The following is a 72,089-nucleotide window of genomic DNA, read 5'->3' on the forward strand; positions in this document are numbered from 1 at the left end:
TGCTTGAGGATTGTATTTGAGTGTTTAGTTTGAATTGAAACAAGCTAGAAATTAAAATTCGAATTTTAGATTTCTTTGAAAAATTCAAGTTGATACAAGTATGTTACAAGCAAGGCTTAGGTTATGAATTCGTGTCCCTTTTTTTACTGAAGTGTGATAGCCCTTATATAAGCAAGTGAGTGCATAGAAACTAAGCTAAAAGCATTAAGTGCTTTTGTTGAATTTTTGAATTTTTTAATATATGTAGCTTTGAATTCAAGCCACCATAGCTTGAATTTTCCACACCTCTTCTGCTGTACTTCCTTGGCTGCAGAATATTGAATGATCTTTGATGAGTCATGCTTAGAAACCAAGCTACATATTATCCTTCCATTTCCTTTTTTAATTTAATCTTAAATATGATAAAATTAAACCAAAAAAGGAACAAAAATGATGTGGGCTTTGTCTTGGTCGTGGGAGGCCCTTCTCATTATGGGAAACATGTTTGGATTATGGAAATTAGGCCCCATTTGGAAAAAACACATTTTTGATCAATGTTGATTTCATGCATTTTCCCAAAATATGGTCAACTTCAACAAGGCATAAATCCTTCAATTTTTATCATATGAAGGAGATCTTGTACTTTTTGGAAACCTCAAAGAGTCCTCTAACCAATGTCTTTGGTCTCATGTCAAAATGATTTTCCATGATCCTTGTGTATCCTTTTGAAAAAAGTGACTTTTTGTTGACTTTGAAAATGACCTGTAATGTCTTGATTCATATTTTTCAAATGGTGAATCTAATGACCATGGGACCAATTGCATTTGAAAGATAATTGAATTTCCTTCAACATGAGCTTTGTTTTGAATTTTTTGGATGAAGGATGAGAGAGTTATGACTAGTCAAAGTTCAGTTGACTTTTTAGGAGAAAACCCTAATTTTGAAACTTAGGGTTTTGTTGATTTTTGATCTTTCCTTGATGAATTATGATCAACCAATGATCAAATGATGAATCCTTTGACAAAATATGGATGTTGACAAAAAATTTCATTTTTGACTGTCTGTTGACTTTTTTGGTCAAACGGGTCGTCTGTTGACTGTTTGAGCTGCTGACTGTGCGTATGAGTGAACTGAAGTTTGAAAATTTGTATGGTGGTACTTTGAGATATATGGAGGTCCATGAAATCCATTTGAGGTCTCAAAAACTTGTTCTCCTGAAAAAACAATAAACCCTAGTTAGGGACTGTTTGTGTAGGAGACAGTTAAGCGTACCTGATTTTTGTGCAGTGCTGAGTCTCTGCTAATCATGTGATATTCAGAAGACTTCTAGAATAAAAATCTTGGAATTTTGAAAATGTAAAAGATTGATTTGATTGAGGGTACAAAACACGGAGAATTGCACTGTCAGCGGTTTGACTGTCAACTGACTGTTCAGGCATGTAGCAGTTAAAGTGAAAATTCAACAGTCAAAGTTAATATTTTTGTTGTTTTTGTTTTTGGTTTTGTTTTGTGTTAATGATGAAAATTTATTTACATGACTTGTTAGAAAAAACACAGACATAGTAAATAATAAATACTGTATGCGAGCAAAATTACTGATAATGACCCTGAAAATCATTTAATGCACAGAAAAATAAATATTTAACTGGCAGAAAACACACAAAATATTATCTGGATAATTAAGCAACAGTACGACAAATAGTACGACATTTAATACTGACAGTACAAATATTACATACTATAATGAACAGTACGACGAGTAAACGGTACATTAAGAAATAAGAGATACGACAAACTTTAAGAATGACGATTAATAACCCATGCTACAAACAGTAACATGTAGATGATTGGGAGTATCAACATCCCAGGTCCACATTTTTCAGGGCTATGCAGACAGAAGAAGGACATGATTACCACCACGACGGTGATGATCATAAGAAAACACGTTTCCATCCGCTTCGCCATTTTTGCCGGGGGAAGAAGAGAGAATGAATATGAAGTAGAAATTTGAGAGATGAGTTAGAATTTGATGTGATATTTTATGGAAAAAAATGAGAGGTATTTATAGAATGAAAAGAAGGATAGAGACGTTGGGGAATGAAGTGATTCTGTACAAAAGGTAAATTTGAGTGGAAGTGAGATTTGAAAGAAAGTGTATGATAGTGTTGGAAAAAAGAAAGATGTGTAGAATAAAGTTAGGATTTAATTTTGAAAGAAGAGATTTGAAAAGAGATTTTGAAAATAATGGAATATAGTACAAAAATTAGTGGGAAACAAAAGATAATAATAATTTACTTGTTACCAGTACAGTCTGAATCCCCGAACTATGCGCCTGCAAAAGATTTAACTCTGTACCAATTGCGTCAGTACTATTTATCTGTAAATAAATATCAAATAAATAGCGTATGTGAAGTAATAAACAGTAATTGGCGTTTGCGTAAGAGTAAATTCAACAGCGAGCCAAAATACCGTATAAGAAAAATTCTAAAAACCAAGTATTCATAAATCAGGATATGAAAATCCAAGATTATATGAAACTCTTAATTTTTAGATTGAAGTTTTCTTGAAAAAAGATGCGGGCAAATTTTGGGGTATAACAGCATGCGTATAACAAATTTTGAATCATCAAACACATGTTAGAACAAAGTTGGGACACCATTGCATCACCACGCTGAAACACTTGCAAAATTTCTCCGAAAACAGAATTTAACAACATGGTTCATCGTTAAACGCACTAGCAAGCACAAGGATGCATCAAACAAATTCCGAAAAGTGAATCACAACACAATTATCCTTCCGGGCAGCAACGACAACATGTATTAAAATCAACCGGAATCAAAATTAAATCCGCAAATTAGTGCTCACAAACATGTATCGGCTCAAGTTACATCACCCCAAAATTATATACTTGTCACAAACAAAAAATTCACATGAAAAGCATTAGTTCCAAGCAAATATCCAAGTGTCGGCATGAACAAATATCACATGAAAAAAAACAAAACACATGAACCACAAGCTAATAAGTCAGTTAAATTCCAATCCACAAATATTTTCCGGAATCAACTCATGAACAACAACAAGAATCGCTCAATGTTATTCTTGGATTTCTTATCTCTTTTATCCAGTGCCGTTCCTGGATGTCATTTCTTACTTCGTTCAATGCCATTCTTGGATATTGTAATCCTCACTTTATTCAATGCTATTCTTGGATATCGTGATTCCTTTTCTCCAGTGCCATTCCTGGATATCTTTTCTCACTTTGTTCAATGTCATTCTTGGATATTGGGATCCTGACTTTATTCAATGCTATTCTTGGATATCGTGATTCCTTTTCTCCAGTTCCATTCCTGGATATCTTTTCTCACTTCGTTCAATGTCATTCTTGGATGTTGTGATCCTCACTTTATTCAATGCTATTCTTGGATATCGTGATTCCTTTTCCTTTCATCCAAAACTAGTAATTATATGTCATATTTCCCACAAAAAGTCAGAGTCTTGCGTTCGTGTCATACATGTGGGCTCTCAGGCTCCAAATTGTGATATCTTTTGTATTTAAGTCCCTTCTACCGTGCTAAGGCAAAGATTTCATCTTCCCCTCATCAGGTATCAGAAACTTAAATAGGGACAGCTGTTGTACCCCAATTTTTGACCACTGAGATCCCACCATATTCCAAATAGTAGGATCATCATCATCATCATGCACACATCATTTTCTAATCAAAAATACAAAAATTGTTGTTTGTTGCTTGTGTTTTAAGACAGGAGACTGGTCAATAGGAGACTGAGCAAATTAGGGTTTTAATGCCCACAAAGAAGTTCAAACATTATCCCAAGTTCAAATGATCCTCCCATCAAAATCAAAGTCCAAGAATGACTCAATTCAAGATCAACAACTTTCAAATTCATCTGGTGCACCAATTAGGGTTTTTGACCTAATTCCACTAGAGGGTTGACTTTTAATCAGGACATGGCTCTAAGAATAAAACCATGATTCAAAGGCATCCAAATCAACATTACAATCCATTCACATCATTCATTTAAAGAGGAGACCTTGATTCATGTGGAATCCACATAACTGCAGTTCATTTGGAAAAGTCAACTATGTGGGTCAACCTTTGACTTTTGAGAAAAATGGTCAACCATGAACTTTTAAGGATTCAAATCATCATCATATGACTATTGAAGACATTTGACCAAGAGAAATCAAGAAAATTTATCAAGAATCAAAAAGTGAACAAAAGTCAAAATTAGGGTTTTTAAGTGATTTTGACCTTATTTTGGGAACTTCAAATTTCACCTACACACTCAAAAATATTCCAACATGAAAGTTGTAGATCTTAATCAAATAAACAACTTTGTCTCTAGTCATGGTTTCATAAAAAATGATTATTGAGAGATATGGAATTATGAAGATTATGTTCAAAAAAACTTAGAAAACTTTTAAGTTGTTTTCACTTGAATTTTTCCTAACTTTATGGTCATTTTTCTCCATGATCCCAAAATATTTTGAGAAAACTTTTAACAAGTGAATTGAATTATGTAGCAAGGGATTTATAAAGAGACCATTAGCATGAAATTCTATGGCTTGAGTTATGAGATATGATTTTGTGAATAAGGCTTCATAACACTTGAAAAACTCTAAGAATATGAAGAAGTTACGAACCAAATCTACTCCAAATGCAAAGACTCCTTTCTTGCAGCCCCTCTAACTTTTTCAAGGCACCAAACTCAGATGATTTCACTTGCTTTTGAGCTATGATCCATGTGTTTTAAGCATTGTCCAAAGTTTCATTCCATTTCATGCATAAAGTGGTGACTTCCATTCTTGTAAAGCCACTTTAATCACAAAGTCCACTCTCCTTGAGCTTTCAACTTGTTGCTTCTGCATACACTCCATCTAAAACTCGGACCAAACATGTTTAAGCATCCAACAACTCCAAGCATGCTTGTACCATACCATTGGAACCATAACTTTCATGTTTCTTCATGAAGAAGCAAAATGGTACAAGTATTACATGTAAACTTCTTTTGATCAGATTTTTCCCTCCATAAATTATGCCTATAAATAGAGTCCTTTGCTTCTGAAATCAAACACACAACAATTCTCAATCTCACCCTCTCACTTGAAATTCCAAATTTTAGTCATTTTCATAAGCTAAGCAATTTTGAGTTCAAAACATTTATTCTGTCAAACCACCTTCCAAGTAGCTTCCATACATCATATAGAAGTTGTTCATAACCTCAATACACCACAATTCCCATCAAATCTCCATAGTCTCCAAAAAAAAAATCCAATTTTGTCACCATAAGAGCAAATTTTCGAAACTCTTGTTTCCTTTAAGTTTTCTCCACTTTTTTCACATAAACACCATCTATATACTTAGTAGAGATTACTGTATGCATTAATTTGCAAATGTAATCACTCAATCATCATACCCGAATCTCACATTTTCACCTTGCAACTTGATTTGGTGGGAAAGTTTGAAGAAGTTTCAAAGCATTCTAACCATCCCAACACGTTTCTGAAACATCAAGGTGTTAGAACAAGATTTGTTCTGATCAATTATCTTAGTTTTGATGATAACAATAATATGAATTTTGCTTAAGATAATATGGTACTCTAATCCAATGCAATTTCCTTTTCAGGAAATATATAAAGAGTACGCATAATTCAGCGCTCAGAAGCTTTGTCTCAAAGGGTTCAGCATGCAACATCAGAACATGGTCTGGCAAGACATCAGAAGATGGTCGAAGCAGAATCAGAACATGGGTCTATGGAAGCATCAGAAGAACATGAGGTCAGAAGCACTGAAGTTCTGATGGTATCACGCTCAGAAGCACTTCAAGGTCAGAAGATCAGAAGATGCTTTGCACCAAGCTGTTTGACTCTGATGATATTCAAATGTTGTATTCACAAACATCAGATCAGAAGGAAGTACAAGTGGCAAGCTACGCTGACTGACAAAAGGAACGTTAAAAGCTATTATAGGCAACGTCAGTAGACACAGCGTGAACAAGGCTCGAGGTAGTTGACAAAAGCGTATAACATTAAATGCGATGCTGTACGGAACACGCAAAGCATTAAATGCACTCAACGGTCATCTTCTCCAACGCCTATAAATATGAAGTTCTGATGAGAAGCAAGGTTAACGATTCTGCACAAAACAACTCATATTAACTTGCTGAAACTCTGTTCTATTCAAAGCTCAGAATCTTCATCTTCATCAAAGCTCACTACATTGCTGTTGTAATATATTAGTGAGATTAAGCTTAAACGTTAAGAGAAATATCACAGTTTGTGATTATAGCTTTTAAGAAGCAATTGTAATACTCTTAGAATTGATTACATTAAGTTGTAAGGAACTAGAGTGATCGTGTGGATCAGAATACTCTAGGAAGTCTTAGAGGTTATCTAAGCAGGTTGTAACTAGAGTGATCGTGTGGATCAGAATACTCTAGAAAGTCTTAGAGGGTATCTAAGCAGTTGTTCCTGGAGTGATCAGTGTGTGATCAGAAGACTCTGGAAGACTTAGTTGCTGACTAAGTGGAGAACCATTGTAATCCGTGCGATTAGTGGATTAAATCCTCAGTTGAGGTAAATCATCTCTGCGGGGGTGGACTGGAGTAGTTTAGTTAACAACGAACCAGGATAAAAATAACTGTGCAATTTATTTTTATCTGTCAAGTTTTTAAAGCTACACTTATTCAAACCCCCCCTTTCTAAGTGTTTTTCTATCCTTCAATTGGCATCAGAGCGCCGGTTCTAAGGTGCAAGCACTTAACCGTGTTTAGAAAAGATTCAGGAAGAGAAAAACGCTTCAGTAAAAGATGGCTGATGAAACTGCAAAGTCTACACCTGCATCTACATCTGGCTCTGCTGAGCAACACAACGGTAACAATGGTTATACTAGACCGCCGGTATTTGATGGTGAAAACTTTGAATACTAGAAAGATAAACTGGAAAGTTACTTTCTTGGTCTAGATGGTGATCTATGGGATCTTCTGATGGATGGTTACAAACATCCAGTAAATGCCAGTGGCGTAAAGCTGACAAGGCAAGAAATGAACGATGATCAGAAGAAGTTTTTCAGGAATCATCATAAATGCAGAACTGTTTTGCTGAATGCTATCTCTCATGCTGAGTATGAGAAGATATCTAACAGGGAAACGGCCTATGACATATATGAGTCCTTGAAAATGACTCATGAAGGAAATGCTCAAGTCAAGGAGACTAAAGCTCTCGCTTTAATCCAGAAGTATGAAGCCTTCAAGATGGAGGATGATGAAGACATTGAAAAGATGTTTTCAAGATTTCAAACTCTTACTGCTGGATTGAGAGTTCTTGACAAGGGATACACCAAGGCTGATCACGTAAAGAAGATCATCAGAAGCTTACCCAGAAGATGGGGTCCTATGGTGACTGCATTCAAGATTGCAAAGAATCTGAATGAAGTTTCTCTGGAAGAGCTTATCAGTGCCTTGAGAAGTCATGAAATAGAGCTGGACGCAAATGAGCCTCAAAAGAAAGGTAAGTCTATTGCATTAAAATCCAATATCAAGAAATGCACTAACGCTTTTCAGGCTAGAGAAGAAGATCCTGAAGAATCAGAATCTGAAGAAGAAGATGAACTGTCCTTGATCTCCAGAAGGCTAAATCAACTCTGGAAGAACAAGCAAAGGAAGTTCAGAGGCGTCAGAAGTTCAAAGAAATTTGAACGTGGAGAATCTTCTGATGACAGAAGATTTGACAAGAAGAAGGTCATGTGCTATGAATGCAATGAGCCTGGACACTTCAAGAATGAATGTCCAAAACTTCAGAAGGAAAATCCCAAGAAGAAGTTTCATAAGAAGAAAGGTCTTATGGCAACCTGGGATGAGTCAGAAGATGATTCAGACTCTGAAGATGAGCAGGCTAACTGTGCGCTGATGGCGACAGAAGATGACGGATCAGAATCTACATCAGAATCAGATTCTGAAGAGGTATTTTCTGAACTTACTAGAGATGAGTTAGTTTCCGGTTTAACAGAACTTCTGGAATTCAAGTCTCAGATTAGTCTCAAATACAAAAAGCTGAAAAAGCTATTTGAATTTGAAACAAAGAAGCTTGAGTTGGAAAATTCTGAATTAAAAGAAAAACTTTTAAAATTATCCAATAATGTTGGATCTCCTTCTGATTCAGAAAAATCCACTCCTAGTCTAAACCATATTCTGAAAGAATATGATTTAAGTTTCAGGAAGTTCTTATCTAGAAGTATTGGCAGAAGTCAGCTAGCTTCTATGATATATGCTGTGTCTGGAAACAAAAGAGTCGGCATTGGTTTTGAGGGTGAAACCCCATACAAACTTGAACCTGTTGATGAAATGAAATTCACATACAAGCCATTGTATGATCAGTTCAAGTATGGCCACTCCCATGATATTAAGCACACTTCACATGCTCAAAGTTTTCACATAACACACACCAAAAAGCATGTGACACAACCTAGGAAATATCATGAAACTCACATTAAAAATTATCATGCTGTTCCTCCTATTGCTTACAATGTTAAACCCAAGTTCAATCAGAACTTGAGAAAATCTAACAAGAAAGGACCCAAGAAGATGTGGGTACCAAAGAAAAAGACTATTTCTTTTGCAGATTCTCTTGGCGACAAAGAAGATAAAAGTCAACATGACATGTCACCTGGACTCAAGTTGGTCTCAACACTTGAAGGGAAGAAGGACTGTCTTCCAAGTTCTGGTACTTAAATCTGTGGAAGAAACTATATTCGTAGGAGATCAGAAAAGAAAGTTTATTAGTCTTGGAACCATCTGTTTTGTTTGTTTCTAAAGCAATGATGTTTCGTTCTTAAGTATTCTGAATGCTCTAAATGCTACAGAATATACAATATTGAAACATTGATTGTGGACGAATCAATAAATATCTGGTTTGATGATAAACTTGTTTCTGATGAAACAAAGCAGCTTAAGAATTTCTGCAGATACAGTTTTGTCTTATCAGAAGCTGCAGAACAAAGAAGTGAATCTCCAGAAGCTGTGTATATCAGAAGTAATGGATCAGAAGATCATTCAGATTTATATCAGCACACTTCAGAAGGAGTGTCTCCAGAAGAGAAACCTGATCAATTCAGAAGCAGTGATCGGAATCAGAAGGCGTAAAGCCTATTGAATATTTCACACCTGTCATCCATTATCTGATGATGAACACGTGTCTCTACGGTCAGTACGAAACGTGCAGTTGAAAAGACGCCGACCTAGGTAACTGTATTAAATCATTTCATTTACCATGCTATCTCTCCTAATGTCATTTCTCATTTAATGCAAAATGATTTAAATTATTTTCAAATCTTTTAAATAGCCCGCTTCAACTTCATTCTTTTCTCCGTCTCTCTATTTTGTTGTACATTTTTTTTCGCTGCATCTGTTTTTCTTTTTCAAACCCTAGTCTTTGTTCTAATCTTCGACATAATCATCATGAACTCTTCCTCTTGTTCATCTTCCTCAAAAGAAAGACTTACTTCTTCACAAATCCTTCTACGAAATTATGATTATGCTCCTTTGAAAACTTGCTTGATACCCACGAAGGACTTGGAGGTTTTATGTGAAACTGCTGTGGACTTAAACAATCTTAAAGCGAATGGCTTTAAGTGTGATGCAAGAATCCTTGAGCAAGGATGGTCCAAGTACCTTAATAGATTGGTTGGTCCAATTTATCCTGATCTTGTGAAGGATTTCTGGGTACATGCAATGGTTACTCCAACGGCCATCATTTCATTCGTGCTAGGGCATGAAGTGGTTATCTCTGAAAAACTGATCAGGAAGCTATACAATCTGAATGATGAAGAAGGTTGGTCTGGTTTTCGACATGCATCTGTTGATTGGTCGATAGTTGAAAAACAAATCTCTCAGTCTTCTGGGATTGACTCGAATAACACAGGCACCTTGAGGCCATTTTATAGAGTATGGGCTGAGATTATTCTGGGTTCTCTTCACCACAGAAAAAGGATGCTCTCCTCTTCTTACATCAGTCCAGATCACAAGCACACTCTTTTCTGCATTGGCAAAAAGACTGAGATCAACATTTCTCACATTCTGTTTGAGAATCTGAAAACTTCAATCCTTGAGTCAAGAGAAGAGGAAAGGGCGAAGTACCCTCATCTTTCAAGAACGACTATTCCGTTTGGAAGAATGATTTCAGACATTCTTACTGAAAGCAAAGTGCTGGACTCCATCAGAAAACTCAATGCATCCCATTTGCTTGGAGTAGTTCAAGGTCCCATTTTTAATGGTGTGGATTTGTTCAGATTAGAACTCATTCAAAATGTACCTTCTGTGTGCCCAAGCTTTCCTGACATTCTCTCAAGAAGAGTTGCTGTTGAAGGTTTTGCCTCCTTGTTTCAAGAAGAACTGCATCAGGTTGTCAAGTCTTACTTGGAAGATTGTGTTAGGAAGCAATCAGATATTGATCCTGCTTGGATCCGTGGCAGAGTACTTCCGTCTAAGGCTGATCTTCTGAAGAAGGATCAGAAGGAACTAAAGGCTAGGCTAAAAAGAAAAGCCCGAGAAGATGAGGCTGAGAAAGCCAAGAAGTTGAGGGTCACCTATGATCCTGACAAGGTGGACTCTGAAGAACGAAAAGATAAGAGGATCAGAGATTCCTTTCGCAGAACCAGATCTTCTTCTTCTGTACAAATCTCCAGACAGGTTTTTACTCCACCTCCTTCTGTCCCTAAACCATCTTTCCAATCACCTCCATCTGAACCAAAAATAAACTTCACCTTACCAAATCCTTCTCCATCATCCTTCTCCTCTCCCATTCTAAACCCCACACCTTTAAGTATTCTTCCCCCAACTCCTTCTGATAAATCTTTCTCACCAATTCCCTTTACAAATACTCCATCCTCATCAATCATTCTCTCAGATATCCCTTCTTCCTCATCCACCGCACCTCCACCTTCTATATCCCATCCCTTACCTACCAGAAAATCCAAACCTTACTGTCTTCTCTACCCTGACTACAAATTCACCTTCAATCCGCCTGAACCTGAACCCTATACCTACCTGGAACTTTTCAGACATGAGGTGATTAGCAGTCTAGACCTTCTGAAGGATGCATTTCTAAATGGTCTGGATGATGTTTCTACAAGAAATCTCTGGAGAAGATTTCGCAAGGATTTTCAAGTAGAAGCAATGGGAGTACAGAAAAGACTAGTGGCTGCTGCCCCTGGTTACCCTGGTTACCTTCTGGAGGATGATAATGGTATATACTACCATCCTCTCAGAAATTGTGTTGCTGCTGAGGAGAAGCCCTTTGTGGATGAATTGGAAGTAGCAAGACTCGTTGCTGCATTGGAAGCCAATCCTTGCAGGGAGATTGTGGTCTGGATACCTCAATATCTTGTTCTACTTGGGGATTTCAAGACCCTCTTTGACTTTCTGAGGGAAAACCCTTCTAAGGAAGACCCAAGCTTGGTCATTCCAGAAGTTGTTGACCCACCAGAAGTTGAAGGTCCTTCTGCCCCCAGGAATCTAGCTGCCATTCTTCAGGCTCTTGAGAATGGAGATTCTGAAATTCCTGCTGCAGAATATGGAGATGCTTCTATGCAAGAAGTAGATGTAGAAGATCATGTTGCTGAATCAGTTCCTATTGAGGAAATCCCTGCAAATGATCTATCCATGGAAGCTACAGATCAAGTTGCGATTCCTGTGGTTGAAAGCGGTGAAGCTTCTTCTGATGAATCTTCTCGTCTTGCAAGGACTCTGGAAGAAATTCAGAGGAGACAGGATGAGCAAAGCTCACTCAATGCTGAGTATAGAGCTTTCATGGTGAGGCAAGATGGACACAACAATGAGGTTCAAGAGATGCTGGCCAAGATCTTGTCAAGGCTAGGGCCATCTTAGATTGAGTCTGTGTTGTTTCTTTTTCGTTGCATCTGATTTTGTGCATCTGATCTTACTTATCTTCATGTACTTCTGTACCTGCTGTTTGAACTTCAATGAAATCATCTTCTTCCTACGTGTGTTTCGTTTTGTTTGCCTCTGAATCTTTTTTGTTTTTTGATGATATGACAAAAAGGGGGAGAAGATAAATGATAAATGATTTGATTTAATCAGTTGCTTTTACTAACAAGAACTGCAAGTTCTATATGGTTTAAGTGTTTTGCAGGTATAAAGAAGTGAAGAGAATCTTCAAAGCAAACACAAGAAGCAAAACCATAAGAAGTGTTATTCTGTAAAAAGAATAAACTCATGGAAACTGAAGCAAGCTGAGTGCTGTCAAGCTTCAGAAATCAGAAGCAAGAAAGAAGAATGAATCAGAAGCACAGATAATAGAATTTGATCCATATTTGTCTATTTGCTTTGACAAAATTCTATTTGCTCTGATACATTATTTTAGCCTATATGGCTCTGATACATATAATGTGTTCTAATATACATTTTATGTTCTGACTCGTTCATGCTGACTTTTGTCGTTTAGTTTTTGTTCTGTAACATTTCAGGATGTAGAGATGCTCTGATGATGCTCTGGTACATTCAACAATGTTCTGATACAAATCTAGCATGAAGTGATGTTGGTAGAAATTCAAGCTCTGAAGCTATCCGAGGGAAGCAGAAATCAGAAGCTGTGAATGTTCTAAAGATCCAGAAAACTCAAGTTCTGAAGCTGTCCTAAATGGAAGCAGAAATCAGAAGCTGTGAATGTTCTGAAGATCAAAGAAATTCAAGTTCTGAAGCTGTCCTAAATGGAAGCAGAAATCAGAAGCTGTGAATGTTCTGAAGATCAAAGAAATTCAAGTTCTGAAGCTGTCCTAGATGGAAGCAGGAATCAGAAGCTGTGAGTGTTCTAGGAATCTAAAGAAATTCTAGTTCTGAAGCTGTCCAATGGAAGCAGAAGTCAGAAGCTATGAATTCTCTGAAGACAGAAGCTTATGTGATCGTCTCTACCGAAATAATCAGGGAAGTCTTTTATTAAAGTTCTTCGAGTATTTATTTCAGGGGGAGATTATTTATCTCAGGGGGAGATTGTTAATCTCAGGGGGAGACATATTCATATGCTTATGCTATAGCTGTGTAATTTGTCTTTTGCCGTCTGCTCTTTCTGATCGCAAATTCATATCATTTATATATGTTTTTGTCATCATCAAAAAGGGGGAGATTGTTAGAACAAGATTTGTTCTGATCAATTATCTTAGTTTTGATGATAACAATAATATGAATTTTGCTTAAGATAATATGGTACTCTAATCCAATGCAATTTCCTTTTCAGGAAATATATAAAGAGTACGCATAATTCAGCGCTCAGAAGCTTTGTCTCAAAGGGTTCAGCATGCAACATCAGAACATGGTCTGGCAAGACATCAGAAGATGGTCGAAGCAGAATCAGAACATGGGTCTATGGAAGCATCAGAAGAACATGAGGTCAGGAGCACTGAAGTTCTGATGGTATCACGCTCAGAAGCACTTCAAGGTCAGAAGATCAGAAGATGCTTTGCACCAAGCTGTTTGACTCTGATGATATTCAAACGTTGTATTCACAAACATCAGATCAGAAGGAAGTACAAGTGGCAAGCTACGCTGACTGACAAAAGGAACGTTAAAAGCTATTATAGGCAACGTCAGTAGACACAGCGTGAACAAGGCTCGAGGTAGTTGACAAAAGCGTATAACATTAAATGCGATGCTGTACGGAACATGCAAAGCATTAAATGCACTCAACGGTCATCTTCTCCAACGCCTATAAATATGAAGTTCTGATGAGAAGCAAGGTTAACGATTCTGCACAAAACAACTCATATTAACTTGCTGAAACTCTGTTCTATTCAAAGCTCAGAATCTTCATCTTCATCAAAGCTCACTACATTGCTGTTGTAATATATTAGTGAGATTAAGCTTAAACGCTAAGAGAAATATCACAGTTTGTGATTATAGCTTTTAAGAAGCAATTGTAATACTCTTAGAATTGATTACATTAAGTTGTAAGGAACTAGAGTGATCGTGTGGATCAGAATACTCTAGGAAGTCTTAGAGGTTATCTAAGCAGGTTGTAACTAGAGTGATCGTGTGGATCAGAATACTCTAGAAAGTCTTAGAGGGTATCTAAGCAGTTGTTCCTGGAGTGATCAGTGTGTGATCAGAAGACTCTGGAAGACTTAGTTGCTGACTAAGTGGAGAACCATTGTAATCCGTGCGATTAGTGGATTAAATCCTCAGTTGAGGTAAATCATCTTTGCGGGGGTGGACTGGAGTAGTTTAGTTAACAACGAACCAGGATAAAAATAACTGTGCAATTTATTTTTATCTGTCAAGTTTTTAAAGCTACACTTATTCAAACCCCCCCTTTCTAAGTGTTTTTCTATCCTTCACAAGGAAGCTAATAGGATCAATTTCAGCCCCTAAAAGTGCTTGAATCCCGAGTTCACCATCTCCACTTACAAGGTGAGTTTTCACAAATTCAAACTCCCATCATACGAGAACCATTTTGATCATTTCTTGATACCATATTGTGTGCTTTAATGTGAGGAACAATAGCCCTAAGGTTTTAGGGATTGGTTGTTAGTATTAGCCATTTAATTTTACTTTAAAGTTTTAGGGTTCATACTCTTGGTAGAGAAATTCGAATGATATAGTGAATATTAATTAAAAGTAATTATATATTTGAATTGCTCTTGAAAAAATAAGAAATTTTGGTTTTTATACTTCTTATGTTGGTTGAGAAATGAAGCTTTTGCAATTTATCCATGGTGGGATATGTTACGGTTAGAGCAAGGTTGAAGATGAAGTTCATCTTCAACTTTTCAGAACCGTGTTTATTTTATATTTATTTCCATGTGTATTTTAAATGACTAATTGAAATGGCTCAGTTAGTAAGGGAGCGTGTTTAAGGCTTTGGTACATAAATACGTGGGTTCGAATTCCCCCTTTTGCATTTTTGTGTTTCATTTTTCAGTTTTAATCATTTAGCAATTGATTCACTATTTTATGAACTGATTGAGCAATTTAACCATTTATAAGCGCCTGGCCTATTGGCCAAGGTTTTAAGCTACAACCTTGAGGGCACAACTTCAAGTCCCACCAAGTGCAAACCATATTTTTTAGCACCATTTTATTTCACTTTTTAGTCAACTTTGACATTTTATTTAAAATAGATAAACAATTTATTGTTAAGCCATTTTTTGCACACTACTTATTTATATTATCTATTTTACTAATATAATTTAAAAATTCAAAAAAATATTATTTATTTAGTCATTAAAAAATTAAATCAAAACAAGTCTTTTATATGTTTTAAAATCCTTTAAAATAATTTCTTTTTTAATATTTTCACCAAGTAAACTCTTATATATTTTTGTGTGAATTATCTTAGGACTAGGTTTATGTCTCCATGACTATCCCATGTACCCTTAGGCCTGCTCTCCTTTAGAGTATGGTGTTTTAATCATTAAAAATCAATTAGGCTTAAATATGGTTCTAAAACCCTAATTCAAAAAAAAAATTCTTGATATTTGCTTATCCATGTTAAATGTAATTTGTTTACCTTGATCATTGTCTTTTGTTCATGTACATATACTTGTTGATTTTATCCTTGTATTTTCTATCCATTGTATTATCGTTGTATATACTTTGTTTACCAACCCCTTCTTTAAAACCTTGGTACTAAAAGGAGAATTATTCCTGGTGAAACTACTCTTAGTCCATTGACCTTGTATTGATAAAACTCAGCCAACCCCCCTTTTTTAAAAACCTTGGAATTAAGAGAAGAATTATTCCCGGTGAAACTACTCTTAATCCATTGACCTTGTATTGTTAAAACTCAACACCCAAAAAGATTTTGGCCACTTTGGCCCTTTTATTTTCCTTTTAAGAGGAACTACAAAAGTTCTGACTTCCCTTTCCTTTAAAAGGGGTATGTAGGCCTGAGATGTGATGTCTTATCGAGCTCACTTTCAAAAACTTCTTTTCCCATCCCCACCCTCTATTTTAAACAAATTCACATATGTTTTACAAAAGATATACACAAAAATAATAACATTTTCAAAGAGGTTCCCATGGAGTACCATGGATATGAGGGGTGCTTAAAACCTTCCCCTTGAATAACAAACCCCCTTACCCAAATCTCTGATAAGTTTATTAGTTTTGATTTTATAAACTTCTGTGGGTTTTATTCGCTCTTTCTCTCATTTCTTTTGGAAACAATAAAGCGCGGTGGTGACTCTGTTTAAAACAAATGAGCTAAGTCTTTCTCATGGATTTAGTCTCACCAATTTCACTGCTATATATAGTGCTCCCAAATTTGAATTTCAAAAAGTGCGTCAAAACACTTTTTTGAGACCGGATTACGAGGAAACGTGTTTCGGTGCGAAATTCAAATTCGAGCCCAACAGAAAAATCGAAGATGACAAAATTTGTGAATTGATGCTGCCCGAACGGACTCAATCTGATAAACAGTGAAAAAGTTATGTGCGTTTGAATGGTGAGAATCATCTGGTCATCTGAGACGAAAAAATCAACTATGCATAATTTTTATGCGCACCTCTCAAAGAATGCGAAGAGAGTCGATCTTCTAATTAAAATCTAAACTCGGGGCATGAAAAGAAATCGTAGTCGACAAAATTTTTGAAATAATTACGCCAGAATGAGCATGATCCGATAAAAATTGAGGAAGTTATGTATTTTTGAATCTTGTCGCATAGTGCCGGAAACACCATTTCGGCCATTAGTTCTTAACGCTTTCATAATATTTTTGAACTTCTGGTGCAGAATTGGCCTTTGGTCCCGACATACGAAATGTCGGGGACATTGAGACAAAACTTGTGTTAAAATTTCAGCCAGAGACGATAAACGGTGCAGGAGTTATGAATTTTTTATCGTCCAGGGGACAGCGGTTCAACTCACTTTTTCACTGTATATCCTATGGTAAATTTCAAATACGAAAATCTTCTTCAAAGAAAATATTCTCGACCCAAACACGTAAAATGTAGTAAACCTAAAGATGGTTCTTCTGGCATATGGATCACTTTAAAATGATGTTCCAGTCAGAACTTATGATTTTTCGAACATTCTAAAGACAACTGGACAGTAAATCTGAATCTCAAGTAATTCACACTTTTGGGTATCTTCCTTGAAGAATTGGCTTCCGGTCCGAACACGAAAGATATAGAGAATGCCAAAACAGTCTCATTAAAATAAGGACCAAGCCTATACGACCTTCCAGTCGGAATTTGTGAATTTTGCACCCGCCGTAAAACTGACTTTTGATTTAAACTGTCGCAAAATAGTGGAAGCTCTTGATTTCTTCTGTGATTCAAAGCACACGGGAGTGCAATGATGCTTGTAATAAGGATTGGATCGGTCTTTGATAAGAGAGCTTGAGAAAAACTGCGGACTATATTTGAACTTCACGAAACCTGAATTCTCACTTCACTGTAACGATTGACAGAACAGTCATTTCTGCTGTAGCTTTTTGAAGAATGGAACCTGGATCCCATGACCATAAATCCACCAACATGTATGTATGCATATGACCTAATAGAGGGATGCGTATGAATGCAAAGCTTAAGCCAGTTAGCAAAAGATAGGAGGGTAAATTTTAGGGTGCAACAGTTGCGCCTATTTAATCATCTTAAACCTGACGGCGAGATTGGCGCGAGCCTTTCAAGCATTCAGGGTAGAAGAGGATTAAATACCAAAGAACTAGAAAATTTTCACTTCGGAGAATAAGAGGATATCTTTTGAAACTTTCCAAACAGGTATTGGATTCAAAGAGTTGACAGTCGAGAACGCCAGAGAGGTATTGGCTGGAGTTCCAAACAGGCATTTATTTTCCGAGAGATGCCACCAAGACGTGGGCTTACGGGGTCAAACAAGTATTGATTTCAAGGTTCTGAACAACATCAGGCCACTGGGACAAGCTCCAACTGGCTTATGCTTCAATGCATGTTTGATATTTTTTTTGCGCAATGCTCCATATCAATGGAAATGCTACGCGTTTTGGAAGATGCAATGCAAATGCAAATGATTACTAAATCCAAGGTGCCAACGCCGAGTTGGAAGTCTGCTGGTAACTCTCAGGGCCGGCCCAATGAATCCCGTGACCCTGTTCAAAATTTAAAAAATAAGCCTAAATTAAAAATTATAATTTAATAGTTAAAAATTATATACCAAAAATATAATTATATATTGAGAAAATGGGTGATGCACTAAGGGTGTAAAATATTTTTACATTGTCAATCAATCACCACCATATATCCAATTAAATATTTTTTTATTTTAAAAAAATTTAATGACATGACAGATTGATGACTTTCTATTGGATGGGTCGGTACATTACTTTTTAACTCATATATTAATCAAATGAAGCACAAAAAATACAATTATATATATATATATATATATATATATATATATATATATATATATATATATATATATATATATATATATATATATATATAAAATAAACTATTAAACTAATAAAAAAAATTAGTATCATGATAATTCATAATAAATAAAAAATTTCATATGTTTTTTAATATAAAAGTTGTAGTAACAATACCTTATAATTATATTATATCTATTTACCAACTACTAACGTAGTAAAATAATATATGGCATAGAACTCTTATAAAAAAAGTGATAGAATTAACTTTTTTTTTATAAGTAAAATGTATAAATAACAGTAACAATATGGAGTTAAATTAACTTAACTATTTTTATACGTAAAATAAATTAATAATGTCAAAAGGTGTAACACGGATACCACTATTATTATACCACAATAAACCATACACAGGCTAGTAAAACACACATGAAGAGAGCACCACTTAGAAATTAAAAGAATAAAATGGGCCCCATAAATTATGAGGCCCGATGCTATATAACCTGCTGCGCCGGTAAATGGTCGGCCCTGGTAACTCTCAAGATAAAATCTTGGCTCCTGCTGGGGAATAAATTCGAGCTCTAAATCATGAAGGCAATGAAACCTCTTGATTTAGATCTTCCTACTCCTGCGAGATTAAACGTGCACTCAAACCGCTAGGAACGCATGGTCCGCACATTAGAACTTGTAATTCAACCTCCTAAGGATTTAAGTAAATTTCGCCTTCATCCGACCTCATGTTAGGGAATCATCGATGAAAGTAGTAAGGGGACAAGTTTTCCACGCTTCCGCTTTTGACTTGGTTATGCTGGTAATGTTACGTGATTAACAGTTCCTGCAAAACAAATCAGACAACTATTTACCAGTGATTTCTGACAAACAACCGCTAGTCCTCCAAAGTGTTTAAACAATCTGGTTACTCACAGGATCGACTAGACTGATCCTAGGACATTGCTGAATAGTGTTTTAGTGATTTGATTCATGTTCAATAATCTTTCTAGTTTGCAGAAATATACAACTTTCTAATGTAAATTGCAAAAAATAAATGACTTTAAAATGAAATAAAGCAACTGTATAAACAAAGAACTTTTAAGTATAACTTTGCATTGAACAAATAACATAAAAATATGTAAATATGATGGTCTTCACACATACATTGTTTCAGCAAAGACTCTTTTCTCTCGCGCCGGTACTTCGAGTAATTTTGTGAATTTTACTGTATATTGATTTGAACATATCAAACTAAATAATAATACTCCTATTTATACTACTTCGACCCTAACGGTCTCTACATAGATCTTTGTCACGCTCGATATTTCGAACGTTCACTTTGTTTCAGATGTTCCCACGCATCCGCTAAACAAAACCGTTCCATTTAAAATTCAAATCTTCCCGCTTTAGCATTTCGATCATGTTAGCGCTTCCGTCAAAGGATACTTGTAAGTATTACAAAAACTACTCTTGGTCGAATAATACTTCTTCCAAGGAGAAAAATCCTTAACTAGCTCTATGAGAACTATTTTTTTCATCATAATCCAACACTTCAAGGTATTACGATCTGCTAGTAGAAATCTTCGGCTAACAACCACGTGCCCAAGGTATGGCATCTTCGTCTGTAATCCCGACCACTCAAAATCTCAAGCAAGTTCTAGTGATTTAATCAATCATGTAAAGCTTCAATGTTTTAAAATGCAATGTTTATCAAAAATTGGACGTTCTTGCAAACAAAACAGTAAAAGAAAAACATATGAAAGCTTTCTTGGATGAAAAGATATTTTTATTGATTAAAAAGCCCGTAAATAGGCAATTACATCAGGAAGCGATCCATAGAAATAGGTGATCACGCAAAGAAAGGGAAGAACACAAGAAGGCAAGTCTGCTATAACTTGTGCACCACTAACAAGTCTCAGTACTTCTGCTTTCTAAAGATGGTGATTAGCCTGATCCATACCCTTCGGAATTTCCAGCTGATAGAAAGACACAAATCCCATGCAAGATGCAGCCTTTCGTTATTCAAATACCTAACTTTTTCCTGGATCGCCCTTTCGGGTTTTCAATCCACCGGGATACCCTTTTTTGCCTAAGTTTCCTTCTCAGGTTTTAAAGTTAGCGGGTTTATTCAATTCTTTTCTTTTTTATCCCTAATTTTTGCCCGAACCTTTTTCTTTTTACGGTTCACCGGGAGGCCCACTTTTGCCTAAGTCGTCGACTTAGCGGGTCTCTTTTTAAACGAAATATTTTTTGACTGCGTCTGCATTCACGGTGAGTAGTGGGAAATCTTCACCGTCCATAGTTGTGAGTAGCAAGGCTCCACCGGAGAAAACCTTCTTGACAACATATGACCCTTCATAATTAGGAGCACATTTTCCCCTGGGATATATACTATTTGGAGGCAGAATCCTCTTCAGCACCAGATTGCCAACTTCAAAGATACGAGGACGAAATTTACGATCAAAAGACGCTTTCATCCTCATATGATATATCTGACCATGACAAATGGCCGCCAATCTCTTTTCTTTGAGTCGACTGAATCCATTGTGCTTCATCGAGTTTCACGTCCTGAATAATCCTCAGAGAAGGAATCTCAACTTTTACTCGCAAGACTGCTTCCATGCCATACACAAGAAAGAACGGGGTAGCCCCAGTTGATGTACACACCAAAGTACGGTACCCATACAAAGTGAAAGCCAACATCTCATGCCAATCCTTATAATTCACAACCATTTTCTGCACAATCCTCTTAATATTCTTGTTAGCCGCCTCAACAACACTGTTCATCTGTGGTCTGTAAGGAAAAGAATTGTGATGCTTGATCTTGAAGCTCTCGGATAACTCTTTCCACATCTTGTTATTAAAATTGGATACATTATTAGTGACGATCCTCTCAAGGACTCCATACCGGCATATGATGTCTCTCTTGATGAAACATGCAACCACTAGCTTGGCAATATTTGCATACGATGCGGCTTCCACCCATTTGGTGAAGTAATTGATAACTACTAGGATGAATTGGTGCCCATTAGAAGCATTCAGTTCAATTCTTCCAATCATGTCAATTCCCCCACATTGCAAAAGGCCAAGGAGAAAACATGACATTCAACGGAGCGGGAGGTACATTCATCTTGTCACCATATACTTGACATTTGTACTGATGGAGAGGGCAAATTTTGGGGTGCAACATATGACACATGTTTTAACATGTTGATTAGCATGCTTATAGGACTTTGCTACTACTAAAGAGAGAGTAGTTATTATGGTTTCTTGCTATATGCAACTATTTAGGGGGAGCATGATAGTTTATCATGCTTGTTGGTGCTTTATTGTGTTGTGCATCTGCTGCTGCTATTGCTGATGTGGAAAATCCAGATGTGAGGTTTTTATTATCTTCTACTGCATGTGCCTCTGATGTGTGAACTTGGGTAGTTTAGATTTGGTTGATTGGATTTTCTAGTGATTTGGGTTTTCCCTTTAAGGGGGAGAAATGGTTATGTATGACAGGCATAGTCATGGAATGGTTTTTTATGACAAGGGGAGTCATGGACCTTTCTGATTGTACAAGCTCTTAGAGCTATGTTGATGTGATGTCAGACCACATGTCTGAACATCTGACTTCTGGAGGGCTTTGAAGAAGAGGTCTCTCTGTAACTGCTGTGTATGTCTGATATATTATATTTGCAGTTTGTACAAAGTTTACATGTTTTCATGTAGCTTGTGTTATTGTTTGTGGTTTTATTCCTATCTCCAAGATTTATTGTGCTTTGGTTGTTTTAGCCAAAATTTGCAAAAGAGGGAGATTGTTAGATCCATCTTGACCAACTGTCATGACAAGTTTTGCTGTCATGTGTTTTGACAGATGTTCTGACATGTTATACCAGAACATCTTGACAATACACCTAGTTTAAATGCTTGAAGATTTGATCGAAAATATGAGATTCTGGAAGATTCTAGTGCCCATACAGGCGCAGCCGATCAAGGATATTTTAGGAACAGTGCAGATTTGATTTGGTTTCATAAAAAGGATCTTGGATACTTTTTAGGAAACTTTGATTTGATTTAATTTGCAGTCAAATCTTTTACAAACAGGTCTATCAAGCTTAGTAGATCGTTCACAAGCTAGTCTTCCCACACCTTTAATTACTCCTTTGGCACCATCTCCATAAGTACTATAGCTAGTTGTGTGAGGTTTAATATCTTCCAATAAGTTCTTCACACATGTCATATGCCTAGAGCATCCCCTGTCAAAATACCAGTCTTTATTAGATAAGACTTTAAGAGAGGTATGAGCAATGATATTTTTGAAAATATCTCTTACTTTCCATCCCTTTTTAGTCATGGTCAGTAAAGAACTTGCACTGGGTTGTGATGGATGTTTTGGATATCCATGAATCATGTGATAGACTTGCTATAAGTGACCATTTCTTCCACAAAACTGATATTTCTAAGGAGTGAACTTGACTCTGGTCTGAGTTTCCTATGACCTGACACGATGTTGTGACATTTGGTCAGACATCTTGTTCTCATCCTGCATTTTAGTAGGCACAAATTTAATCTCAAGGACTTTCTCTTTATTTTCAAGAGTTTACGACTATACCCAATTCTAGTATGTCTTATACCTCCTTCTACCTCTTAAAGAATATCATTCAACACATCAGATCCATTGTTCAACATCCTAATACCCTTGATCAAATTTTCAAGTTTTGATGTTAACAAGGTGACTTTATCTTGGAGTTCAGAGTTATCAGCTAGGTATTTTTCCTTCTCATCCTGGAGCTTAGCTATGATCAATCTCTATTTTACTCCTATTTGATATTCCTCACTTTTGTTGCATAGCTCTCTGTAGGAGATAGTCAATTCATCATGAGATATCTCTTCACTTCTGAAGTCTATCTTAGAATTCCATCTACCTGTTAAGGCAGTCACAGTCTTAGCATAATCTTCCTCAGCAAATTCATCATCTGACCAAGAAACAGTAAGTCCCTTAGGTTGTCTATTGAGATAAGTAGGACATTTTGTTTTAGTGTTCCAAAATCCTTCACATTCATGGCACTGGCTTCCTTTACTTTGATCAAATATCTCTCGAATTCTGAGGTTATTTTGGAACTCATGGTTATTGCTGATGTCATATGAGATGTTCTTGGAATTTGATCTTTCCTTTCTTTCCAATCTCTTCAAGATTCTATTGAATTAACTTCCAAGTAACAAAATGGTGTCTAACAGTCTTACCTCAATAGTACCCGAAAATATTCTCCCTAGAGCTCACCCAATAAGAAGAATAGGGTGTCTGCTCTGATGCCAATTCAAATTATGGCACTTACAGTACAAATGTCAAGACAAGTGTCTCAACACAAATCACAATGTCAGGACAAATGTTATAACATCACCTGCTTACAGAAAAAACTTTTACCAAACATAAATTATGCATAATTAAATTGCATAAGGTAAAAGAACACAATCAATTCTTAACCCAATTCGGTGCATCATCACCTACGCAGGGGACTAAAAAGCCAGGAAGGAAATCCACTATAATAGTATTAGTTCAAAGCCTAAACAGTCCCAATTTACAACTTATCACCTAATCACTACTTCTAAGAAAATTCTACCTAGGAACCTCTAAGATATGAGAACATCCTCTCACTTCCACAATCACCTCATTGATGAAAAAAACATTCACAATCCCAATGATTGTATCAAAACAACCAAATAGAATATTACACTTCCAATAAAAAATACTTAGTTTTTCTTAAAATCTTCAACTAAGAATAATACCTATCTCTTTTGCTTAAAAGCTTCAAGAGTGAGAACAATCAGTCTACCTCAACGTATTAAAAGATACATGAGTGACATATAAAGAAAACACTAAAACCTTAAAAGACTCCCAAAATACTAAACCCTTATTTTGCACCCACTTTTTATTATAGTGAATGGTTTCTATTTTAGGTCTAGCAAGTCCTTATTTATAGACTCTTGCAGAATGTACTTGGACTCTTGAATCAAATCCAATCTTCTCCTTTTCAATCAGCTGCAAGATCTTCACAGAAAAATAGGAACAAATCAAATTAAATTAAAGTTTCCTAAAAAGTTTCCAAGATCCTTTTTATGAAACCAAATTAAATATGCACTGTCCCAAAAATATCCTTGATTGGTTGCACCTGTATGAGTACTAGAATCTTCCAAAATATCATATTTTTCAATCAAATCTTCAAAGAATTAAACCAGTTGTACTATCATGATGTTTTGGTATAACATGTCACAACATCTGCCAAAACACATGACAGTAGAACTTGTCATGACAGTTGGTCAAGATGTTACAACATCTTGCTCAACATCAGATAAGAACCAAATTTTAACAAAATTTATGACAACCATAAAACCATGGAACTAACAATAATTTTAGAAAGAAATGTTATCTATGGATACGGATATCATATTTATCCAACGGGGTGGAGATGGGTATTGTAGTATTTGTCCCCATGATATTCATTTACTTCCTTACATGCTTATTTCCAAGAACCAGGGTTGAATAGCCTTTTATTTAGTATTGTCATCTTTTCCTTTTCTTTGGGATTGACGAGGCTAAGAAGGCGGAGATGCTTTGGATTTTTCTTGGGTTGTTCATTTGAGGAGACCATGGTGAATTTTATGGCAAAAGAAAAAGTTCTCACACACATAAAGAAAATGGTATGAAAAAGTTTAAATGAAATGCAAGAAGAGTTAGGGAATGATATCTATTTATAACGTGACTTTCTAAAGCATTTGAGCGTATGGAATTAAAAATGTTGATGTAAGATTGTTCTTTCCAAAAATCATATCCAAAGTCTCCTTATTTGAGTCTCCTAATAGATTATATTTTTTTCTCTAATCGATTAGATTTGTCAATCTTTCTGTTTTCAGCGAGATTTCCATAAATGATGAGATTTGATTTACTTGGCGCACAAGATGTGCTTGGATTTGATCTGAGAATATAACTTCCAATATTTTCTAATCGATTGTGCTATTTGATTGAGAAATTATGTTTCAACCTTTTTGGTGTCTGTTTGGCCTTGTGCTGGATCTTTATCTCTATGTACCCCCATTTGTCGTTATTTTCATCTTTTGCTATAGAACACTAAAGAAACTCATTTTTATGGGTTAGGAATAATTTTATTCAATGAGCAAAAATAATTAAAATAAATAAAATGATTATTTTAAGGGTTTAATCAGATTTTCCTGATCATTTCAACCTTAAAATAATTTTATCTTTTTTTAACAAGTAGTCTTTATAAATTGTCTTGATTAAAGTCAGGTTCTTCTTCGCCACAGTCTTCACCAGATGAGTCACCTGATCGGAGAGGTTCTTCTTCGCCATAGTCTTCACCAGATGAGTCACCTGATCGGAGAGAGAGCCAGGAATATTAAGGGGAAGTAATGCATTCCTTACCCCGGTAAGAGAGGTATAAGTTATGTCTAGGGGTGTAATCAGTTTGGTTTGGATCGGTTGTTGATAAAAAAGGTTTGAACTGATGATATGTCCATTAGTTTGGTTTTGTTCTGTTATGTTTTTAACATTTTTCACAAATGGAGCCGAACCAAACTTACCGGTTTGGTTTGGTTTGGTTTGGCTCGGTTGATCCGTTTATAATTTTTTTTTTAAATTTTATATTCATTGGTGTATTCTCTACTATCGTGTTTTTCAGTGTATTTTTTTCTATTATTTTTTAAAATAATACATTTCATGCTCTATTTTTTCAAACAAATTACAAGTTGCTCTTAATCCATACGAAATAGTGACATGATTTTCATTGCATCATGAAATAAGTTCACTATCAAATATAAAAGCTGACACTTGGTATCAAAAGGTTGGAAGGGATTTAAAAGCTTAACAAATAGAGCACAACAAAACACACATCAATTAACATGTTTCACACCTTAAACACACATCAAAACTATTTTGTAACAAGACTCGAAGAAATTTTGTTGGAGAAGAAGAAATAAACAAGGTAAAAATAAATGAAAATTAACGAAGAGAACTTGAACATGAAGAACACAACCATAACATATCAGAATGATGGTAGAGAGAGCAATAGTTATGGCGGACAGCGAGAGCAGTAGTTCACTGAATGCAACCTTTTATGACTTATGGTTTCTACTGTCTATGTTTTGGAGTTTGGTTATAGATGTGTATTTTGCTGAAAGGAAGAAAGTTTAAACAAAGATGGAGAATGGATGGATCTATACCAAATTTGGCTTAATGATGAGTGAAATAAAAGATTTAGAGCGTAATTATATTCATTAGTTCGGTTCATCGGTTTGGTAGTTCCTAAAAATTAAAACCGAGAACCGAACCAAACCATGACGGTTTGCAATATATCAGTTCAATTTTATAACCGAACCAGAAACAATCGGTTTTATTTTGGTTTAGTTTGGATTGGATTTTTGGTTTAATTGGTTTTTTGTGATCCGCTTACACCCCTAGTTATCTCTATTTCATGCAAGTACTTATCTTGTTGGAGCTTCAAAATATGAACGCTATTTTTAAGTCGTTTCTTCCCAGCATGGTGTTGGTCAAACCAAAGAGCTCCCCAAGGGCCAGCTCCACCAATCACCAAAGCGACAGAAGCACGTCGGGCATCTTGAGTTAGAGGCACCTTTTCTTCCTCCAAAGTAGACCTAGACAGATTGGCTAAATATGAACAATCCTCTTCCGAGGGAGGTGTTCGGCAACCTTCACCATAACGAGAACTTGACCCCGCCAGCAGCAGATGGGATGTAGACGCGAGATACCCAATAATGTCGGAAGAGACTCCAAAGCAACATCATTCGTGGCTGGCTGTATTCCTTGCCTTATAAGCGGAAGTTGTACTTCATTTTTCATATGATCTGTGCATAATTATTTTTAAACCAATATGTCATGAATAGGCAAATTCAAAACAAAAGATCCTGAAGTTTTCGGAACTTACCAAAGATGACATTTCTATCTCCCCGTGAACAGACCTCTATCAGTAATTGGACGTTAATAAGGCATTTAAAGCATTTCTCTTCAACCTCTTCTTCGGGAATACCTCCTCTGTAGTATCCCAGGTTGATGATAAAAATCATCAACTATTTCTTCTGATACATATCCTCATTAGAAAGGTCTTCATCCTTATATACATACATGTTGTTCTCCATCAGAAAGTGACTCTCAATCAAGTACTTACGAAACAGCTCAACACATCTTCCCTTCACTCCATCCCTAAATACACAAATCGTGGCATGTGCCTCTGAGCTAGTATGGGTGACCAAAAATAACTAGTCTTCGAAAGGTTGTAGCTCTAGAAGAAGCCCAGAGCCACGCACAATAAGCTCCAAAAAAACTAACCTTTGCTCCGCTCTTGTGTCCTAGAACTATGATGGCATTTAAAGAGATGAAAGAAAGGGATCGCAAAAGGCTTTCATTTCAAGTATTCGCAATAATACTTATATACCTTCAGGTACGCCCAACTTGTGAGGTGAAGTTGTGAAGGAGCCATCGCAATCCTTCAAAACTTTTATCTTAAAGGCAGTGAAGGTTAGGCGAAGACCTAGGATCGAAAAGGTGCATTCGTAAAAAGAAATGGAACAATCGCCATACTTGTGTCATATTAATTCTTTCAACTTTAGAGTGGTCGGCATCCGAGGCTGACGTAACAAACTCTTGTCTTGATACGCACAAGCAAGGGCTTGGGGGGAAATTGATCTAAGCTGGTCATATATATCGACCCCGGCCTACCACTATGAAGGAACCACACTTCTTCCACAATCTACTCACCACACGAGAATTATCATTCTGATGATAACAAAGGATCTCAACTGCAAGTGAATCCAACGACTCTCGACAATTTACTTTTAAAAAATAGCAAATTCGTTATTTCTCCCTCTTTATTTATAAAGAATGCGTCAAATTGAGGTAACAAGTTTCAAACTCAATTTCACTTCACTCTTATTTCTCACATACTGACTTGAGCGTTGAAGTGATAACCTTGCAAGTCCTCCTACTTTACCATGTCAGAAGCTCATATCCACCATCGCTTCTAATCCTCACTTCAATTCTAATTTTAGAACGGAACAAATATTATTATTAAAGATTTAGTAAATATCCAAAATAATTCCATATTGTTGTATTGAGGATAAGTCAACAAATTATAAAAAAAACTTTGCCAACGAATGTTAGCTAAAGTACAGTCAATTATAAAAAATAAAAAAGCAAAATGTCAATGGCCATGAATAATAAAATTATTACTACTACATAATATATATGGTGGAGGCTTTTCGGAGAATAATAGAATGGATAGTCACGTGGTGAGTGTATATGAAATTCCATAGACCCTTAATGATGATTCAACACCTAACTCAGCCATCACCCAGAATAATTCAACAAACAATATAGTAGACATTGCCGGTGAAGATTAACATAAAATATGTTTACAAATTTCTCCATCTTGAAGTAACTACGCTCAAAGATAGGCACATCCATGGACAGCTATATATATATATTAATTAGTTCATGTAATCACAAAAATATACCTATCAAAGTAACATGGCCATTCTTCCATCCATGCTTGTTATTACAGAGCTTTTACTTTTACTGTCTCAAACTTCCTTTGCAACCGATACCATTACCCAATCTACGCCACTGCCTGATGATGGCAGAACCTTGATTTCCAAGGATGGAAGCTTTGAGTTAGGTTTCTTCAGTCCAGGTAGCTCATCAAACCGCTATGTAGGCCTATGGTACAAGAATATCCCAGTTAGAAGAGTTGTTTGGGTTCTCAACCGTGACAATCCACTCAAAGATAATAACTCCGGCGAGTTGATCATAAGTAAAGAAGGAAAACTCCTGCTTCTCAACCATAATCAATCTCTTGTTCTATGGTCAACAAACACAAAGGCTTCGAGTCCTATCGCGCAACTTTTGGACAGTGGAAATCTAGTACTTAGAAATGAAATGGAAACAAGTTTTCTATGGGAGAGTTTTGACTACCCTTGTGATACATTTATGCCTGAAATGAAGTTTGGACCTAACCTTAAAACCGGTCTTGAAAGACGTCTTACGTCATGGAAAAGTTGGGATGATCCGTCGTCCGGAGACTTAAGTTACGCAATGGTAGTTACTAACAATCCTGAAGGCTTTATGTGGAAGGGCTCAACGAAATACAGCAGAACGGGACCATTGACGGGTCCTCAGTCTACTGCAGTTGTTGGAATAAAGAAAAATCCACTTTATGATTACAAAACTGTCACCAATGAAGATGAAGTGTATTATATGTACACACTCAAGAATAAATCTGTGATCACCATAGGAGTTGTGAACCAAACTCTTTCTGTTCGCCTCCGCGTCCTTTGGGTTCCTGAATCAAAAACATGGAATGGTTACCAATCTTTTCCACAGGATAGTTGTGATGTTTATAATGCATGCGGTGATAATGGACGTTGCATTATTGATGGATCTCCAATGTGTCAATGTTTAGATGGATATGAGCCGAAATCACCCAAACATTGGAATGTGATGGATTGGACAAAAGGATGTGTGCGAAGTGGAAATTGGAGTTGTGGAGTCAAAGGAAGAGACGGATTTCGGAATTATGTTGGGATCAAAACTCCGGATACTACAAATTCTTGGATTGATGGAAAGATGACAGTTGAAAATTGTAAGGCCAAATGCATGGAGAATTGTTCTTGCACAGCATATACATACTTAAACTCACTTGGAGGAGGCACTGGTTGTTCTGTTTGGTTTGGAAATCTAAAGGATTTAAGAGTTTCTTTAACTGGACAAGATCTATATGTTCGAACTCACGCTTCAGATATTGGTAAACATTTTCGAGTTTTTTTACAATTTCAGAGAAAATGGACGATGCAATGCCAACCAATCATAACCAATTAAACCACTCTTTTATTCTAAAAAATTTTAATGATTTTTATATTTTAAAAAATTTTAATAACATAACAGATTGATGAATTTTTATTAGATAACAATGTAAAACTTTCAGTACTTATCCATCCTTTCATTATCTTGGAGTAATTAGATTTTCTTTCTAACTTTTCTATTAACTCATCAATGTAGATACTAAACATGGTCATGGAAAAAAGAGACTCTTGGCGGTTTCAATCACAGTTTCGATTGTGCTTGTGATGATATTGGCAATCTCTTATGTTTATGTAACCAAAACAAAGTACAAAGGTAAATTTCTTGACTATAAAGCTATTTATATTTCACAAGATACTAATGTTTATGTTTATGTACATACTAATGCATTAGACTAGTGTAAAATTTGGATTCTACAAGAAAATTTTTTAGATAGACACAGACTTAAGAGATTCTTTTACACACAATTAAGCACAATAAATATAATATTTTCTTTCTCATTCATAATCACAATCACCTCATTAATCCAATTAAAAAAGAAATTAAAATTTAAATAAATTAAATATTTACTCTCTTATTAATTATTTCTAAGAATATAAATTTAGCATATTTCCGCTTTTTATAATTGTGTTTAATTATATTTTTATTGAAATATTTAAAGCTACGTAAAGGGAAATAGTTATCTTAGTACAGTGATAATTGGCACTGGATTTAGTAGGATCGGAACACAAATGTTTAACTCACCAATTTTTCAAAGCACTCCATAAATGGTTTTAAACAACACCTAAGAACCGTTTTTAGTAATTATGGGTTTTTTTAGAAAGCAAGATGATATATATATATATATATATATATATATATATATATATATATATATATATATATATATATATATATATATATATATATATATATATATATATATATATATATATATATATATATATATATATATATATATAGGGGACGACTCAAGTGAGAACACTTGGTTATTACGAGAAATGAGAACAATGAATCACGACCATTAAATTTTGATTTTGTTGATTTTAATGAACTGGATTGGTTTCTCTTTCGATGTTGATTTAAAATAAATATTAAGGATCCTAGAAAGAGAAACAAATCCAGTCCATTAAAATCAACAAAATTAAAATTTAATGGCCGTGATTCATTGTTCTCATTTCTCATAATAACCAAGTGTTCTCACTTGAGTCGTCCCCTATATATATATATATATATATATATATATATATATATATGTGGGACGACTCAAGTGAGAACAGTTGGTTATTATGAGAAATGAGAACAATTAATCACGACCATTAAATTTTGATTTGTTGATTTTAATGAACTGGATTGGTTTCTCTTTTTATTGATTTGTTGATTTTAATGAAGTCGATTGGTTTCTCTTTCTATGATCTTTAATATTTATTTTAAATCAACATAGAAAGAGAAACCAATCCAGTTCATTAAAATCAACAAATCAAAATTTAATGGTCGTGATTAATTGTTCTCATTTCTCATAATAACCAACTGTTCTCACTTGAGTCGTCCCCTATATATATATATATATATATATATATATATATATATATATATATATATATATATATATATATATATATATAGAACTAAGGGTTAAATTTTATTTATTCTACGTGAAATTTAAAAATAATTTAAAATTAAAGTGAAAAATCCACGTGGACTTCCACGTAGGCAACAAGAGAGAATCTTTTCTGCTATGTGGCAGTCAGAAGGGTCCTTAAGGGAATCTAGAAATTACAAGGGGCTGATTGCAAGAAAAAAAATTTACAGGGGCTAAAAACAAAACTCACTAACATTACAGGAGATTTTATATATTTAACCCGAGTTTTTAATACAAATCTTTAAACTTAATGGGAAGTATTACAGCGAACTACCTTTTATCTAATCAATTAGAAATCAGATAGAGTTGTTTAAGATAATATATATGTTGAACTAAAATCCCATCACTTTCTTGCTAAACAATTTAATTCATAAAAGTAATAACTTGAGCTTTATGCAATACATTCTCAATCAAAATTTCACTTTTTTCATTGACATCTCATTTTCAAACAAAAGTGGACAAAGAAAAAATCATGTGGACACAAGAGAACAATGAAGGTGTACTTGAAGATTTTGAACTTCCTATCTATGATTTTGCTACAATAAACAAGGCTACAAATAACTTCTCAATCAACAATAAGTTAGGAGAAGGTGGTTTTGGACCAGTATATAAGGTAAATTTCTAACACGTCAAATAAAAAGGTACAAAAGTAAACTAAATCATTTATTGTTAATTTGATATATTTTTTATTAACTGTGAAATTCAGGCTACATTGCATGATGGACAAGTGATTGCAGTGAAAAGACTTTCTGGAAATTCAGGACAAGGATTAAAAGAATTTAAAAATGAAGTTATATTATGTGCTAAATTGCAGCATCGAAATCTTGTTAAGGTTCTTGGTTGCTGCATTGAAGGAGAGGAAAAAATGCTTCTTTATGAATACATGCCAAATAAAAGTCTCGATTATTTTATTTTTGGTTAGTGTTTCTTGTAAAGTATTTATTATATGATATTTTAGAAGGAAATGACTAATCAAATTATTTTCGAACTTGACAGATACAATTCAAAGTAAGTTATTAGATTGGTCTATGCGCTTTAACATCTTGAATGCGACTGCTCGAGGAATTCTTTATCTTCACCAAGATTCTAGATTAAGGATCATACATAGGGATCTCAAAGCGAGTAATATCTTACTAGACGGTGACATGAATCCAAAAGTTTCAGATTTTGGAATGGCTAGAATGTGTGGAGGTGATCAAGTAGAAGGAAAAACAAGGAGAATAGTTGGCACGTAGTAAGTATCTTATATCATCATAAATATTTAAATATAAATAAATTATCATCCAGCTAATTATTATTTGGTTCTTTTCAGTGGTTATATGTCCCCTGAATACATTATTCATGGACATTTTTCTATAAAATCAGATGTCTTCAGTTTTGGAGTATTGATGTTAGAAATTATATGTGGAAAGAAAAATGGAACAGTAAAGCACTATGAAAAGGATCACAATCTTATATGGCATGTGAGTACCATGTAACACAATAATTTTTCTTTAAATAAAGTAGTGCATAAAAAATTATTTTGAACTTTTTTTAGGCATGGAGATTGTGGAAAGAAGGCATTCCAAATGAGTTGATTGAAGATGGTTTGAGAGACTCGTGTATTTTACCTCAAGTTTTACGTTGCATTCAAATTGGTCTCCTATGTGTGCAACATTTTCCTGATGATAGGCCAGACATGATTTCTGTAGTAATGATGTTAGGTAGTGAAATTACTTTACCTCAACCTAACGAACCTGGTTTCTTGGCTCAAAATGTAGTCATTGAAGGAAAAACATCTTCCACGAATGGAGTAACTATGTCTCTATTAACCGCAAGATAGATAAATTAGTCTATTTATTACCTTGTGAGGTATATTATGTAACGTGTCATTGTAAGTCTACATTCTTGGTATGTGTCTTAGTGATAACATATTTATTATCTTTTTTGTGATACATAATATTACCTTATTCAATAATATATTAAGTCATTTATTTATGGAATAAGATAAAATGACATGAGGGTGTCATCGGTGGCCGAGCCAGAAAATTATAAAGCCTGGGCAAAAATTTGCTACCACCTTTCAACTATCAAATTACAGTTTCCATATAATGAGTTATGAATAGAGGTAATAATTTGATCCGGTCTAAACTTACTTGTGTCGGGTCTTTGCAGAGGTGAAATGTTCTCACTGACTTGGATTCAACCTTTCCCAAACTTTGAAACACCTTAGATAGATCTAGCACAATAACATCCTTCTGGGTAAGAACATCAACATAAGATCTCATTGTCTTTTTCTTATGTGTTTCCACTTAGCATCATGAAGTGCAACTTCATGTTAAACATTCTAGACTCTTATTTTCTACTTATAAAGATACAATATAAAGATATATTATGGGATAGGGAAGTAGTGTATATATAGCATTTTAAAGAACAAAGAGCATCCTATGATAGTCACAAACTACAAATAAAGGAAAACAGAACAAAGTCAATTCTTATTAATGAATCGGTTAGTTTTCTACAAATAATATTACATATCCACTATAGGAAAAGAATTAAAGTCTCATGAGAAAGATCAACAAATTAGAACATTATAATATCCAACATATGTCTGCTAGTCAAAATTGAGGAGCAATGAAAATTAAGGAAATCTTGAACCAAGTAAAATCTTATCAAAATACAATTAATAATCAGTTATCCTCTCAAGTTCCTGACACAAATTGTAATGAACTAATATCCATCTAAAAAGTATAACATGACAGGATCATAATTTTAAAATATGAAGTATGAATCACAGTTTGAGTTGTAATAACAGAGTTATCAAAAACTCTAATGACAATAACTCAAATTATTGTTGCGGACCTTTATACATAAGCACATGGGTGTTTCAAAGGGTGTGGCCATAAAAACCAATGTTACAATAACCACAATACAATAGACAAGTCATTAATAACATGCCAACATATAAGCCAGAGTTAAGTTTTTGTGTATCAGCAGCACAAAGACCCAATTTAACTTTGTTCAATAAGATGCAGCACAATTCATTTTAACCATGCAAGAACATGATCAGTATTCCTGCAGTGCAGATATTCATATTAAACAGCATAGAAGAGACTAAGAAATTCATAAAACTATTTTTCTACCAGCATCATTATAATTCATTTAGCTACGATCTATTACTACAAAAACAGATGTGACACAACGGTATATGAAATGTGAAGTCAATAAGAAGTAGCACCTAAAATAAATCAAAAATCATAGCTGAAATGTGAAGTCAGCAAGAAGTAGAACCAAGAAGTATAAGCAAAACAAGGGAAAGAAGCAAAAAATCGACCTATACATTTCATCGAACATGTGGCGTGTGAGTTTTAAAACAACGATAACGGCAACAAAATAATTAATTCACGGGCTGCATCATCATTAGTATAACAGTTCAACATCCTAAGAAAATCAAAACTGAATAAGAAGAAAAGAGAAGCAACCAGTGGAGCCATTACATCGAACACTTTTTGAGCAAGATTGAAAGCTGTATATTATTCTCCTTGTTGCTAGAAATCATAACTGAACCAGACCATTTTTGAGTGTGTACTGTTGGAGCTTGAGGCTACCTGAGAAACAAGAGCCTGTGCAAGTGCCCGTCCTGGTCGGGCCTTGGCTCCGCCACTGGGTGTCATTAATTAAACATACCCATAAAAATAATGATGCAGGGTTTATGCTCAATGAGATCAATAGAACAACATGGCACACAAAGATTATGCGAGAAGACTAAGGAGAAAAGAAATTGAAGCTTACCGGTCGGAGTAGTGGTTTCATCGGTGGCAAAGAGAAACAGAACACTAGAGGCGTTGAATTCCAGGTGCACGCATTCTTGTTCCTTGCTTTCGATCCTCTTCTCTTCTCAAGCTTCCTCTTGATTTTCAATTTCTTGAATTCTGATGTGTCTTCGTTGCTGCGTTCATGCGTTGCGATGTTGTTGTACGTAGCGGAGGTGATGACGTTGTGTTGCTGAAACATTTTCGTGTTGTTATGGTGAAGCAGATATGTTGAAGATTGAAGGAGATGATGTGATGGAGGTATTTGTTCTTGAAGATGCAGAGATTGAATATTGGTGATCGGAAGAGAGAGGTTGGTGATGTCAAGAAGATGATGAAGAAGAGTGGTGATTGATTCAATTTCAAGCTGAGAGAAATCGGTTAGAGGTTCGTTCTTTGATTTTTCCTTTTTCTGTTATGGATCGATGGAAGGTTTTTCAGGTGAATTCAATGGAGAAGAAGATTCGATGAAGATTTTTCCCAGTGTTTTGTCATTGAAGGTCTGAAGAAGGTTAAGAGGTTGAAGAATAATCGATGGAGGAAGAATGGAAAGGACCATGAGAGTTATGGCAGTGTGAAGGTTGATGCTTCAATTCAGAGAGAGAGAGAGAGAGAGAGAGAGAGAGGTAAAAGTTTGTTACATTTTCGTCTTTTTGTTATGAGTCTGTTATCCCCCCTCTTTTGCTATCAGATTTCTTGTTCCTGTAACATGTGCTCTGCCGACCCAGTTTATTTGTAAACTGAGATTTTGTTCGGTTTATTTCGGTTCTTTTGCAACTGGTTTCTTTTGATGCAGTCTCTTGATTTTATGAACATGTTTTCTACTGCCCAGTTTCGGTTCTTTCGACCAGTTAACTTTGACCACAGGATGACCTCGGTTCAGTTCTCCTTTTTGCTGCAGCAGGCCTTTGGGCATTAGAACAATAGGCCTCTTTTTTGTTGTAATTTCTTTGTAATGGATTTGAACTTTTGTATAATTGAATCGACTTTGAATCATGAATGGGCTTGTTTTTTGAGTATTATGTAGTATGGATTTTTGTTTTGATGAATGATGCTATTGAACATGAAATGATAGTTTGGATTGAAATGTATGAACATTTGGATTTTGAAACTTCGAAGAGAACTTAAAACTTGTGAACGATATCCGAACTTGAGTTATGCTTTCCAATGATTCAATTGAACAAAACTCGTAATCTTATTACTTGCCATCAAATGAATAGATCTTTCGAACTTGCGTGCTTTAAACAAAACTAATCCATTGGATAATTTGAATCATTTGAATCCATGACATGAACTCGTATCAATTCGATTCTTCCATCAAACTTACATTGTAGGCAATAAGTATCATCAAACTTGATCATAACATCATCTTTGCGTCTCTTATAATTCAATTCTTTTGACAAAATCCCTCTTCATTTGGTGCTCTTTACCAAAACACTATCTTGAGGAATCTAGTGAAAGATATCCAATGAACCTCAATTAACAAACACAATTATGACGAGATACAAACCCAATCTTCTTTGAGATGCACAATACTTGAAGAGAAAACTTGAGATGATAACCAATAACAAAACTTGTCTCACCGAATTCTCCGTTGAAAAATAGTAACACTTTATTAATTTTCTTTAATTCTGAATGACGAAATAAACGTCCTTTATAACTTAGGGCACATATAAAGAGGGAAAATTTTGGGGTGCAACATATTGGTCTGGTTTTTAATCTAACAAAAATCCTTCATTAAACTGTTAATAAAAAAGTCTTCTTCTCAAACTCTCGCTCTATTGAATCAGACCATGATTCTAACTCGTAATGTATGCTCTCGCTATCCCATTAGATTTAAATCCACTTTTTGAAAATAACAGAATTAATAGAATTTCTTTTTCAGCAAATATTATTCATTTAAAAACCCTTATCTCAAACTCTTGCTCTGTTGACTTAGATTATGCTAGTAATCCCTTAACGTACGTTCTCGCTGTCCCGATGAGTTTAAAAACACTTTTTGAAAATGAATAAAAATCTAATTAGTTTTAATACGCTCTCGCTGTCCTTGAAACTAATGTCAAGTGTCCACTATATGGTTAAATATCTCAAACTCTCGCTTTATTGATTTCTAATCTTAGTCCAGTTTTTAAAACTCAAACTTCTGCTCTGTTGATTTTCTAACCTTCTAATAAATTCAATTAGATACTAAAACCAGAAAAAGTAATTTTTGATAAAATAATATTTAGGCCAGTTTATTTCGGATCCCTTTGGCTAGATTGAGTTACATACCGACACCTGATTAATTTAGCTAAACATACTTATTGAATTAAACATGCATAAACAATCATAGTTCATATATTTAGACATATTCAATAATTTATAAGCAAGAAATATAAAACTATAAATGAAATAAATGATAGAAACCTGAAAATAATACTTGAATTAATTCTTGAACTTGAAATGCTTTGGTCAAATAATAATAAAAACAAGGAAATAAAATACTATGATCTAACGTAAGGTTAGATCCAGTCAAAATTACACAATAGTTTCCGATGTAGAAACTATTGTGAGAAAATAAATATCTGCCTAAAACTATGAAAATAAGAAGGAAAATAATAACTTGAACTTGAATGCTGGAAAATATTGCTGGAATTGAAATTAGGAAAAACTGGACGAGAGAAACTTTGGCTGAGACTAAAAATGGTCCAACCCCTTTTACATGAATGTTTAGTCCTTTATATAATGTCCTTGTGGTAACTGCATTTTTCCTCGTTCTCCCTCGTTACTCGTTTTTCTCCTCAAATATAGGAAGGTTAGTTTCTTTTTACTTGGTTCGTGGAGTGTAAAACGGATACGTGGGTCTTCAATTGAAAATATAGTTGGAGACTGATGTCTCTTCATGGTGACGTGGCCTCTTCTTTTGGGCTTGTGAGACGATCGTCTCAGCTTTAGGGAGAAGGGCGTCTCAAGTGGAGACGTGGGCCACCAGCATTGGGCTTGTGAGACTGTGAGACGGGCGTCTCAACTTGTTTGGGCTTGTGAGACGGGTGTCTCAAGCCTTGTGGAGAAGGGCGTCTCAGCCTATTCTTTTGCTGGGCTCAAATGTGCTTCTTGTATTCGTTTTGCTTTTTGCACCTCCAATTTTGCTATATCACCTCCCTTTTCTTCTTTAATTGCTTTTGGATCAATTATTTCTTCATTTCTTCTTCTTTTGGAAAATACTTCTTGCATGGATATAATTCCTGAAACAATGATAAATACCGGCATAATACTAAAATAAAGTAAATTAATTGAATGAAAATACTAACATTATTTACGACAATTAAGTCAAATATACTATATAATTTCGTGTTATCGCCAAAGGATTGGGATTTCCTAGTGTTTGTCTTTATTGCTTGAGTTCACTTATGTGGTGTCCTCACATAATGAATTAGTGGTAGTACAAGGAATGTCGTGGATCCTTGTGCTTTGAAGAAGTAGACTTAGCATTTAGAGTCTACTCATGACTAGTAAAGACCAAGTTAATTCCATGTTTGTTGAAATCTGCTTCAGATACCTATTAGAGGGAATCTCTTCTAAAGGTGCAGAAAAATGGCATCCAAACATCTTGTAGTCAAACAGGAGGTCTATGCTTTGTGCATATGAGATATGGTCTTTGAAGGATTAATCAGCTACAAATGGTTGATTCTCTTGGATCCCCTATAAGAAGGGTAGGTTGTTATGGAAGTCATCTCCAGAACCGTAGCAACATTCTGAAAGTTAGGATAATGTCGGAACGGATGGTTGAACATCACATCAGTTCTCTGCTTCTCCAAATAAGGAAGTTTATTTAACTCAGGATGGGATTAAGGGTCAAGTAACTGACCAAATCAGGAATGACTAACGTGGCTATGGGCCTTGTTGAAGAATCCACTCACTTCAAGTGGTGCATAACAATGCCATTTGCTGTTTTTGTATATTAGAGGCAGTCTTATCATTTGATTGTATCTCTAAAGGAAGTGAAACATATCATCTGCTGATTGCATGAAGATGAGCACGTAACAGATGAACAACCATGACAGAGTCAGGGTACAAATCTGAAGGGTGTGCAAGTCTTCTTTCTGACCTAAGGTTGTCAGGAAATGATTAAGAGGTTATTTCTCTCGCATGTTGCAATAGTGATAATTTTTGTTTGAGCCTCCTAAAGGACTTCACTACACAATAAGTCCTCGGTATAATGATTCAAGAACCAGAACTGAGTTTTTGAAGCTGGTGTCTCGAATGATGATGTGACATTATTGCTGATAATAGTCTGTGGAAGAGATTTGGGACCTTGAATCTTATGGTACTTGTTGCCTATTCTAAAGGTCATGATACTTGTTGTGGATGTTTAAGGGCAAGAATCAGAGGTGTCCATGTCATATGAATAGCTCAGGGTGCTTGGAGTTATTCCCTTAGGACTAGTAAAAATTTGATTGCTCTCTAGAGTGAAGGTTTGAAGTGCTTGGGCAGCCAGAGCTTTGATTGTCCATGATAGGGGGAGTCAATAAATTAATTGGTATGGTTAGAACTTGAAATGTTCAATCCTATGGGGATGTTACTATCCTATGAGGACAATGCGTAATAACATGCGGGGACATGTTACTACAAGAGGTAGTCAGCCTTGCTCTTATGAGACTATGAGGTTCTAGTTAAATGTAGCCAAGTCTTACCATCTTACTCTAAGAAGATGTGTTTGAAGTCGAAGACAATGTCTGATAGGATGTCAGAACATTATTCGTGACTTGTTTCCTTATGGCCAACAAAGGAGTATTCTAGACTGTGCTGTCTACCTCATATAAAAAGAAAGTCTAGAAAGTGTTATTAACCACGCATGTGCATGCGTTGGGACTGAAGTGTCCAGAAGAAACAGTCCAAGCATAATAAAAGCGTTCAAAGCATTGTTGGACGGTGCACATAGATTTTAGGTGGTATCCTCTCCTCAAATATCGTTATCCTCGACTAAAATGAAATGTATATAACTACCCGTTAATATGATTTTACAAAAGATACCGAATTAAGATATACTAAATTTAGATTTTGTCATCTTTTAAAATTTTATTTACCTATTAATAATTTTCTATTGCATTAATGGATTTTTTATAAGCAAGGAATTCGTTAAATGAGAACTAGGGGTACTCGAACCCGCTTACAAACGAAACACAAGCAATGCTCAGCAAAAGGAAACATTCCTAACCAACTGAAACTTAACCAAGATAATACAACGGAGCTTTGCAAAACTCATAAAAATTACATTTGGAATTAGAAATATTTCCACTACAAAACCACTTCCAAACCTTTAATTTAATATCCCAAACTAAATCCGATAATGATACTTTCGCACCATTAAAGATGATTTCATTCCTAAGGCACCAAATGCCCCACAACACCGCCATCCACAAAAGACTATCTCTCCCTTTTTTCACACCAAACTTTCTACTATCAACGTACCAAATTTTCAAGCTATTCCACACTAATACGCCCAAATCCAAAAAGAAACCACACCATAAGAACACCTGTTTCCGAACTAACTTGGAAAAGGAACAACCCAACAAAATATGATCTAAAGTTTTGATCTCTACGAAACAAAAAACACAAAGTTGCTCATTGGTCAACAAGGGAATACCTCTACGAACTAAAAGATACTTTGTAGGGAGTCTATTCCACAAGCATCGCCACTCGAAAGCTTTTATCCTATATGAAACATTTGATTTCCAAATAGAATCAAACGCCAATTTCGCATCACTTTCCCACATCGGGCCTTCATAATCCCTTGTCAACAAACTGTATCCACTATTGGTAGAATAACTCGTCCTTCTATACGGCTGCCACACAACCAAACCAGTCGTCCTCCTTTCCGGAAAAACCTCCGACAGTTGATCCTTTAACTCTGTGACAGTAGCTAAGACGGTAGCAGGAGTTGTCTGAGCAACTCCAAAACAGCCCCAAACCCACATGTTCTCAGTCCAGCAACCCAAGGAACTAACCACCGGTTCCTTCGCTTGACTCAACTCAAAGATAATCGGGTAAACATCCATCAATCTCGTATTTTCGCACCAAACTGCACTCCAAAACAGAATATCATTCCCGCTGCCTAACTCGAATCTACAATTCTGCAGCAAAGAATCATTCTGCAACTTAGTTTCGAGAACAAGAATATCAGACCACCAAATCGAACTAACCTTGCTCGGAATAGAATTGATACCGGTTAAAAGCTAATGTTTTATGTTACCGTATCTTGCGATCAAAACTTCCGTCCACTTCGCCTTAATCCCCTGCACTATTTTCCACTACTATTTGAAAAGTAAAGTCGCATTAAATTCTTTGAACCGTTTAAAACCTAACCCTCCTTTCCCACGAGGCAAACAAAAATGCTCCAAACGAAGCCAATTTATTTTCCTTAAATTCGAACAGCCACCCCAAACAAACTTATTCTGAATGTTTTCAATTTCTCTATAAACTGAAATCGGGGCCTTGAAAAACAAAAGTTGGAAAATAGCCAGACTTGAAAGAACCGATTTTACCAAAGTAATCCTACCTTCGAGGCTAAGGAATATGTCTTTCTAACATGCTAACCTGTCCTTCAATTTCAACACAAGAGGTTTCCACCACGATGCCCTTCTCGGATTATAGCACCAATGGGAATCCCGAGAAAAGAAAAAGTCTTGTCTTCGATCCTGCATGAAAGAAAGTTAGATGTTGCCAAAAGAAAATGCTGACTCAGATTAATCCCAATTAACCTACTCTTGAGAAAATTTACTCCTAACCCCGACACCACTTCGAAACCTCTCAAAACTGCCTTTAACGCCCAAACTTGATTCTAATCCCCATTTCCCACCAGTAGAGTGTCATCCTCGAATTGTAAAACGTCAACGTCACATTTTTCTTCCACTGAGAAGCTAGAGAAATCGTTACACTGAACAGACTGCCTAATAAGAGCTGCAAGTCCATCTGCAACAATAACGAATAAAAAAGGAGACAACAGATCTCCTTGTCTAAGCCCCCCACCAACCTTAAAGTCTTTAGTCGGACTACCAGTTACTAACACCGACATCCAACTCGTGAATACCATAGCTTCCATCCATTTAATCCAAATTTCCCCGAACCCCATTCTTCTTAATAAAAACCTTAAATACCCCTAACTCACATTGTCATAAGACTTTTCAAAGTCAACTTTAAAAAGCACACCCCTTTTTGTATTTCATCGCATAATCCACTACTTTGTTCGCAATTAAAACTCCATCTAGAAGCATCCTTCCTGGAACAAAAGCTGTTTGGCAACTTGATATTAAAGAGTACAAAACCTTTTTTAATCTAAAAGCCAACAACTTAGACAACGTTTTATAGATATAACCCACCAAGAAAATAGGCATGTACTCATCAAGATTACATGGGTTAGACTTCTTAGGAATCAAAGTAAGGAAAGCAGAAGAGATCGCCTTCGAAAGATGACCATTAGCGTGGAATTCATGAACACGCCAGTAAAAGCCCTCTTTCAAAAATACCAACATTTTCTGATAAATAAAATGTTGAACCCATCCGGTCCCAGACTCCTCGATCCCTCACAACTCCACACTGCCTCTTTAATTTTCGATTGAGAAAATGGAACCTCCAAAGACTCCCTCTCATGTTGAGAAAGAATTTTAAAATCAGCCCCTTCAAGAATAGGTCGATAAGGGTCACTTTCCACAAATTTCTCCTCAAAATGCCTCCTAACCTCCTCCTTAACCTCCCCTACCGACTCCAACACCCCTGCCTCCGTTTGAATATGACCAATATAATTGCTCCTACGCCTAGATTTCCTGACATAATGGAAAATTTTCTATTCAAATTACCTTCCGTATCCCACTTCACTCTAGCCTTTTGAAGTAACATATTCGCTTTGATTTTCAAATTTAACCACATACGCCTCGTAGCCTCACTTTTGAGGGTCACCACACCTTCCACTTGATTCTCTCTACACAAAGATAACAATTCATCCGCCTCATTTAACTTCTTCTTGTCTACTTCAATCTCTAAGTCAAATTTCCCAAACACTTCCGAATTCCAACTCCAAAGAAAACCTTTAAGAATCTGAAACTTCTCCTTTAAAAATAAATCTCCTCTGCCCTCAACCTTAATATTCCGCCATACCTGCTCCACATAAGAGATGAAATCCTTATTCTTAAACCAACTATTGTTCACCATAAACGGTTTTAGACCCCCAGTTTTCCTTATTAATAATAAGCCAAACCGGACAATGGTCAGAAATGTCCCTTTCATCCACCAAAAATTATCTATTCTACTCATGGCCCTACCGTCGCCACCATACCAACTATAACGTTTACTACAAGGGATATCAACCAAATTATTTTCCTCAATAAAAGAAGAAAAATACCCCATCTCCAAACTTCGAGCCACTAAACACCCTTTCCTCTCCCTTTCATTTTTAGTAGAGTTGAAGTCTCCTCCCATAACCCACTCCCTACCTGAGTATTTATCTTTCAAACTCAATAGCTCCCTCCACAATTTTCGTTTTAGATTCAGAGCACACGACGAGTAAACGTTAACAATATAATAGTTCTTACCCTTCCACCATAGTTTAATACCGAGTTAGCCAGCCCCTGCAAAACTATGAATAACATCAAAAGTCCCCTCCCTCCATAACACAGTTAAACCTCTGGAGGCTCCCAGAGATTTAGAAAAAGACCACCCGACATCCACCTTCCTCCAAAAACAACTAACAATATCACTGTCTACAACTTCCAGCTTAGATTCTTGAATAAAGAAAATATCTGCTTTCCCTTGAGAAATAATAGAATTTACCTTCTGCTTCTTTAGCAAATTCCCTCCACCCTTTATATTCATCGATCCAATAATCATGACAACAATTTTAGATTCTCCTTTTCCGGCTGCTTATTCTCTCTATCCTTTTCTCCATCTCATCAATTTTCTCTTTATAATCCCTTACCCCTCCTTGATTCACGACACCATACTTTGCAATAGCAGACCACAATTTTCCCCAACTTTAGATTGAAGTTGATTAAATCTTAAGTTACATTGGACAATATTAGAATCAGACAAGCATCCCCCACACAAAACCGCCCATGCCGATGATGCCTCAACCAAATTCCTCGAACCAGTAGGAATCTGAGAAAAATTTGTTTCCTTGCAGAAACTATTCACACTTGCTTCCTGGGATATGATCTCAACCGGCCCAAAAGAAGATATAGATTCTGAACTGTCTTTAAGAACCCTATTTTTACGCCTTATCCTTTTCAAAGTAAAAGGAATACCAACATCATAAACACTCCTAAATTTGATTCTCGACATCGTAGTCAGCTGTTTCTTTTTTCAGTTTGAAAAAAGTGTCCACTGATTGGCTGTCCTCCTTCAAAATTCCTTCTGCAACAGCCTGTCTAGCCTCTTTAACCGCTTCAACTGCTCCATCAAAGCTCCCATCCTCCTTACCTAAATCCTTACCAATTTGATCATCTAAGTTATAAGGAGATGCCCCTTTTCCGACATCTATAGAATCTATGACAACATTCCTACCCTTATCAATTATATCAAGTTCCTCACTTGAGGCTGAACAAACTGAAAACTGATCAACCACGTTGTCCTCAACAAAGTTATCATCTTCGTTAAGCCATTCCCTCTCAGAGTCATTAGAAGAACTCTTTGAAACCGCCTTCCCCACCTTATGATTCAAAGAAATCCTCTAACGCCCAAAAGAATCTTCCTCGATTTTGATTTGAAAAGCAGTTCCATTAATCATAACCTCGAAGGACTCATTTAAAATCGAACACGTAGAAGTTCTAATCAAGATTCTGGCTATATACATGTTTACAGAATTCAAAGTATTATCATCGCTGCACACATACTAGTGTCGTTACCGCGAAAAATGAAATCAGAGTCGCCACTAATATATTTATCCCATAAGGGAAAGGAATATCAGAAAACCTAACTCGGAATAAGAACAGGGTCTTGCGACCAGAGAACAGGGTACGGGAGTCGGTTACGCAAGGGGAAGGTGCTAGCACCCCTCACGCCCATCGTACTCGATGGTATCCACCTATGTTTGTTTCTATCTAAAGGGTGTCTAATGTCTAAACCTAAATGCGAATGAATGCAAAAATAAACACGGGGAAAAGAAGGAATTATTTACAAGTGTGCTCGCTTAGGCCCCGCGACCCAACGCCTACGTATCCCTTACAAGGAATCAGAGCGACCGTAGTTCGGCTCCATAGTTTCCATTTGTTTTGTGTTTTTTAGTTGAACAGAGGTTAAAGTCGCACTCCACGATGCTCGACCTTTGGAGACTTATACGCCTAATTATGGAATGGATTCAACATGTTCTTAAGAATGCCACGAGGGCGAGAGACAGAAGAGAGTTTGGGTGTTTCGAATGGATCCCTTAAGCAAGGGAAACTCGAGTTACCCTTTGGTTTGTGTTTTTTAGAAATCGGGAACTTACGCTCGGATGGTTCCCTTAAGCAAGGAAGATCCAAGCACTCGAATGATTCCCTTAAGCAAGGGAGATTCAAGCTTCCATCCCCTATTTAATGATTTTCACTTTTTTATTAATGTTTTAGATGTTTTCTTTGTATTTTTTAGAGGGAATTTATTTCAAGTATTTATTAAGTGTTTTAATGTTGTAAAAAGAAAAAGAATGAAAAAAGGGGGACTAGCCTAATTTCTAAACCTAGTGTTATTCTAATTCTTATTTAAGAGCTAACCTAAAATCTAAAAGGAATTAACTAAGAAGAAAGTTGTTTAAGTTGACTAAAGTCAACTTTTAACAACTAGGGGCATTTTAGACATTTCTCAAAATATGAAAATATTCACAAAAAGAAAGAATTAAAATCTAAACTCACAAGAAAAATATTTACAAACACAATATTATTTTTTATTCATGTCAAAGCTATTTTCAAAAATTAAAACTAAAAACTCTTATTTTTATTACTTAATAACCAACCAAAATTCAAAGAAATTCTACTACTAAAAATCTAATCAAAACAATTATTCCTAAAAATTCTAATTGGTAAGAAAATATTTTTGTCATTTCATTTAGGCAAAATTCAAATAACAAGCAATGGAGAAAGAAAAGAAAGAAAAAAAAGAACTATTGTATTTTTATTATCAGCGGCATGGGGTGAGTTAGTAAAATAAAGCTGAACTAATTCAGGGTAATGCACATTTGGGCCAGAACAGGGGGTGTGAAAAGCAAACAACGCTATGGCCCAGGATAAAGAGCCAGCTCGTGGCCCATTTCCATCTTGTTCATTTTATTTCATTTTTTTTAATCAGTCAGCATGCATTATTTATCATATGGTGAGCAAAATGTAACGTGACAATGTAACTAGTATCAATTGGTCATCTTTATACTTAAGTCACAAAATGACAAAACCATATCCCGGCCAATCAGAAATGAACACCACATTCTCCAATCATTAAGCAAAATACAGAATAGAAAAAAAATGGGAACAAGAACTAATAGGAGACTGCCACGTCACCCTAACATAACCAAAACCATGCAGCAACACAGACGCCGGAGCTAGGGCTCCGGTCGTCTTCTCCGGCGAATCTCCACCGTGAGCAAATTCAAACTCGCTCAAAAATTCACCATACAAACACCGTTCGACTCGTTTTTTCGTGCTGAGTCCATATCTGACATTAGTTTTTATTAATTCTTTCTCTAACATTCTAACCGAGGGCGTTTCAGAAACCTTAACCTTCAAAGATCTCACCTAAATCAAAGCTAAGCACATCTAAACGATTATAAGAGCTCACACAACTTCAATCCAATATCCACATACATGAATAACCGGTATTACACAGCGAACGAAACAACTCAAAGACTCATACAATTTCACATATTCACCGATCACAAAAGTACACAATGTTAACTCTACACGTTGCTAAGATGCTGAGAAAGGTTTGAGGCTTACCTGTGCGAATCTTGAGTCTAACAGAGAGAGAATTCTCCGAATAGCCTTTCGAACTCTTGAATCTTGACAACAACGAGCGGTGGAAGGGAATCACAGATTCTGTGAAGTAAACTCAGAAACCGGGAGGATTAGATCTTGCTTGAAACCACAAAACGAAGGATACTGATGTGCTTTGAAGGTTGATTGTAGTGGTCACGAAGCTGAACGGAGAAGAGGAGGTAGGTTGCTATGCTTAGTGCATGACGATGGTGATGGAGGTTGAAGATGTGGTGGTGAAAGAGGATAGGGGTGATGAAGTGTGGTGGCCGGAGTTAGTTAGGGTAGTCTGTTACGGTGGCCGGAGTTAGTTGGGGGAGAGTTGGTTGTGGTGATTAGAGGTGGTGGAGATGAGAAGATGAGGGGAAGGATGAGAGTGATGAGAAAAATGAAAGTGTGAAGTTGGAGAGGAGAGTAATGCGTGAGAGTGTATTTTATATAGGGAGTGTGGGAACTCCCTTTTTTGTGGATGTGTGAAGTGGGACTTGTAGTGTAGTTTTTCCTTTCCAAGACTTAGTGAGCAAGGGTTATTCAATTGGAGTATGTTTGTGGTGAGCTTTTTACGTATCAGACTTTGCATGGTGGAATATGGAAAGTGGTGATTGTGGTGTGTTCATGTACATGCTGCAACAAAATCGTTGTTGCCCTGTGCTTGTAATCACTCTTGATGCCTACTTTAAGCTCCTATATCTCTGGCTGTGGCTCATCAATTGATTCAAGTTTGATATCAACATGGAGAGGAGATGGAAGGGAGGAGATTTGATGTTGATGTCTCCTTAAGATATAGCTGGCATATCACCCAAAATTGTACTGGAAGATGATAATATACCTTTGCATAATGTCTGCGCGCATTGCCTTAGATTGGCCTCACATTCATGGCAAGGATATGGCTTAGTCAGGACCCAACTTTGAATGACTCTACCTCAATCCACAAATATCCAACTTCTACAATCTATGGCCCGTTGGAAAGAAGACATGGAAGGGAATAACTTGACACCATGCTTTATCAACATGGAGATTTGTGGAGCTTGAAAAACGACCTCAAATTTGGCGCACCACCTGTTTAAGAAAATGACTGCGTGTGACTCAGAGTTTGGCCTGGCCGGATGTTTGACTTGAGACTTGCGAGGCAGTGACTTTGAAGCTTCATATATGATTCAATATTTGTCCAATTGACTTGTTTCTTTGTTTATTGGATAGAGCACATGGAGGGGAATATAAGTATACCAAGATTCCGTTCATAGCACACTTGTATATCTCTAAAATCAGCTTGAAATTTGGCATGCCACATGTTTGATGAAATGTCTGGTCATGACCTGAAAATCTGCCATGCAACCTTGGTTTCAACTACTATGAACACCCAACTTCTCTCATCCATATCTCTTTATCTAGAATGCAAATGAGAAAACCTCCAACTACAAAGTTGTAGATTCATATGAAATAAACAACTTTGTTGTTGACCTTGTTTTAAATTGAATCCTGGATCTAGGTGAAAAGTATGCTTGAAATTGACTGATCATCATGCCAAAAATGTCAAAAATATTTTCTAAGTGTGAGAACTTTCCTTTTTTAGCATAGCTTCCAAAAATGGCAACTTTGACAATTTCTTGATTTTATTTTATTTTGTTGACTTTTCTTTGACCGATTTTTTCCACCAAACGTCAACATTTGACAGTTGACTTTGACTTTGACCAAAAAGTCAATATTTCCTGATTTTTCCGATTTAGATAATCTCCCGATTAAACAGTTTCTGATCTTATTCTCCATCAGTTTTCAACCAACTATGCTCCAGTGAATGATATTTCTTCAAGACAACCATATTTTCGCATCCACAATCATTTACTGATTAAATCTTGACCAAAAAGTCAATAGGGTTGACTTTGGTCAAAACCCTAGTTTGAAAGCCCTGATGAATCTGAAATTTGTATCTTTTAACCGGAGCTTTGACTTGGAGAGAATGAAACCCTGTTTTTAGAAAGACTTCAATGGGAATGAGGCTCTGCAATCGGACTTCAAATCTGATCCTTCTTAACCAAGAATTTTCTCAACCTCAGCTCCCTTTTATCAGTTTTCTTGAACAGTGACAATGATATGGATGAATGTAATGGATGAATGGCCTAGATGAGGTATGCACATGAATGTAAGGTGAGGGTCAATTAGGGAATAAATAAGTGGGCAAATTTTGGGGTGCAACAACTTGCCAACCCTGTTAGCAATCATTTCGAAAAAATCAAACGTCCAAGCATGACATGGAATACCATGCACCCTCAACCATGTTAGCCTTTCCTTATCAACATCCCCTGCCTTGCATTAATGGATTGACTCGATACATGTCAACTATGTTTCGTTTATGTATAATTATCGCAACAAAAGTTTAAATTCTACAATATAAATTATATATCCATCCATCTCAAATTTTTTCTTTTTATTTATAAACAACTTCTTGTACATCAATCTTTACTATTTCTTCAATTTATCAATCTTTACTATTTCTTCAATTTATGCAGAAAATGAAGTATCGAACAAATACAAAGTTGCTAAAGGCAAAAATAAACAAATAATGTGTGCCTATCCGATTGAAATAAAAGCAAAATATAAAAAAATTTATCGACTTTTTTCTGCCTTCATTAACCGGATGAAGCGACGTCGTAGAAGGTCATCATTTCCTTGTCAATTTGGTGTAAACAAAACAAAAGAGGGTTTCAGAATTTTCCCGCTCAATTTCTCTCGATCTCAGCAATGGCTCCGAAATCCGATAGCGCAGAAGGTACTCTCATCACACCGTCACACATCGCTCTCTGTATCTCTTTCTTTCCTTTCATCAACTGAACTTCTCTTTCTTCTTTTTCGTCTGTTTGATTTCATTTCAGCGATCGTGTTGAACTTCGTCAACGAGGTAAACATCTCTCACTTTTAAGATCCGTAGCTTCTGTTGATTTCGTATTTGTAGTGTATCTATGGTGAAAATCGGTTGAATTATTATTATTATTATGATTTTATTTTATTTTTTTGATTTGAAATTTGAGTAGCAAAATCGGCCACTGAATACGCAAAACGTAGCGGATGCATTGCAAAAGTTCAACCTGAAGAAGACCGCGATTCAGAAAGCTTTGGACAATCTTGCTGACGGAGGGAAAATTTCGTTCAAGGAGTATGGTAAGCAGAAGATATACGTTGCTCGACAAGATCAATTTGAAATTCCGAATAATGACGAGCTCACTCAGATGAAGGAACAGAATGCCAATCTGCAAAAGCAGCTTGAAGATCAGAAGAAGGCTACTAGCGAGGTCGAAGCAGGTACAGAATGTTTTTAAAACCTAATTGAACCGTCTACAATTCCGTTATTTGAGCATTTATGTGTAACGTGTCGATGCAGAAATTAAGTCGCTGCAATCAAATTTAACACTGGAACAGATCTGTGAAAAAGAAGTGGATCTGAGAATGGAGGTAGTTGATGTGCATTTTCATGTTGTTGAAATGGAGTTGGTGATTTGCCAGATTTGGAATGTTTTGACTAAGATATAGTTTTTGTCTGTTGTATTGTGCTTCAGGTTCAAGAATTGGAGAATAAGTTGAACAAGTTACGCGGAGGTGTTACTTTGGTGAAGCCAGAAGAACGCGAGTTAGTTGAAAAAATGTTGTCGGAGAAAATAAGTCAGTGGAGGAAGCGCAAAAGAATGTTCAGGGATTTATGGGACACCCTCACTGAGAACTCACCTAAGGATCCCAAAGAATTTAAGGTTTCTTTCTTGGCCTGTCGCTGCTCTAGTTGTTCTTTTTATTGTTGTGTTGTGCGTATTACTATCACCGCACGGCTAATGTAATTGAACATTGCAGGAGGAACTTGGAATAGAAAATGATGAAGATGTTGGGGTTAGTTTGCAGTCATACAGTGACCTGATCCCTCAAGGTAGGAAACGGCCGAGGGGACAGTGATATATTTATTGAAACTCTGAAGTCTGTCGTTCTTAATCAATAACATAGGTATATAGATTATTTGGAGTTCTGATATTACTGAACATGAATGCAAATTACATAGCCCGTGTAATTAAGTCTTTACAATTTAGAGTCGGTTTTCAGGGTTTAAAACACTTTTTCGTTATAAACGTAATTCACTATAGCACAGTCTTAGTTCAATATTTTTGTTTATCTCTCTGGACGCTGACATTGATCACATTGCATACCATGCTGTTCTTGTGTATTCATGTTTTAGGGTCATAAACCATTATCTTAATTTTCAACTTCATATCCAGTGATAAATAATTGACAATTTGACATTAATTAGTTTATGGAAACAAAATTATGATTTATAAGGGCTAAAACTTCATTTTCCATGGTAGGAACTTTGTATCCCACCTTTATGAAACCTACTGATGCTTTGCCTGGTATGGTAATATTCTACTCGATACTGACAACTCTATCCTTGAAGATAATAACACCAGATAGTTAATTATTGATTTCATCTAATGTTAACATGATATGTCCTGCTGAAGACAAATTAGAAGCTTCACTTAGAAATCTCGTGATTTTCAGGTTTCTTTAGTAGTCATATTTGTGAATGGTCAAACATCCACTTGTTTCTTATGGCCTTTTCTAAAGGGTGCCTATTTATCTTTTATGATATCTTTAAATAGAAGTTTGATTCTATAATCTATTATTCTAATGTAATTTTTATCCATTCTAATGTATGATAATTGTGTAAATGCTGGAAATCCATGATAAAATCTGGATGGTAAATATGCAATACAAAAAATAATGACTGAAGTGTTTACATATTTAGCTAGGTGGCTGGCTAGCTATATCATATTTGATATGCAACACAGTTTGCTACATGCATTTATCCTCTGTAATTTAACACTCGTCTAGTCCTCGCTAAAAATGGTGTACTTTGTATCTGGATTCCTGCCCTGTATTCAAATCTGGTTCCCCAGAACCTGATCTAACCTCTATGCCAGCAACATACCTTAAAGGTATCTGCTTATGAGAATGACCTCTATTCTGTTAATTGTTGGATTCATTGTCACTCTTTTCAAAAACATATCAGCCTTAGTTTCAGTGTCCACTGAGGCAGCTGCCCGCTACAAAACATCACTGGCTGAATTGCAGCTTAAGATATCTTTTGGCTTCATTAACTCATTGTTATATTTGTTGAGTTTCTCTGAGGATTTCATGTCTGTCCAACACTTTTCATGGTTGGAGGCTTGGACTTTTATGATCATCAGTCATGTGGTACATATTTTGAAAGTTCCAAAGCTGCTCTTGCAGCAACAACTGCATATGCTGCTGAATCTAAAGCTGATTTGCTGCTTCAGCTAGTCCCTTGTACTTTTTTTGGCTGCCCTTAAAGGATTCACTGGAGCCCTCCTCTCTCAGACAAAATGCAGATATTCTCTTCATTTATCTCAGTTTCATACTGCTTTTGCTTTTTCATATTGGATTGTTCCTGAAGAGTGAATAACTGATGTCGTATAAAAGTTCTGCATATTTTATAAATTAAAAATGTAGTTTTCTGTTGCTTTAGTTCTGTACCTCTATCGACACATTATCATTCTTAAAAGCAATACACATTATCATTCTCAAAAGCAATTTCTAAGGGTACCTTCGTTTAGGGCTGGACAGAAAATCTATTTCGAACCGAATCTGACAGGCCCACTAGATATTTGCAGCATTTGGGTGGGTATTGATTGGGTCGTGGGTCAATGGGTGAATGACATTTGGTTTGAAATAGTTGGTCATGTGCGGTCCTGGACTCATAAACTCAAACCAATGGAATCCAAAACCAACATTATAGGAATTTTATTTATTGAACGACATCGTCTGAAAAAGTAGGGTTAATGTCAATAAATACCCTTATTTTCTCATCTCCCTCATCTTTTTCTCTCTCATCTTTTTCTCTCTAAATGCTCGTTCTCAAATCTCTCAACCCAAATCTGCTTTACTCTTGTTATATTTCCTTCTTCTTTTCAAACCAAAATCTGATTTCAAGTGTTTCCATTAATCCATCGTCATTGAAAGCTTGAAGGTACTCTTTTAATAAGTTTACATCTTTTAGAAGTAGATTGTTGGCCTACTCAAGTGTATAATTTACATATTCATTGATAGGAAGTCCAAAAGAGTTTTGAGAAAACCTTATTGGATGAAAGATTATGGGTTTTAGTTAAATAGTAGTCTTTATTTTAACGTATGTTTACCCTTAAGTGGCTTTGGCCCATTAGTTTCATTTCTCTTCAAGTGGCTTAGGCCCATTAAGTTGCTGGTATTTATATTGTAATTGTGAGACAGATTATGATATGAAGAATCTGAGTTTTATTTATTTTTCTTAGTTTAAAATTTAATGTCTCATGGTGAAACCCTAATAGGGCAGTAGCCGCTGAACCTAACTTCCATCATTGGTGCTTTCATCACCTTCCTCAATGCCTCCTAAGAAAGATACCTCTAACCCTACCGATCTTGATGCCTCTATTCAACACACAAACTTAAGGCTGGATGATCTCATTCTAGCTAACCGCAACTTCGAATCCACCATGGAGCAAGATAACCACAACCTTGCACGCCAGATCAGAGAGCTGGATAACAGCGTGACGGAAAGACTGCAGCATGGGTTCGCGGAACTCACCAAACAAATGACACAGCAGCTCAGCCAACAGTTTGCTGCCATGGCTAACACTGCCTCACCCAGCAGATCTGCTACACCAGGTATTGCTAGTTCCCTCCTCCAACCACCCAGCTCTGAAAACGTTGTCATTAGCACTTCATTTCCTTTGTTGCACATTCCCTTACCCACCAGCCAAGCTCAAAATCGTGGCAGTCCATCCAACTCACAACTTTCCATTCCACAACCACAACCACAACCTTCAGTTCCCCAAACACAACCCACCGTTCCCTCCAGCGGTCCTGTTTTTACTACCTACACACCAGTTTCCCTTCAACCCACAAATTCCTATCACAATCATACAACTTCATTTCAAACCCCGTTTTCCCAACCTTTTCCCACAGCCCCATTTTCTTCACCTTTTACCCAACATAACCAGCTTTTTCCCCAATTTTTACACCAACCTTCACATACACAGCATACAATACGTAACCCAAAAATTAAATTGGGAATTTTTGACGGCACGGATGCGTTGGAATGGTTATTCCAATCGGAACAATTTTTTGGATTTTACAACATCCCTATTGAAAATCGATTACCTATGGCTGCTTTTTATATGAAGGGAGAAGCTCTTAGTTGGTATAAATGGATGTTCCAAAGTCAACAATTAACAGATTGGAATTCGTTCGCAAGAGCCCTAGAATTAAGATTTGGGCCCTCTACTTATGAAAATCATCAAGCCCAACTATTCAAACTGCGTCAGCATGGGTCCGTGGCTGAGTATCAAACGAATTTTGAGCGAATAGGCAATCGCGTGTTAGGTTTGCCACCTGAAGCGATGCTGAATTGTTTTATTTCGGGTTTAATTCCGGAAATTAGAAATGAAATTGCTATTCATCAACCATACTCCATCTCCCAAGCAGTGGGCCTTGCAAAATTAATCGAATCCAAACTCAAAGATTCCAAACCTAAGTTCATCAAACACTCTTCCCATTTCCCACCTGCCCCATACAATTCCACAAACAGCAATACCCAACCTGCCAATACATTTTCCTTCAGTTCCAATAACCCTCACACACAATCAAAAAACCCCCTCTCAAATCCCAACCCACCACCAAATTCACCAACCCCAACCCGTTTTCCAATACGCCGCATTACAGCTGCTCAAAGGGAAGAACGTCGCGCCAAAGGCTTATGTTTCAATTGCGATGATAAATTTATCCCTGGTCATCGTTGTAGTACTGGAAAGTTTCTCCTCCTAATGGTGGATGAAGACATAATTGATGATGAAGCTGGAACTGTGGACGTGAGCGAACTACCTACCGAAGTTCCGAATCCTGAAGAGACTTATTTCCAATTATCCCCCCAGGCAATTAGTGGACAATTTTCGCCTAAAACTTTGAAATTCAAGGGCATTCTGGATGGTTTAAACGTCACAGTCTTAATTGACACAGGTAGCACACACAATATTCTCCAGCCACGCATTGCACAACACCTCAAAATTCCTACTAAACCCATCCCAAATTTTTCAGTCATGGTTGGCAATGGCTCTCAACTAAATTGTTCAGGATTATGCCCACAAGTCCCCATCACTTTACAAAACCACTTGTTTTTCATTCCCTTCTATTTGCTCCCAATTGAAGGGGCTGATGTCGTGTTAGGTATGGAATGGTTACGAACCTTGGGTCCCTTACTCGCTGATTTTTCCATCCCAAAAATCTCTTTCACTCATAATGACAAAGAAGTTACTATTACCGGAGACCCTAAAACTGGCGCAACTCAGTATACCTACAACCAAATTTGTCACCTTGTCCAAACAGACTCCATAGCCTCTATACATCTGTTACTTTACCAGCCAGCCAACACGACCCCCAACCAGCCCAATGACACTACTCTTGACCCAATAGCTTCACTCTCACCAACTTTACCAAAGGACATAAAGGAAGTTTTACACTCACACTCCTCCATTTTTCAAACACCTAAAGGCCTTCCCCCATCACGCCCCCATGACCACCACATTCCCCTTGTCCCAAACTCTGCCCCGGTTAATGTTAAACCGTACCGCTATCCCCATTCCCAAAAAGAAGCTATGACAAAAATCATTCATGATATGTTACAAGAAGGGATAATTAAACCTAGCAATAGCCCTTACTCTTCACCTGTGTTACTGGTGCGAAAAAAAGATGGATCTTGGCGTTTTTGTGTGGATTATCGCGCCCTTAATGCAATCACAATCCGTGACCGTTTCCCTATCCCAACAATCGATGAACTCTTTGATGAGTTAGGTTCAGCGTCTTTGTTTACAAAGATTGACCTCCGGTCAGGCTACCACCAAATTCGGGTAACACCAGAAGACACTCACAAGACAGCATTAAGGACTTTTGACGGGCACTATGAGTTTTTGGTAATGCCCTTCGGGTTAACTAATGCTCCTAGTTCTTTTCAATCGGCCATGAATGACCTGCTCAGACCTTACTTAAGACGGTTCGTTTTAGTTTTTTTTGATGACATACTTATTTATAGTTCTTGTTTATCGGATCACATCCGTCACTTACACTTGATACTAGGGTTGCTTTCTACTAATCAGTTTTTTGCAAAATTGTCAAAATGTGTTTTTGCTGTTTCTACTGTTGATTACTTAGGTCATATTATCTCTAAAGATGGTGTAACCCCTGATCCTTCCAAGATTCAAGCAATTTTAGATTGGCCTAGGCCTCGTTCTCTCACGACACTAAGGAGTTTTTTAGGACTCACCGGTTTTTATCGACGATTTGTTCGTCACTACGCCACACTCGCCGCTCCTCTCACCGATCTTTTAAGATTCACTAAGTTTACATGGAGTACATCAACAGAGTTAGCTTTTACAATGCTTAAAAATAAAATGACAGCAACCCCTGTTCTCGCTCTTCCTGATTTCACCAAGACCTTCGTCCTTGAGACCGATGCTTCTGCAGTGGCCGTTGGAGCTGTTCTCTCCCAGGCTGGTCACCCGCTTGCTTCCTTCAGCAAAAAGATGTGCCCTCGCATGCAAGCTTCACCCGTCTATGTTCGGGAAATGTATGCAATCACAGAATCTGTCAAAAAGTGGAGACAATATTTAATAGGGAGACACTTTCACATTTTTACAGATCAGAAAAGTTTGAAAAACCTCTTAGTCCAGACTATACAAACCCCAGAACAACAAAAATGGGCATCAAAGTTACAAGGTTTTAGTTTTGACATCTTTTACAAACCTGGCAAAAACAATCAAGTCGCTGATGCACTGAGCCGCCAACATACCGAGGACGATGTCATCCTTCTCACTCTTTCTTCCCCAATACCTTCTATCTTACAAGAACTCAAGCAACACTACAAAGAGGACACACATTTAATGGACAAATACATATCAGATCCCACATTGCAGCAATTTTTCAAAATTCAAGATGGGATTCTATACTACAAAGACCGGATTTACATACCAAATGATTCTTCTTTCCGACAGTCACTTCTGAAGGAGTATCACGCCACCCTAAATGCAGGCCACTCAGGTGTTCATCCAACATATGCAAGGCTTTCCGCTTCCTTCAATTGGCTAGGCTTATACAAGGACGTCAAAACATTTATTCAGTGTTGCTCCATCTGCCAAAGAAGTAAGTACCTTCCAAAAAAGAAACAGGGCTTATTACAACCTCTACAGATTCCTAATCAAGTATGGGAAGAATTGACAATGAATTTCATTACTCATTTACCTTCTTCGTTCGGTCATACAGTCATCTGGGTCATCTGTGACCGCTTGTCCAAATATGTGCACTTTCTCGCGCTGCCGACACACTTCTCTGCTTCAGACCTTGCAACTCGGTTCTCCTCTGAGATATGTCGCCTCCATGGGATCCCCAAATCCATTATCTCGGATAGAGACCCACTGTTCCTTAGTGCCTTTTGGAAGGAACTATTCCGTCTCCAAGGTACCACCCTGAAACACAGTACTGCTTATCATCCCGAAACGGATGGCCAGACGGAAGTCGTGAATAGAAGTCTAGAAACTTACCTTCGTTGCTTCACAGCAGACCAGCCGAAACGTTGGTTCAAGTTTCTTCATCTTGCGGAATTTTGATACAATTCTTCCTTTCATTCAGCTATAGGCATGTCCCCGTTCGAAGCTCTCTATGGCAGACCTCCTCCCACTTTGCTAGACTACACAAAAGGATCAACGGTAAATTCATCAGTGGACGACATTTTAGCACACAGACAAGAGATTCTAGACATCTTAAAGGTGAACTTAAAAAAAAGCAGAACTTTAATGTCTGAACAAGCAAACAAAAAGAGAACAGAATGCACCTTCGAAGTTAATGACCTCGTCCTTCTCCGTTTGCAACCTTATCGCCAGGTTTCCGTCCAGAAACGCTCTTCCCAGAAGCTAGCTCCACGATATTTTGGTCCGTTTTCTATCTTACGCCGTATTGGAATGGTGGCTTACGAGTTGGATCTTCCACCCTCTTCTAGGATTCACCCGGTATTTCATGTATCTCAGCTACGTCGCTACAACAGCTCTGAACCCCCACCTGATCTCTCACCTTTACCACCGGATCCGGAACATGCACCTGTAGAAAATGGACAAACAATTAACGCCGTTACCGAATCTGATTTCACGACAGAAACACACATCCCAAATGAGTTTGACCTCTTACCCTCGCTACAGCAACCTCATGAATCGGTAGCATCAGCCAACGAGTTTTCTTTAAGAAGAAAAGAAGATCACACTTCCAATGGTGAGCAAGCGGTGTCGATTCCTTCAAACCAAGGGACAAAGGATGTTTTTGGGACTACATTATCTGGTTATGGAAGAGTTTCGGTGGTTGAAAAACAGAAGGAGAAGGGAAAGAATGTGATGCCTCACGAAGTAATTGTCATTAATAACTCTTTGGGTCATTCTAATACTTCAACGGTCCACTTGGGTCCTTGTACTTCTTCCCCACGTGACGGTACAGTAAATCCAGCTAGCACTCTGCCACTTCATGAGTTCCAAGAATCTACTTTATCACAAAGTCTTATTGACCATATCCCCTCATCCTCAGCGGCCCAATCACAAGGCGCGGGAATCCCTTCTCTTTCTGCATGCCCGCCAGCTGTCCCTACGAATCTTATCCCCTCGTTCCCTCTTTCCAACGGACACAAGGCTCAAGATCACACTTTCCAGGATACACTCACGTTCTGTCCCACTTCAAATTCCCAATTGGACTCCTCTTCTCTTACTGGGCCGCCTGGTGCACACAACCTTGAGGACAAGGTTTTTCTTGGGCCGGAAAGTAGTGATAGGAAGTCCAAAAGAGTTTTGAGAAAATCTTATTGGATGAAAGATTATGGGTTTTAATTAAATAGTAGTCTTTATTTTAACGTATGTTTACCCTTAAGTGGCTTTGGCCCATTAGTTTCATTTCTCTTCAAATGGCTTAGGCCCATTAAGTTGCTGGTATTTATATTGTAATTGTGAGACAGATTATGATATGAAGAATCTGAGTTTTATTTATTTTTCTTAGTTTAAAATTTAATGTCTCATGGTGAAACCCTAATAGGGCAGTAGCCGCTGAACCTAACTTCCATCATTCATTTATTTTGTGCAATAGAAATCAAGTATAATGCTGGATTATTACAAGCTAAGTTTGTTGTAATAAAACAATTAGACATGTTATTTTTCCTCTCACAATTAACTTCCACAAAACACACTATCTTCAACCTATAATACAAATCACTAACGACAGTTATGGTCATAGCAATATCACACTATTCATAGGACATAACCACTCATCACAACTATTTCTTCTGCAACACAGAAAAACCATCGATCCTTTTAGCATCCTTTTTCAAATCTTTAGTAATAACATCCGAAGGAATGAATAACTTAGTAGAGGCATGGTTTGCTCATTTTAACCACTGTAGTTACAGTGGGGTATACTTTTATAATGGGCCCTAGATGAAGATGACTTTCAGTGGTTTTTTAAAGTGAACTGTTGAACTCATATGATGATGAAGATGGGTCTGAAAAATGGGAGGTAGTCGAGGAAGGGGAATCGTAGGTGTTGCTCCCCCACCTTCTGAAAAACTAAAACTGTTTCTAAAGCTTAGAAATGTATTTACAAATGCACTCTAATTACACCTTCGTTTAAAATAAAATAAAACCAGAAATATGGTTTCAACTGCTTCATCTATGCCATCTTTTCTGGATGGTGAATTCTTTAGCTGCTCATCCGTGAGGTAAAATGTGTCAATTGTTGTGTATATAATCTTTTTTATGCTCCCTTATAATCATAACACAATCAAAATAAGGGCTTCATCAAATTTCAACCCAAAAAAACAAAGATTGGAAAGAAAAAGAAAACCTGATTATTTCCTCGCTGTTTGTGGTGGCTTCTGACCAAATCCAGCTTTGTAAAATTACTGAGTTAATGTAATAAAATTAACATGGTTTAAATGCATTTTTCGATTTTTTTAATAAATTATTTTTAATTATTTTTATTTGTTTTAAAATTTAGATTTTTGGTTCCTTATTAGAATATTTTATACAATTTGATTCTTTATTTTAAAATCTAGTTTTTTTAGTCTCTCAACTTATTATTATTTTTGTTGAGTTTTTTTTCCCTTTGTTTTTGCTAGGATAAAATTTATTTTTAATGATGTGGTAGTAATGACTAAGATAATTTATTATTTAGAAATTAAGTAATCAAAAATTTTAAAACATATATTTTGGGCTTTATACCCATTTCTCCTACCTATAAGTATATATTAAGTTGTGTTTGTGTAAGATATATAAGAGGATTCTACATTTCACTCACCAAATTATATATGACACCTCTCATATTGACAAAAATGCCCTGATACTATATATTTAAAAAGTTGTTATATTTGTTAAAAAAATTCACTTTTCAAAATTAGTAAAAATTGAAATTTTTGGTACACTCTTAGAAATTTTCGGTACGTGAAATTGTTTTTGTATCGGAAATTATTTGTATTTGGTAAATTTCCGGTTGCGATTTATTTGAAATTGCAAAATTTTCGGTGCCGAAATAGAAAATAAGAGAAATTTACCGGAAGCTTTGAAATTTTTGATTTACCACGACATCTTCTGAAAATTTTGAAATTTTCGATATTATCAGAAATTTTGAAATTGTTTGAAATTTCCGGTATGTCTGCGGACCCTGTTTTGTTCTTGTGTGGTCAAGGGTCGACAACTTCTTTGAAGAATTCCTGTACAGATTTTATGGAGTTCTTCACCACAAATACCATATGTTTCTTATTCAACTAATGCAGTTTTGAATTATTTTCTCGCATTTATAAAAGTGATAGATTAATATTTATGTGTTGCAATTGATAGATATTTAAATCCTAAACTGAAGTTTTAGCATGAGTGCAGGCTACTGATAAACGATATGGCATCATTGTTGTCACTATTTGTTCAAATGCTGCTAATGGAATACCAGTGAGGAAGGATAAATTGATTATGGGTTGTGAGAGAGGAGGAAATTACAAAAGAAGGAATAAATTCTCGGAAATCACTAATTCCTCAGAAGGCCTTTATAGTATGAAAGTTAAATGTCCGTTTAAGCTGAGATCTATTCCAAGTGGTATCGGTTGGAAGGTGATGGTTAAATGCGGGATGCACAATCATAAACTATTGAAAGATTTGGAAGGCCATGGCATATTGGATCGTCTAATATTCATGAAAGAAAGTTTGTGAATGATATGAAGAAATACAATATGACTCCAAGATACATAGTTGCTGCTTTGAAAGACAGAGATTCAGAAAACCTCACGAGTGTTACTCAGGTGTATACAGCTAAAGCTACATACAGAACGAGCAAGAGAGGTGCATTGACAGAAATGCAGATGTTGTTGAGCTTTATTCATAAAGAGAAATACATGTGTTGGACTAGAAATAGAGATAACTCTGATGTTGTAGCTGATACCTTTTGGACACATTTGGATTATGTGAAGTTGCTGAATATGTTTCATTTGGTGTTGATTTTTGATTGCACATACAAGACAAACATGTAATAATCTTTTAGTGCTTATCCTGATATTTGTTGTAGATGTTAAGTTTAATTAAGTGCATTTTCATGTGTAGGTATCAGATACAATTACTTAAGATTGTCGGTGTTACGCCAACGAACTTGACGTTTTCAGTTGCCTTTGCGCATTTGGAACATGAAAGGAAGGAGAATTTCACATGGGCACTGGAGAAGCTCAAAAATTTGTTCTCTTCGAAAATATTGCCACTGAAGGTTGTGGTGACGAATGGAGAACTTGCATTAATGAATGCCATGGAATATGTGTTCCCATATGCAACACATATGTTGCGTTCGTTCCGTATTTCAAAAAACGTGAGCATAAAATATAGAGAATACGTCAAATAAAAAAGACAAGAACATACCATGGGTCTATGGAACAACATCATGTATTCAAATATAGAAGTTGAGTTTGTCGAACACGTGACCCACTTTGAGAGTGTTTGTGTTGACAACAAATATGTGAATGAAACATGGTTGACACCTTATAAAGAAAGGTTGGTTGCTGCTTGGACTAACAGAGTTCCTCATTTAGGGAGCACAACAACAAACAGGTAAACAGAACATGACAGTTTGATGTTATTACATAACTAGTCATAATTTAACATATATTTCTATTTATGGTTTTTAGGGTGGAGTCTGCTCATTGGAGACTAAAAAACATGTTGACTACAAGCCGGAGAGATTTATGCCAAAGTTGGGATGCTGTGAACACCATGTTGAAGTTGCAGCTCGATTCAATCAAAGTGTCATTTCAAAAAAGTATTGTCAACATTGAGCATCAGTATAACACTGCTTTTAATCCAGGTTGCACGGTTTTGTCTCAAGATATTGTATAGAGCTTATTGGAAAGGAACTAGAAAGAGTGAAATTTGTTGGCTCTAGCCAAGAAAGATGTGGTTTCTTCATCAGAACCACACATGGGTTACCATGTGCATGCCAGCTTTCCACATTCCAAATACTAGGCAATCATGTTCCTTTAGACTCAATTCATGAATTTTGGACGAAAGTGCACATTGCGTAGCATGAGGTCAGTCATGATGAGAGTGGTGCAAAGTGGGATTTAGAAGTAGAGTGTGAAGAGTTAAAGACATATTTCAGCTCATTGGATATTGTAGGCCAGAGAGTGTTGAAGAAAAAGGTTTGCCTTCAAATAGACTTTGAGTTTCCTCATGTAGGACAAAACATATAAATCTTGTCTATGAGTCATGACCGAAGTCTAGCCTAAGAGACTTATTTTAAATATTGTTTGAGGGCTTGATAGAAGTCATTCCTGAGAGGTCCAATGCCTGGCCTAAGGGGGTTAATGTCTCATCAGTCAGGCTCCAAATAAATTTTCCTAAGGGACTAAGAATTCCCATTAACAGGCTATTTAACTCCTCGCGTGAGAGATTAGAGTTTCCTCAAGCGGTACCCAACATATAAATCTTGCCCAGGAGGGGCGACTAAAGTCTAGCTGAAGAGACATAGGTTAAGTCTTGTATGAGGGCTTGATAGAAGTTTGGTGCAAAGTGGTCTAAAAATCGCATGAGGGACTTATAGTCTCATCAATAAGGATCCATATAACTTTGCCAAGTGGATAAGATTTCCTTTTAACAATTTATCTAAATTCCCCGCCGAAGGGACTTAGATTTTGCTCGAGCAGTACCTAACATATAAGTCTCGCCTAGGAGGAACGACTGAGGTCTAGCCTAAGATATTTAGTTTAAGATTTTTTTGAGGGCTTGATAGAAGTCCTGACCGAAGATGTCAAACACCTAACCTGAGGGACTTATAGTCTCATTAGCCAGGCTCCATATAACTTTGCATAAGGGACTAAGATTTCATATAAACAAATTATATAAACTCCAAACCTGAGAAATTGGGAGTTTCCTTGGGCGGGACCCAATATATAAAATTTTCCCAAGAGGTGCGACTGATATATAGCCTAAAAGACTTAGATAATGTCTTTTCTAAGGTCTTAATCAATGTCCCACCAAAAGAGGTATAACACCTCGCTTGAGGGGCATATAGGCCCATCATCTATGCTCTACATAACTCTACATAAGGAACTAAGATTTCCCTTTAACATGTTATCTTAACTCCCCGCCAGGGAGACTTGGAGTTTCCCCGGACAAGACCAAACATATAAATTTTCCTATAAGGCGTGAATAAAGTCTAGCCTAAGAATCCATATAACATTGCCTGAGAGACTAAGAATCCATATTTATAGGTTATCTTAACTCCCTACGTGAGAGACTAGAGTTTCCATGGGCGGGATCTAACTTCACTCATCATCGTTTCATGATATATCTTCTTCTGAGAGCTACTCACCACTTCTATATTCGTCGTTCAATCTTCCTCCTAAATACTCCATTTCCTTCTTACTCTTTTGCGATTATTATTCTTATCACTCCTTTGAAGGTTGTTTCGATTTCTTCTCTTACTCGAATCAGACATGTTTCGCTTCCTTTCGACATTTATGTTAGACTAACGTAAGTCAGGGGTTAAGTCTAGGGTGAGGGCTCAATTAAGTCCCTCACCGGTGAAACCCCAAAAAATAACTGATGCATTAATTGAATGATTCTGATCTAATATAAAAATTTTGAGAACATCAAAAACCAATTGCATGTAATTTTTTACACAATATTACATTATTCTTACTATTTCGTAAGAATTATTTTTTTCGTAATTTTCAGTTTTTTTCTCCTTAAGCTAATCATCATTCTCAATAACCCTTATCGTAGAAACAAGATTGTCAGACGGAGCCTCACTCTAATCCCTTCTTTTTCACTATAGCTTGCAATTTTCATCTTCAACCTTCAAAACATTGTCAAATATTTGTACACCCTATTTATCTTTTATTCATTCATCATCCATTTTCATTAGCCGCCACAAAAAGACAAACATCCATTTTCATTGAGTTTGACGGTCGCCGCAGACAAACAACATGTTGGAAGTCACCCTATTCAGAGAGGAAAAGGATGGCTATGGAAACCCCAAACTCATCCGCGAATCCCAACACCGACTCACCAGTGTTGAAGTAGTAGATGAAGTTATTAGTGTCGACAAACAATGGTGAAATTTTACTCATATCTCTCTCTAAAGCGACATCAATTACATCAACCTAATCTTGTTTTGTTGCAGGTCAGTTTGATTTGGAGAATCTCTGAAAATAATAACGATAAATTTCTAGCAAATAATTATCTTAACATGTCACAATCTTCTGGATTTGATTATACCAAAAGGTATCAAAAGGTATATGGTGGGAGGCACATGACCAAAGGCACTCGGCAGGAAGTACATATTACGAGCATTGAAGGTTGCCACTTTTACTTTGGCAATTACTAAGAATACAATTCTGCTCTCACTTCAGATTCCAAAGTTAGCATTAAAAAAACTCTTCTAATCTCACAATATGTTGAAAATATTAGGACTAACTATAATCTTTATTATTATGATATATATTTACCCCGCAATATTCATTTATTTATTTACTATCTGGTTGAACTATAGTTAAACCATGGTCTGTTAGTCTTGTTTTTCCAGTCTTCTTTCCAAATTTTAAAACATTGGTTTCTCCCTCTTTCTTGTATAAATTTAAATTTATTTGTATTTATTTGTCAGACATGTTATAATATATTTGCTTACCATGTCCTATTTCCACAAGCGAACTAACTTTGTAGTTGATTTCAGGATCTGTCTCAGCCAACGTCAGAAGATAATCTCCCAGATGGGCTGTTGACAGTTCCTCTTTTATGTCATTATGTTACTTTATAAATTTGTTGCGAACCCGAAAATCCGCAACTTAGAGAATATAGAAGAAATGGATTAAAATGCACAAATATGAGGAAAATGGTGTATTATTTCTGAAACTGAAAGGTAAATGCAAGAGGATGAATATCCTAATGCCCACATAGCAAAGCTCCTACAGAGGCAAGAAGCCAACTGTCCATAACAAACTATAATCTTCCATAATGATCTCACACTCCCTCGCCTCACTCTATATACTAAGAGGCATTACAAACTTGCCAACTAAGCAGCCTACCCCACTCATTATTTACCAAATAGCCTCACCATCTATGAAGCACGGACACCTCTAAGATTAGACGTGTCGCGGTGTCTGACACGCGTCGGTGTCCGACACTTGTATGACACCCGTACGACACGTGTCGGAAAAGTCAGACAAGTGTCACCTAAAAAAATAGATTTTTTCATTGTTTCGACACTCTTTAAGTCGGTGTCGGACACTCGTATGACACTCATACAACACTTACAAGTGAAGTTTTTCCAAAAAAATACTTTTTAACATACCTTACACATCTTTTGGACATGTATTGAAACAATATTATCAATGAAAAAATTAAAGACATTAATTTTCATTAGAATATTTTTAACTATTTTAATAATCGATAGATAAACAAAGCTTAAATATTATCGTATATGTAGCGGTGTCGGTGTCCTATGTTTTTGATATTATCGGTGTCGGAGTGTCCGTGTTGTGTCGTGTCGCAGTGTCCGTGTCAGAATCCGTGCTACATAGCTCACCATACTCTTTATTACAATAATAGCCCTTTTCCTATATCTCTTATACTCGGGTCTCTATCAAAATTCATTCTTTTAAATATTTTTGTAGTCATTTAAAAAAATGATGTTATAGGTGTGTTAACATCATCCAACTGATAGAAATTGTTATGTCAGAGAATTTCTTTATCGTGGATGGTTCAAAAGGAAACATCAAGTATGATGTTCCGGAGGAATTCTTGCAGATGATCAGGGTCTTGGAAAAACTGTGTCAGCTATTGCCTTAATACTAAAGGAAAGGTCTCCATTGCTTGAGACATGCAAAAGTGCAAAAAATAGTGTATTAGAAATCATGGATTTGGATGATGATATACTTCCTGAGAATGGTGTAATAAAGAAGGAATCTGACGCGTGTCAAGATACATCTAGAAATGGAAAAGCAATCACAAGTTTGAATTCTTCCATTCATGCAAATGGCAGGCCATCTGTATGAACCCTTGTTGTTTGTCTAACTTGTGTCCTGTGAGAGTGGGCAGATGAACTGGATAATAAAGTAACCTGCAAAACAAATCTCTCTGTGCTTGTGTAACGTGGATGCAATTGATCCAAAGATCCTCATGAGCTTGCCAAGTATGATGTCATTTTGAATACTTATTCATTTATTAGCATGGAGGTCCCTAAAGATCAGGGAGAAAAAGAAACTAATGATGTTCGTGCTACGACGAGTAAGAAAAGGAAATGGCATCCTAGTTCAAAAAGCGGCAAGAAGAACGGTTTGGAAAACATGATACTTAAGGATGCTGAAGGTCATCTTGCAAAAGTAGACTGGTTTAGAGTTGTCCTTCATGAGGCCCAAAGTATGAAAAATCACGTAAGTCATGCTTCAAGGGCTTGCTGGGGTCTTCGTGCTAAGCACAGATGGTGCTTGTCCAGAACTCCCCATAATTCAATTGATGGTGTCTATAGTTACTTTAGATTTCTAAGGTATGATCCTTATGATGTGCACACAACTCTCTGTTCAACAATCAAGGTTCCTATCACCAATAATCCATCAATAGGGTATATAAAGCTGCAAGCTATCTTAAAAATGACCATGTTACGTCAGACAAAAGGTAAGATTTGCATGTGAGAATTTTAGATATTATTTTTTCCATGATATCTATTACTTCCTTCGCTATACACTTCCTTCTATGTGATAGAAATTAAATTTGGAACATCTTTTGATGATATATTTATGTTATATTTGTCATATGATTAAATTTTTTCTAAATGTGTCACTTCTTAATGTAGTAATTAGTTGTAATACTCACTGCTTAAATGCTTATGAACTGAAAATGAAGTAGTAATAAGTGTTGTTTTTTTGCTCATTAAGAAATTCTAGGTTTAATAGTGTTGGTACCTTATCTCATCGGCTTTAACATTCTTATCACATGATTCTATGCAGGATGTTTATGAAGATGCTGTTGTTTTAGCCTGTGGTCATGTTTTCTGTAACCATTGCATTTCTGAACATCTAACTGGTAAGGAAAATCAATGCCCTGCTACAAACTGCAAAAATCGGCTTCAAAAATAAAAGTTTTAATTAAGGTGTTGCAGACTTTGTCTAAGCGGCAACGCCAGACTTCCCAAGAAAATTGTGGGCTTAGCATTTCTAAAGAATGTACTAATTGTAGCTCTACTTCATCAACATTGAAGTAGTTTATGAAGTTATTAGTGTCGACAAACAATTGCGAAATCGTACTCATCTCTCTCTCTCTCTCTCTCTCTCTCTCTCTATATATATATATATATATATATATATATATATATATATATATATATATATATATATATATATATATATATAAAGCGATAACAATTGCATTGCCTAATCTTGTTTTGTTGCATGTCAGTTTGATTTGGAGAATCTCCGAAAAGATTTCAACAAGTACAATAAATAAATCTACAAACTCAAGCGTGTAAGCATCACTACATTCAATTCTCACTTATAGACATTACACTTGTAAATCATTTTGTTGTTGTTGTTGTTGTTGTTGTGTGTTAGGCTGGTGAAGATATTGAAGATACTAAGAAATCCATAGCTGACAAAGAGGTTAAGGAAGAAACTTTATTCACTGGTTAAGGAAGAGTATTTGACACACTCTACATATTGGAAGCAGCATCATGCGCTAGTTGTGGAAGGGACTTTTACACAAGTTTGACAGCAAATGCAAAAATTATAAGACAAGCAGAATTAGGTGATTAGGATTATAGAATAATAGGAAATTTGTAAATTAGTTATAAGACATGATGAATTGTATTTCTATTGTACTGTCATTTTTTATCAGTGTAAAATTTTCTGCATTTTCATTTTGTTACGAGTGTAACAATCCTGCATTGTTAGTTTGTAACATTTTTTTGGATATAATGCAATGAAGTCATTTATTTCATTACAATTTTTTGCACTGTCATATTTTAATACTCGTGTTAAGTTAGTGCAAAATGAATTGATGATGTTTGTGTTAGGTGAAAGAAAATTATGTGAGGTGGTTAAATTGTATAAAATCTCATGATGTTAATCAATTGTGGGATTATGTATAGCTGTAAATCCAAGTCAATAGATGATACTTTAAATTGGGGTCATGTAAAACATTTATATACTTTAATTTATAGGAGTATATAAGCTTATGTAACCAAGTGCTAAAGCTAAGCTAGAATATATTAAAAGCTCAAACATACATGCTATATGAATTGATGACACGTGACAATGTGCTATGATTTTTGAAACAATTACTGTATGAGTGATTTATTGGTTTCCTAATGCAATATTGTTATAATAGTTTATTTAATTTTAGGAGAATATTTTGTTGCTTCTATATGTGAGTAGACTAATGTGTACTAGCCATTTGATTTGAAGTAAGTTAATAAGGACAAAGTAGCTCGGTGCATATTCTATGTAATGTAAGTGTTATAACAATGATTGATTATATTAAATAGAAAGTGACTTGTATAAATCTCAAATATTTTATATGTAATGAAAAAATTGGTGTTTTCAATTTATAAAAGATAATTTCATAACATGATAATAATGAAATTAGTCTGTCAAGACTAAAATAGTGCAAGATAGCAGCATGATAATAATTAAAATTCAAGATAGTTGTTAAAAATTTGTTGAAACTTTTAACTTAATAGTACTTGATCAACATGGCATAGCATAACAATGCACAAGTATTGAAAATTCGTTTCACTTAAGAATTAACAAATATTGACAACATAGAATGTGCAGCCACGACAAGTCTGAGAGTAACGACAATTCTAGGCTGCTACCTCAACACCACTGAATCTGCCGAGACGACCTATCAAATTGAAAAATAAGCTTGCAGCCTCCAGCGGTATAAATAGAAAGTTCCAATGAGATCAGATATGTGCTTATGGTCTATTGAAAGGCAAAACAATCATATAATAGCATCCAGTGTTACAAAATGATATCGAAAAGTGTCATACCGATATAGTTATTTAGTGTTCTATTTCCAATCTAATAATTCTCTTACCTCTTCGAAGAATCAAATGAATAAAATATATCCTGTGCTAGCTTTTACATGATTTAGAAATATTTCATGGTCATATTTGTAAGTTAATGCATATTTAGCCTGCGGTACAAGTCAAAAGCAGAACAAAACATTCAATCATATTTCAAGTTCTGTTTTCTGGAGTATATCTCATGTACTCTTATATGGAACAAATTCATATGTAAGGGAAGCTGGTGCATTATATCCACAAAAATATGGAAGCTCTTTGAATCAAGTGACAAAGAACTCGTACGCTTGTATAGAACAAATTCAGATGTAAGGGAAGCTGGTGTATATATTATCATGGTTAAGCAGCAAATGTATTTTGTATTCAAAATATAAATCGTCATGGAATGAAATAAAGTCACGCGTTATTTCAGTATGTTCAATTTGTTTCTCTCAGTTGTTATTATTCTTGGCTGCAAGGTTAACTCAAGCAAAATATAATTAGATAATGTTACAGTAAGACTTGTTTCGACATAATTCACATACCACCCATACTAACAGTATCTTAAAACTCCATCACATATCATGCATAATGAGTAACTTTAGGTGATACTTTTTATTGTGTAGCAAAGTTGATTTGACTGTATTACACATTCACCACAATAGTAAATTTATATTATTTGGAGAATCTTGTTGAAAATGAAGATTATGCTCCAGATTGATAACATAGTTTGATCACAAATTGATTATCTTGGTGCAAAGTCCCGCATAAGAGGTTATATGATATAATATAGAGTACCATATGTCAATTACAATATAATGTAATATAGAGTACCATATGATAAAGGGACTACCATATGATAAGAGGACTACAATATGATAAAAACATAACAGCAAAATAAAGAGACTACCACATGATAAAAATAGAACTGCAAAAAGGAGACTACCATAAGATAAAAATAAAACAGCAAAAAGGCCTACTGCAGCCCCCAGCAAAAGAATGAAACCCGATGCGAAGGCAGATACGGAAGAGATGATAGATAGTTTTCGGATTGTGAGACCACCCAACAACATTATATTAATAAATTTAATGATAGTTCTGCTCACAAACTATCGCCTGAAACCAGTAGAAATTCATGCAACCAAATACGCGCGAAAAACCAATCGATATACAACAGAGCTGCAATCGGTGATATCTGGCTCTGCATACAAGAACTTCACTAATAGAGATATCTCTAATTTCATATTTGCAATTGTAGTTTCATTTACATCTGAGTTATTTGGACCCAACAATGTCGGTGTCATTTACAACATTCTCATAAGGCATTATTACTCAACAACTAATAGTAAGTTTATGAAATTAATTCAATTATTAAAATCGCATAATAAGATAAAGGGATAAAAACAACCGCCTCGTTAAAAACCTTATCAGAAAACCCCAAAGGGATTAAAGTACATTGAAGGAAAAAACAGTGCCGAGTGATGCAATAATAACTAAATCTAACAAAATTAATAAACAAATTGCATAGTAAAAAGGGAAAATTCCTACGGATTAACTTGATTCTAATGCAAGTTGCCATTGTAGGCATGCCTACAATGTTCTAAAGAAAACTAATTGAAATTTTTTGATGTCTAGACATCATTCATTGTGCCAAGCTTTTTTCAGCCATGTTCATCAAGCTTTCTTTATATTCATTATGGTCACCTAACAACAAATCAATCGCCACCTTCATTCTGACAACATCTCATTTATCTGTCAAAACTAATTGATAATATTAGTATCGAGGCAAATATTTAATATTCCAAAATTACTTAACCATGTTAGATCTTAAAGATAGCCACCA

General features: G+C 36.0%; 3 protein-coding genes across 3 annotated transcripts; all 3 read left to right on the forward strand.

Moving 5' to 3' along the window:
* Nucleotides 1-28,667: 28,667 nt before the first annotated feature.
* Nucleotides 28,668-33,757, forward strand: LOC131646011 (G-type lectin S-receptor-like serine/threonine-protein kinase At4g27290). Its single transcript, XM_058916189.1, has 7 exons — nucleotides 28,668-30,162; nucleotides 30,417-30,533; nucleotides 32,316-32,473; nucleotides 32,567-32,777; nucleotides 32,857-33,094; nucleotides 33,173-33,323; nucleotides 33,398-33,757. Exons 1-7 carry the CDS (start codon nucleotides 28,890-28,892, stop codon nucleotides 33,680-33,682), a joined length of 2,433 nt encoding a protein of 810 aa, XP_058772172.1. The 5' UTR covers nucleotides 28,668-28,889; the 3' UTR covers nucleotides 33,683-33,757.
* A 16,465-nt stretch (nucleotides 33,758-50,222) lies between these two features.
* Nucleotides 50,223-51,754, forward strand: LOC131646012 (homologous-pairing protein 2 homolog). Its single transcript, XM_058916190.1, has 6 exons — nucleotides 50,223-50,384; nucleotides 50,488-50,513; nucleotides 50,647-50,914; nucleotides 50,994-51,064; nucleotides 51,169-51,357; nucleotides 51,455-51,754. The coding sequence occupies exons 1-6, from the start codon at nucleotides 50,357-50,359 to the stop codon at nucleotides 51,551-51,553; spliced, it is 681 nt and encodes a 226-aa protein (XP_058772173.1). The 5' UTR covers nucleotides 50,223-50,356; the 3' UTR covers nucleotides 51,554-51,754.
* A 10,186-nt stretch (nucleotides 51,755-61,940) lies between these two features.
* Nucleotides 61,941-62,596, forward strand: LOC131648705 (protein FAR1-RELATED SEQUENCE 5-like). The gene is made up of 2 exons (XM_058918438.1): nucleotides 61,941-62,233; nucleotides 62,308-62,596. The coding sequence occupies exons 1-2, from the start codon at nucleotides 61,941-61,943 to the stop codon at nucleotides 62,594-62,596; spliced, it is 582 nt and encodes a 193-aa protein (XP_058774421.1).
* Nucleotides 62,597-72,089: the final 9,493 nt, after the last annotated feature.

The sequence above is a fragment of the Vicia villosa genome, linkage group LG2 (assembly GCF_029867415.1).
Source record: "Vicia villosa cultivar HV-30 ecotype Madison, WI linkage group LG2, Vvil1.0, whole genome shotgun sequence".
In the NCBI taxonomy this organism is placed as follows: domain Eukaryota; kingdom Viridiplantae; phylum Streptophyta; class Magnoliopsida; order Fabales; family Fabaceae; genus Vicia; species Vicia villosa.

Coding starts and splice junctions, on each gene's coding strand:
- LOC131646011 (XM_058916189.1), top strand. CDS start 28,890: ATGGCCATTCTTCCATCCATGCTTGTTATTACAGAGCTTTTACTTTTA. Junction 30,163..30,416: donor AACTCACGCTTCAGATATTG/GTAAACATTTTC, acceptor TCATCAATGTAG/ATACTAAACATGGTCATGGA. Junction 32,474..32,566: donor GTTTTGGACCAGTATATAAG/GTAAATTTCTAA, acceptor TGTGAAATTCAG/GCTACATTGCATGATGGACA.
- LOC131646012 (XM_058916190.1), top strand. CDS start 50,357: ATGGCTCCGAAATCCGATAGCGCAGAAG. Junction 50,514..50,646: donor TGTTGAACTTCGTCAACGAG/GTAAACATCTCT, acceptor AAATTTGAGTAG/CAAAATCGGCCACTGAATAC. Junction 50,915..50,993: donor TACTAGCGAGGTCGAAGCAG/GTACAGAATGTT, acceptor GTGTCGATGCAG/AAATTAAGTCGCTGCAATCA.
- LOC131648705 (XM_058918438.1), top strand. CDS start 61,941: ATGACTCCAAGATACATAGTTGCTGCTTTGAAAGACAGAGATTCAGAA. Junction 62,234..62,307: donor TGCACATACAAGACAAACAT/GTAATAATCTTT, acceptor TTTCATGTGTAG/GTATCAGATACAATTACTTA.